Here is a 72,089-nt window from a genome sequence, read left to right as displayed (position 1 = left end):
CGATGACAGGCAACTTTCTCAGACATTCGCCAACCCAGACACTTCCACAGGATTCCCAAAGGACACAGAGTAATTCATCACTCGAAATCACACGTTTCCAGTCATCCCCTGTCCAGTGGTGTAGTTCACATTACCTCAAGCGTTGCTTAGCAGTGGCTACAGGAATGTGTGTCTCATGAGGAGCAGCTCGACCATTATATCCCATTCTTCTTAATTCCATACACATACTGATTGTACTAGCTGGAGCGCGGGTAGCGCTTTGTGTAGTGTCGTCAGCAGAACGAGTTACCATGCAAAATATGGTACCTCAAGACGGCACCACAAGTGAAGACAGTCGCTGCCAAATGCAGCAAAGAGTCGGAGACATCGGCATAGACACACCCTAATGTGTTTGTTTAGCCACCGCAACCGGAAAATTATTTATGTTGGAACGCAGAGCTGCTCCCCCAATGTCTCTCTTTATGATGATGTTTGGTTTGTGGGGCGCTCAACTGTGCGGTCACCAGCGCCCGTACAAAGTTCCACATTTTTACACAGTCCAATTTTTTCACAGTCCTATCTAGCCACAGTCACGAATGATGATGACGATGACGAAATGATGACGACAACACAAACAGCCAGTCCCCGGGCATAGAAAATCCCCAACCCGGCCGGGAGTCGAACCTAGGTCTCTCTCTGTGCTTTCGGCGATCAATTGTAATCATCACTTACGACGACAGTATCGTCGTAGTTCGGATCCGGCTCCATTCGAAAAGTACAGTTATTCCGAACTTTTCATCAATTAAATAATTGTACTCTGATGTGATACCATCATTTTGTAATGAGTTGCTACATATTATAATTGTCTTTTGTATGAAACAGAGGATGGGGATACTAGTGCGTCCACACTGAAACAAACGCAAAGACGAGTCGCGCTCTTCCCGAAATGTTTACCGTATTTACTCGAATCTAAGCCCCACTTTTTTCCGGTTTCTGTAATCCAAAAAACCGCCTGCGGCTTAGAATCGAGTGCAAAGCAAGCGGAAGTTCTGAAAAATGTTGGTAGGTGCCGCCACAACTAACTTCTGCCGTCGAATATATGTAGCGCTACACAAGCATGCTTTGTGGGCACCAAAACCTTTTTTTTCTCCGCCCCGAGTTTCGACCACTGCATTTTCATACATTATCCAACGAAGTAAATACAAATTCCGTATTGTTCATCTTCGAATGTAGCAGAATTTCAATGTACTACGAAAATCCGACTGGCAAGACTGTTAGGGGTGTTTGTCAATATGGCCAACTGTATGTTCCGAGTTTTTTCCTGCCTGTGAGAAGAGATGGTTGCTAATAGGAACCTGATGAAATGTGAATCACATGCAGTATTCTCTTCACCATAAGAATAATACGAATATAAACATTTTGCCATGTATTCTTTCGTGTTTGCTGCTATCTCATTTAAATCCTGTCTGCCTAATAAACTACGAAACTAGAGTGAGACGACAGCAAACGCGGAAGAATATACGTATCGTGTCATGTTTATATTAGTATTATTCTTATGCCTAATAGTGATATAGTGAGAAATGAAGCACGGCAACTGACTAGATTTTAAATTTAAGATGACTAATTTCTGTGCAGAATTTGATGTACTAAAGAAGCGGCCGCAAAGATTTTCAAACGGAGAAAAAATTGCGCCTAACTCTCGTCCAGAACATGTTCTATCATACGCAGTCTATTATTTGGTTCTTGTTGATCATTATCAAAGAAAGCAGCAGTGTAAGTTACAACAAATAGCAGTCTCTTGCCATTGTTTCGCTAATGAGACGATTCCTCTTTTTTTTTTTAAGCGGCGGTAGCGGGCACAAAAGCAAGTCATACCGCGAGCGGCGACAGGCCGTACACGCGCACTATCAGAATGCAACAAACAATGCACGACACAGTACAGTAATGCATTTTCAGCTTAGAGTGACGTAAACACCTACAACAAAAAAATCGGCACTTATCAGATCAAAGCAAAATAAGCAATCGATTCAAACCAGACGAAGCACGTGAAAAAGGAAGGGTACCCGTATAAATACGGACGGAGCGCCTGACGCATAGCAATGGCTACCTGGTAAAGCTGAACTGCTAAGCTTACGACTCGAACCAAACTACTGTAGCTGTATCGTCTTTCATTCGACCTAAATTGTGTCTCATATTACAATGGACCAACTTTGTTTAGATTTGGAGGTGCGGCCTAAAACTTTTCTCTCCCTTGAATTTCGAGTCTCAAATTTCGGGTGCGGCTTAGATTCGGGAAATATTTTTTTCCTTTATTTCGAGTCTCATTTTTCAGGAGCGGCTTAGATTCTAGTGCGGCTTAGATTCGAGTAAATACGGTATATTTGAGTCCGACAGAACAGACACCACTCAAATGTATACAATTCTGTAACAGCTCGACGGCCCTTTGTCTGTTTCACTGCAGATGCACTAGTATCGTACGAAATTCCTACGGGGAACAATAATTTGCGAATAGAGGGTTAATGAACGAGGGACGCTGCACTGGAGCGTGCGATAAGTTGAAGCGAACAGAAAACGTGTCCGGACTGCAGGGACAGTTCAGGCAACCTTTCTAGAAAAGCGGAGCGTCCTGGGCCGAGTCGCAGTCTGACACAAATTATCAAATTCCGCCACTGCATTACAACAATGCCCTTTGTGGCTGGAAGTCAGGACTTCTCACCCATTCTGTCCCTTTCTTTCTCCTTCCTCTATTGCGGACATCTCTGACAGAAGAGACTGTAGTGCTTGGGCTAGTAGGACAGAGCGGATTAGGTTGTGGAAAGGGACGAAAATAAGTTTCTGTCAGTTGCATTCAACATTCAAACTTTATTTATGAACACACAGTATTACAACAAGGATGCAAAACACTCAAAACTTAGTCGACCTCCTTTGATTAACTTTGGATCGGCTGAAGGCCACACTCAAAATCCAAGACACAAGGCCTAAGCAATAAATTGAAGTACAAGGCTCTTCTGGAGGTTTTACCCAAAAATATTTTCTAAATCTTCAATATACACACGCTGAAGGCAATTTAATTTTAATGGAACTTGGCTGGAGGCCGCGTATTAAGCAATAAGAAGAGTTTCAATCAAAAGGCAGAAGGCCTTATCTTAAAACATTTCATGCAAAATTCGGCTGAAGGCGCCATAAAGAAGCATAACAATCTCATGCCTTAAGGGCAAGACAAGAACATTAATTTAAGAGATATTGATACTCGCCTGAAGGCCACACATCAATCAAATAACTAAAACCAAACAGAGAACTCACTATGTAACAGACACGGAACGGCGCTCAGAAGTTTCCAAGGGTTGGCCTGAGACCGAAACACTAACGCCCGTTGAGGTGAGGCAGGCAGCCTGTCCAACGACTTTTTAATCTGAAGGCAACTCAACCGACAGACAGCCGACCAACCAATCAACAAAATGAGTTCCGCTCCACACAACCAGCAAAACGACAACAAGATTTCAATACAACGACACACAGAATATTGGCGCCCACAATGACCAACAACACCTCAGCTGTCGAACTACACGCCGCGCTGGATAGCAACAACATGACGAGGAAAATACACTGCCGAAAATTACGTCAACGACCAGTGCAGGTAACCGGAACGTCAATGGCCACAAGGCAGAAGACACCGCTAGTCAACTTCAATAACAGGGAATAAATTAAGTTAAACTCCACAGGGGCAGAAATCCATTCCAGTACGATTATGCCATAGGTGGTAAATCATTGGAAGCGGTAACGACCGTAAAATACTTAGGAGTTACTATCCGGAGCGATCTGAAGTGGAATGATCACATAAAACAAATAGTGGGAAAAGCAGGCGCCAGGTTGAGATTCATAGGAAGAATTCTAAGAAAATGTGACTCATCGACGAAAGAAGTAGCTTACAAAACGCTTGTTCGTCCGATTCTTGAGTATTGCTCATCAGTATGGGACCCTTACCAGGTTGGATAAATAGAAGAGATAGACATGATCCAGCGAAAAGCAGCGCGATTCGTCATGGGGACATTTAGTCAGCGCGAGAGCGTTACGGAGATGCTGAACAAGCTCCAGTGGCGGACACTTCAAGAAAGGCGTTACGCAATACGGAGAGGTTTATTATCGAAATTACGAGAGGGCACATTCCGGGAAGAGATGGGCAACATATTACTACCGCCCACATATATCTCGCGTAATGATCACAACGAAAAGATCCGAGAAATTAGAGCAAATACGGAGACTTACAAGCAGTCGTTCTTCCCACGCACAATTCGTGAATGGAACAGGGAAGGGGGGATCAGATAGTGGTACAATAAGTACCCTCCGCCACACACCGTAAGGTGGCTCGCGGAGTATAGATGTAGATGTAGATGAGATGGCTGGAATCTTAGCCGACTTGAACACAGACACGTTGTTGCTGGCGGGAATGTCCCAAAAGCTACAACCAGAATCAAACGAAGAAATGTAAACACTTGGGACTCGATAGTAGGTGAAGTGAGGACTCAATTTTCATCGAGATCGGTGGGCGACGCACTTCGTAGCACCCGTAAGCAGCACCTCACACTCCACCCGCGCGTGCACACCGCCAGCGGCCCCGGCCAGAGTCGCGCGACGAAGACTTCCTTGCTGCTCCACGGCAACCGACCTACTGGTCACACATCGCCCAGCCGGAAACTATATCCGCCACACCAAAGATAGTACAGCAGTACTAGTATCGATACACGCTGCTGCTGCCACTCAAGGAGAGGACAGCAACATTATCGCGATAACTGCAGGGGAAATAAAATACAGGACTGCACGCAAGGTTTAACCCAAGTCAAGCATGACTCGAGCCAGCCACGGCTCAGAGACACCATTCAAATACATACATTTCTGTTACAACTGTCAGTGAAAGTACAAACAAAAGACCTGTCATCTCTGTGAGCATTACTTGTTTCGAAAGTTAAGAACTTACCGTGTTTAACTTTCTGTAAATTTCTAATAATATGTGTGTGTGTGTTGTAGTATCAGCTCGACCTACTCCTGAACTAGATTTGCTGCAATACGTCACTCTTTGGAACTCACGAATGATTCCTTCCGTTGATTTCATGCTAGTTTCACAACCACCCTCCACAGTGATGGACAGCCCTTGTCCATCAGTAGATGAGGCCTTGGTTAGCTGTGGTTGTTTCTTCACGTTTCCACATCACGATCACGTCAGCAACAGTCGTCTTGGGCATCTTCAGAAGGGATGAAATGTAGCTGACACATTTGTTACTGAGATGGCTTCCAATATCCAGTCTACGTTCGAAGGCACTAGCCTGTCCTGACCGAACCAGGTATTCCGCTGTTGCTGTTTCTATGCTGACAACACAATAGTCCACGACTCCTTTTACACCAGTGGATCCACCTCTAGTGACATCTAGCGCTCAATTCGGCATTACATAGGGGTGTCCGTATAATTTCAAGCAGAAAATGTATTTATATAATTGGTGCAATCCTTAGTTTTACCAGAAAGAAAATGAAATTACAATCAAATGAAAACCCTTAGCTGCTTACAAGCGTTGGCATACGTCAACGGGGACAGATGAAAATACACTCCTGGAAATGGAAAAAAGAACACATTGACACCGGTGTGTCAGACCCACCATACTTGCTCCGGACACTGCGAGAGGGCTGTACAAGCAATGATCACACGCACGGCACAGCGGACACACCAGGAACCGCGGTGTTGGCCGTCGAATGGCGCTAGCTGCGCAGCATTTGTGCACCGCCGCCGTCAGTGTCAGCCAGTTTGCCGTGGCATACGGAGCTCCATAGCAGTCTTTAACACTGGTAGCATGCCGCGGCAGCGTGGACGTGAACCGTATGTGCAGCTGACGGACTTTGAGCGAGGGCATATAGTGGGTATGCGGGAGGCCGGGTGGACGTACCGCCGAATTGCTCAACACGTGGGGCGTGAGGTCTCCACAGTACATCGATGTTGTCGCCAGTGGTCGGCGGAAGGTGCACGTGCCCGTCGACCTGGGACCGGACCGCAGCGACGCACGGATGCACGCCAAGACCGTAGGATCCTACGCAGTGCCGTAGGGGACCGCACCGCCACTTCCCAGCAAATTAGGGACACTGTTGCTCCTGGGGTATCGGCGAGGACCATTCGCAACCGTCTCCATGAAGCTGGGCTACGGTCCCGCACACCGTTAGGCCGTCTTCCGCTCACGCCCCAACATCGTGCAGCCCGCCTCCAGTGGTGTCGCGACAGGCGTGAATGGAGGGACGAATGGAGACGTGTCGTCTTCAGCGATGAGAGTCGCTTCTGCCTTGGTGCCAATGATGGTCGTATGCGTGTTTGGCGCCGTGCAGGTGAGCGCCACAATCAGGACTGCATACGACCGAGGCACACAGGACCAACACCCGGCATCATGGTGTGGGGAGCGATCTCCTACACTGGCCGTACACCACTGGTGATCGTCGAGGGGACACTGAATAGTGCACGGTACATCCAAACCGTCATCGAACCCATCGTTCTACCATTCCTAGACCGGCAAGGGAACTTGCTGTTCCAACAGGACAATGCACGTCCGCATGTATCCCGTGCCACCCAACGTGCTCTAGAAGGTGTAAGTCAACTACCCTGGCCAGCAAGATCTCCGGATCTGTCCCCCATTGAGCATGTTTGGGACTGGATGAAGCGTCGTCTCACGCGGTCTGCACGTCCAGCACGAACGCTGGTCCAACTGAGGCGCCAGGTGGAAATGGCATGGCAAGCCGTTCCACAGGACTACATCCAGCATCTCTACGATCGTCTCCATGGGAGAATAGCGGCCTGCATTGCTGCGAAAGGTGGATATACACTGTACTAGTGCCGACATTGTGCATGCTCTGTTGCCTGTGTCTATGTGCCTGTGGTTCTGTCAGTGTGATCATGTGATGTATCTGACCCCAGGAATGTGTCAATTAAGTTTCCCCTTCCTGGGACAATGAATTCACGGTGTTCTTATTTGAATTTCCAGGAGTGTATGTGCCCCGGCCGGGACTCTAACCCGGGATTTCCTGCTTACATGGCAGAAGCTCTATCCATCCTTTTCTTTCTTTTTTTTGTTGATCTCATTTTGTTCGTTGTAGTTTGTTCTATGTGTTCGGGGCGGACGTCCTATGACGTCCGTTCAAGTTCTTCGTTGATCCATTCACTCAGTTTTTTTATTGGAGAGGGCAGCTAACCCTCTGACCGAGCACGCTGAGCTACCGTGCCGGCATCCACCTCAGCCACAGAGGACACAGACGATAGTGCGACTGCAGGGACTTATCTGTGGCACGTATCCCCGAAACCGACATTCTCAACGTATTGTCCCGCACTACATTCGTAGTGCTCCCGCCCATTATACTCATTACTCGCGGCGCGTTGCCGATTCCCGTAAGAGTTCGGGCACTGCTTGTGCATTCACACTAAAGAAGAAGATGGTCAAGTGGCCGGTGAGCCTTAACTATATACATGTTAAGATGTTATCTGTTCTTTCGGACATGTTCTTCATTTCGACCTGCTTCCCCTTTTTTGTTGGTAAACCGTTTTCCATGAAACTTACGTTTCCGAAACACAGTTTTTCCATCACCCATTATAGATAAATCTTGACTTCCACGTAAATGTTTGCGAATTCAACCTTCCACCTACTAATATATGTTAGTATTGTCAAAACGTAAATAAACCACACGCAAGAAAGTTTTCAGGCAAAGATATAGATGTCAGCCAAAGATATCGAAAGAAAATAGCCTTCAGACTGACAAAAATTCCGCTAAAGCAAGCAGTTTCCCAAATGTCGGAAATGATGGGAGTGTCCACCAGTGTTAATCAGTTTAAGAATTTAAAGGCATTCTAAAGCTGCTATCACTATAAAATTCACATACAACATAGATTAAACTGTGTAGATTAAGAAAATAATATTTTTGAAAAATAGATTTTTTGGACCAAAATCCATTACGTTCCCCCTTATACTACTCCTACACAACATGTATGATATACAGGTCCCAAGCTAGTAGGCCTTTATCCCGTAGTTTCCCTTGTACACATATTTGACACACATACTCCGTGCATTCCCCCCCCCCCCCCCTCTCTCTCTCTCCTCCCTCTCTGTCCACCCTCTCCTCGTCTTTCTGTTCATCTCATCGTCCCACTTCTATGTACTTCTCCTTCACTCTCTCTCTCTCTCTCTCTCTCTCTCTGTCCATTTCATCCTTCCCCCGTCTGTCCATCTCTTCCTCCCCCATAATCCTTATCCACCTGCAGATTACCTTCCTACACCTTCCATCTGCTTAGTGCACCTCCCCCTCCTCCACCCATTTCTGTCTAACTCTTCCTCACCCTTCTACGTGTCTGCTCAGCTCCCTTTCTCTATCCAGCTGATGCTCCTCCAAACTATCTATGTCCATCCCCTCGTCCTCCCATTCTCTTTCCATCCCTCTTCCCCGTCTCTCTGTCCTACACCCCTCCCCTCTCTCTGTCTGACCGACCCTCACCTCACTTTCTTTCCATCTCCTGCTTCCCCTTCCCCCTCTCCAACTCTAACTTCTCTGACACCACCTCCTCGCTCCCAATCTCCTTCTTCTTCTCCTCCTGCCTCTTCTCATTATCCATCTCCTCCTGACCTTCTCTCCCTATCTATTCCTGTCCTCATCCACTTTCTCCTTCTATTCGTCTCCTTACACCCCATCCCTTTCTAACAATCCATATCTTCCTCCCCATATCCTTGTTCATCTCCTCCTGTCCCCATTTCTCTCCACCACCACATGCCAGTGTTGTATGACAGCCTGTATGTCAGGAACTGGAAAAACTCATTTTTTTCTTCATCTCTGATGCTTTTGCCGCTAGTAGGTTTCAAATCCCACACCGCTGTTACTCGTTCAGTTTGCTGTTTGTGTGCCAATTTGGCTGAAATCAATCCAGGTGCTTGGGAGCACATCCCGGACATATATGCATAGATACATGCAGCATTGTATATATAGATATAGGTACATATAGATAATAGATAGACTGTGCATATCAACAAGTGATAACTTTCACTGCTTGTTACATCAAGTGTAACTCAATATGGGCGATCTCTCATGGCAAAATCTGGAACTGCTATTATTCTCTGGCAGGTGACCAGCAGGCACAAAATAAAAATAGTGTAATGCAAAATTTTCATGCATATAACCACGAGTACATACAGATTCAAACTGATCTACACTGCCTGACAAAAAAGTGAAGCACCCAGAAGGGGAGATGGATGCAAAATTATACTTCATTTGTTGCAAGCGTATGTGGTGTTATTTCAATTATCACAAACTTAAGTCAAATTTATAAAGAACTTGCCTATCTGTTTGAAGTAGCACACATTCTAACCTGGGTGCATGCATGGGTTCAATTTGTAAGGTTGCCAGAATGCCATTATATTCTCTCCTCAGTGAATGGCGGCCTGGCCCACAACATCTTTATATAGACCTTCATATCTTGGTTACTGGCATGGTGTTGACATCCAAGCTTCTCCCACACGTTACGTCGGGAACAAATCTTGGGATCTTGCTGTTCATGGGAGTAACTCAAAACCAAGCAGACGTTTCAGTCATATGCCAATTGTGAACACGCGTTGTCCTGTTGAAAAATGGCACTAAGATCTTGTCACAAGGGAAGTAAAAATGATGAGACAGTATGATTGTGATGTACCGCTATGCTGTCAGACAACTACTATGAGTTGTGACCTGAAGGCATACCCAATGGCTCCACACTCCACGACACAATGCTTAACACCACTGTGCTTCTTGAAAACATTGAAGGAATGGGACCTATCCCCAGGTCACCACCATACTCATCGAGATGGTCATCTGGGATAGTGCAGAAACGTGATTCATCGCTGAACACAATGCTACGCCATTCATCATGAATCCATACTTCCTGGCTGCAGAACCACGCAAAACGTAGCCGTTTAATGGCAGCCAATGAATGGGGCAGTAATTCCCTAGTCAAGCTGCTGCTAGTCTACGACTTGTGATGTATGACTACACACAATGTTACAGGGAGTCCATTACTTGTTCTCACATGACTGGCACAGATGTGAAGAGGTCGTCTATAGCGGTGGTCATACATGTTCAAACGGAACGTTGATGACGAATATGCCTGTCCTTGCAAGCAGTTTCATATCAATCCACTTTAAGCTTCTCGCCCAGGCAGTGAAGGCCCAATGGATGTCTACCAGCCATCATGTAACCCACTGTCTTGTAACGTCATCCAGATGGGGTGTGGAGGGACATGTGGTAAACACAACGTCCTCCTGGCCGTTTTACGTCTTTGCAGACTGTGGAGCCACTACTTCTCTGTCAAGTAGCACCTCAATTGGCATCATGAGGTTGGGTGCACTCCATTCTAGACCAAGGAAAAATCTTGGCAGTACTGGGAATCGAAACTGGGTCCTCCACAAGGCGACCATTTCCGCTGACCACTCAGTTATGGAGGCAGAGACATTGTGCCACTGTCACACACAATTCGACAAGTCAGTCAAATGGAGACCCACAATTGGGTCATTTAAAACTCCGTCAGGTGTTGATAACGCTGTTTCAGACCAGTACATGATACCTCCTTATCCTTCGCAGTGCCGGCCGAGCGGTTCTAGGCGCTACAGTCTGGAACCGCGCGACCGCTACGGTCGCAGGTTCGAATCCTGCCTCGGGCATGGATGTATGTGATGTCCTTAGCTTACTTAGGTTTAAGTAGTTCTAAGTTCTAGGGGACTGATGACCTCAGTAGTTGAGTCCCATAGTGTTCAGAGCCATTTGAACCATTTGAATCCTTCGCAGTAATCATTCAACATCTGACGCTGTTCACGCCCCTGATATACACTACCAGGCCTGGTAACAACTTTAAATATAAACAACACCAATGCATTCTCGTGGCCACATTGACATCCGATCATGTCTTCTGGGTGCTTTACTTTTTTTATCAAGCAGTGTAGATGACCTGCTGTTACACCGAATTTAATGCCATTATGTAATTTTATTCACACGAAATCTGTTATCTGATCATTCATCTTTGATGATAGTGTTCGATGTTCAAATGTGTGTGAAATCTTATCTGACTTAACTGCTAAGGTCATCAGTCCCTAAGCTTACACACTACTTAACCTAAATTATCCTAAGGACAAACACACACACCCATGCCCGAGGGAGGACTCGAACCTCCGCCGGGACCAGCCGCAGAGTCCATGACTGCAGCGCCCCAGACCGCTCGGCTAATCCCAATCGGCGATAGTGTTCGATACCTCAAACTAGGTGTCTGGTCCCCTGGGTAATCCAGATACACAGAACAGGTGCTCACTCGATAAATCGAAACAACTGCCGCAGCAGATTTCACACAAATACTTTGCACATCGAAGTTGGCTGCTATGTAACATTCATCAACTCGAATATTTTGTAAATTGATTGCGTAGTTCTATCGATCTGCATCTCTTTCCTACACTGTTTTGTTTATTCAACAACGTACTGCGGTATATAAATCAGTTGTAAAAATGACTTCAAAGAAGCACAAGTGTTTGACTTTCGCAGGACCAAGATGATTCTGATTTCGAAGAAAATGTGATATGCAATGATTTTGTATATTATGACGATCATCTGGAATTCTCGGGTGACCTGACTGAAATCAGGCTCTTCTGAGTGACAAAGTCGCAGACCATTAAAATGCAAATTTTTTAATTTAGGCTCCAGTTGTTATTTTTTGATTCCCTTTGTAAAAAAAATACGAACCTTATGGGAACTATTGTTCTGTGTTAATATTTTGTTTGTAGCCCACAGAACGCGCTTACATCGACTTTTTCCTTATTACACCTAAATCAGTCAAACTATCGTTTTTCGAAATTTTATGAGATGCCTTCAAATTCGAATTTTCGAGAGTCGACTGTAGGTAGCATTTCCTTCCAATTTATGACTGATTACAAGAACCTTTGTGAGGCGGCTATTTTTACTGCTCTGGTGATTTTAAGAAAGATTATGTGCCTCCGTAAATGCGAATATCTTAGCTATAAATATGGCAGCATCACTTGGTAGTTGAAATCTCCTTTCTTCCGTAGTGTGTGGATGGTCTCTAACAATTCACAGATCTGTAAAATGCTGATAGATTCTGGGGACATGAAATAATAGTAAGAATAATAAATGTACCCTGTATATAGCAAATGATTATGAACTCATTATTATTATGAACACTAAAGCAAATCGCGAGTGTGACATGCTTGTTTACGGAAACACAATGCACGAAGAAACTGAATAAATATCTGCTCTAAAATTAAAGGCGGACCCATTCCTGCAACCTGTAAACGACTAGCATTAAAACCAAGTGATAATGTCATGTCACCAATCATAAAGTGAGTGCAAGCAAGGAACTTGAAGAAAGGCAGAAATCGAAGGCTAGAAGGAAGGAACGGTAGGGTTTAACGTCTTGTCGACATTGAGAAGATGTCTGGTTAACGAAGCACTTTAGAATTCGCCTGGAATCGTGTTTTCCTTCGCTTTGGTCACGAACGGGAGATGTTCTGAACGCCGGCCAACAAGGATGAGCTGTGGTGGCGTGCGGCTCAGTAGTGTGTCCCAGGGGTACGGGGTGCAAACAGCCTCGCACAACACGCAGGGCGTGGTAAGCATTCGCTGCTAGGAGAAATACGGTGACACGTTTTGTGAACTGATTTGTCTAAAAGCAGGAAATAAAATGTACACTCTAAGACAATAAAACCGATGCACCACGAAGGAAGAATACGAATTGGACGAAATAAACAGATGTGACGTACTTGTACAAACAAATGATTACAACTGTAGAAAAAAATGGACGATTTATTCAAGAGAAAGAACTTCACAAATTGAACAAGTCAGTAATGTGATGGTTCACCCCTGGCCCTTATGGAGGATGCCATTAGGTTTAACACTGATTGATATTGTTGGATGTCCTGCAGAGGCATATCGTCCCAAATTCTGTTAGATTCTCAAAATCCCGAGGTGGTTGGGGATCCCTGCCCTTAATGCTCCAAACATCCTCGGCTGTCTAGAGATCCGGCGACCTTGCTGGTCAAGGCCGGGTTTGGCAAGCACAAAGACAAGCAGGAGAAATTCTCGCCGTTCGCCGGCGGGCATTATCTTGCTGAAATGTAAGTCCTGGATGGCTTGCCATGAAGGACAACAAAACGGAACGCAGAATGTCGTCCACTTGTGGCTGTACGGCAAAGACTCCCCGCATGGTGGGGGGGAGTATGAAGCGCGATAGTCACCTGGTATCTCACCACCGTCTGGGGACTCTCCTGACTCCGTTTCTCTGGTCGTCGGCGCTCAATTCATTCAGAGTGGGAATCATCGGTGAAAACCATTCTACTCCGTTCAATAAGATTCCAGACAGAAGGCGCGCCGGCAGACGCCCTGGCCGGTAGTGGGATACGAACCCGACTGTAGACAGCCATACGGCCCGACAGCCAGGAGTGATGGTCTGGGGTGCCACTTCTTTTCATAGCAGGACCCCTTTGGTTGTGATCCGCGACACCCTTACAGTACAGCGGTACGTTGAAGACATTGTACACCCTGTTTTGTTATCCTTCACAGCACATCAACCTGGGTTTACATTTCAGCAAGATAATGCCGGCCCGCACACGGCAAGAGGTTCTAATGTTTGTCTTCATGCTTGCCAAACCGTACCTTGGTCAATAATGTGGCCAGATCTCTTTCCAGTCCAGAATGTTTCTACTATTATGGACAGGTCCCTCAAACCAGTTCGGGATCTTGACGATCTAACAAGGCCGTTGGACTCAATTTAGCACGATATGCCTCTGGATGACACCCAACAAGACGAATAACTGCTTGCATAAAGACCAGAGGTGGACCAACGGGTTATTAACTTGCTCAATTTGTGAAGCTCTTTCTCTGCAATAAATCATCTACTCTTGCTGAATTTATAATCATATCTTTGTGTTTGCATGTACCACGTATCTACAGATTTTCGCCCCATTCGGATAATCGCTTGTTAGTGCGTTGGTTTTTTTTTCCTCCTTAGAGTGTAATAGAGAAACATTTGATACAACTTTGAAAAATGTTAGATATCATTTACAGCAAATGAGGTGCTATTAATAATTTAAAGTTCAATGTGTAACTTAACGTAGCAATAGAATCTCAATGCCTCAAAGCAGTAAGATGCACTGTCTACAGAAACCATCAGACAAACATCCTGTAATACTCTTTAAAATTCTGAGTTAAACATTGAACTTTAAATCCTCAATCGGCACCTCATTTGCTGTACATGCTTTCAAGCCCCATTCAATTGCGCTATTTTCTATTTTTACACAAATCATTTCACAAACATCTTACTGTTCTTCTTTTTATTTTCAGGTGTTTTGACTGTTAAATATGATCCCAATGTAAATTTTTATGCATAAACTTTTTGACACTTATTTTGCATAGTCGAAAAATAATGATTGTCTTCAGAGGCCTAAATAATAGATACCCGCTGAATTAGGAATCACAGAAGGACTAAGTCAAGGATGTGCTTTAGCCCGTACGGTGCTGTTTAGAGGAAGCTTTACAAGAATGAAGTCTGCCTCCATAGCTGAGTGGTCAGCGTAGATGCCTGCAATGCGTACGTCCTTACGTCGATTCCTGGTACCGCCAGGAAATTTTTCTTGGTGGGATGAATGATACGGGTTGCTCTCACCCTCATGATGCTAATGACCGAGAAGTAGAGGTTCCACGATCTGGAATGTCCGCAGAAAGGCCGGGAGGGTGGTGTACTGTTCACATGCCCCTCCATACTGTATTCTCATAACTCCGCAAGGCAGAAAATGGCACACCGGTCGGTAGATATCCCTTGGACCGTCACAACATGGAAAGGGATCTCGTCCCCCCCCCCTCGCCCCTCACACACACACACACACACACACACACACACACACACACACACACACAATTGGAAACGTTAATACTTCGGCGTGGGAAGTGCAATTGGAACGGAAATGTTGCGTACATTACTTCTTGTGGACGATCAAGTGATCTTTGTTTGCATCAGGGAACAATATGAGCAAAGAGAGCTGTCAATAAACATTGGCAGAAATGAATATCTTGCAGTAGGAGAAAATGAGGCAATGGATTTTGATATTGGTTTTGACAAGATAAAAGGAAGTAAATGTTTTTAATATCTTGGGTTGATATTATCTGTTAGTGAAAAGAGCACAGAAGAAATCCATCTACATGATAAAAATGGATGCATGTATGGTTGTGTGTGTGTATGTATGTTCCACATTCCCTGCTAAGCTATTGGACCGATTTCAGCCTAATTCGCTACACACTTCCCTTACTGTCAGGCAACAAGAAGGCAGGCAACAATAACCACCTACCTAACATAGTTCGGGAGATATGTCGTCATAAACAGTGAGATGCATCAAAAATTGCCGCTCATGCACGAGGTTTAAATTTATTACTTCTGTGCTAAAAAGTCTACATGCAATAACTTTCGCAGACAGTATCCACATAATCACATAATCCGATAAATGCACCTACTAAATTATACCATAATTCAGGAGATATGACGTCGTAAACATGGAGATGAGCGAGAAACTGCCGCACTGTGCATGATGTTTACATTTATTACTTCTTTATTACTAACTCTGTTCGCAACATGTTTTTCAGACAGTAACCACATATGTGGTTAATGAAATCGTTGGTACCTGGCAGCACTTTTGACAGCTTTTAACTGCGAAGCTCCAACGGCTGTAGGCGGAAACAATAGCCGTCTATAGTGCTACGAAGAAGCGTTGACACAAAGACGTTTACAAAATCGTGTTGTAGGTACGTGAAGCATCTGCGTCCAGAGTACAGAAAATATCCGGGATTATCTCACACTGAGTCTACTGCAGGAGTACGTACAAGGTCGTGTTTATAATAGAAAATTGGCAAACTGAATATCCATCTAATGTTGGGCTTGGCAGTTAGTAAAAAATATAGCTGGACAAGGCACGAAGGCATTCTGACAGTCGATTCTCCATTGATGAAATAAAAACTTCCAATCAAAATCAAAAAAGTAATATACCATACCATTGTGGAAATTATTGCAACGTATGGGTCAGGAACCTGGGTAATTAATGAAAGAGATAAACAGAGACTTCTTGCGATGTAAATGACAACTGGAGGAGGAGTAACAATGCCGAGGAAAACAGAAGTTGAAAAGACTTCTTTATCATCAAGACAAAAAGTGTATGGCTTGAAAGCCTAAGTCAAGATCACAAAAATATCTTTATTGTTAATTAGTTTCAGCTCACTGACGAGCAAACAACAACGAAACAGAAAGCTACTTCGGTATGGACAGCTTGAAAGTACTCGTGTGAATGGTGCAAAATGGCCTAAACATGTGTGGCTCTAGATACTCCCTGGAAAGGAAAAAGAGGTAAAGCAGCAAGAACATGGGAACAGGTTTTACGTAAAACTAAGCAAAGTAGAAATCTCAAGCTATTAAATATATTATTTTGCAAAACTAGACCTCACGTTGCTCTATTTGATATCCCATTTGCCCATTTTCCATTCTTGGTTTGCCTACTAAAATTCCGACAAAATAACCGTTATGTAATTTCTTGTGAATCCAGTTTTCGTTCCGCCCAAACATTTGCCCAAAAAGAAGAAAAACAATATCGAAACCTACAGAAATAGCTGGTGAACATGGGCGGTGTCCGGAATGGCCGTGACGCGAGCAGAACTGGCCAGAAACCGTGTTTCTTGTGGTTGGTGGTGTCTGCGAGGAAGGTAAAATTCTTGTTACCTGCAGTACCAGTCCGTGCTGCTTACAAAGACAAACCGCTTTTATCTACAGTTGCTCGAGTAATAAACAAAACACGGCATTTCTGGTAACCTTGCTAACGAAGCTTGGATATATATACGTGGAACGAAGGCCGTCACTCAATTAACCAGTGGAACCGGCTATTTCAGGTGAAATAACTGAAGTTGCCAACTTGTCGGCCAGCTCAAGGAATGCCGGTTGACTTCGAACGAAGCCGGAATGTAGTGTCTATAGAGGAAATTGAAGCAATCAGAATTACTGCAGCTAGTGACAATATTTTGTACAATTTTTGTTTTTGTCATCTTCTTGTCTCATCGTCCTTCCATTTCAAATGAACATCCTATCATTAAAAAATTTTCTCTGTCTTTCCACATTGATTCTGCTTATTCCTTTTCCTTTCAAGGAGAAGTAGAATTGACACTTCCGCAGTGTAACATTACATTTAGTATAAAGTATCATTTCCAGAATCTATCTTCGCTAGAGAGCTACGTTTTCTAAACTTTATGCTCGCGCGTATCATGTCAACATTGAAACAACGACATTGGACATTCTTGTTTGGTAACTCATCTCTTTTTAACTCTCCGTTTCATTGTCCTTCATTATTTTATCGCGCAAGTTTGTTTACACTCATTTTCTGTCCAATGGCTCACAGAAAATTTGATGCTTCCCTCTTTTATGGAAGCTGAGAAAAGGTTATTCTGTCTAACAGCTCACAGAAAATTTAATGATTCCATCTTTTATGAAAGCTGAGAGAAGGTACATGAAAGATGGAAAAAAGAAACTTCGGGAAACTGACTTCGAAGCTAAACCAGCCCTGCTGCACAGCTACAGTCTTCATCTTCGAATGCATCCGTAAGCCCTCTCACAGTACCTCTTCTCATCTATCCCGCTTTCTTCGCAAAAAGTTTGGGAGAGTAGTCTGCATTTCGTAGCCAAGCGTGGCCCAAAGCAACATGACAATCACCGTCTCGAAGTCGCCAGGAAATCCCAGTATATCAAGAAACTGGCATTTAGCAATGTTGCCTTGGGTAAATGGTGCCATAGCATCATGTACACCAAAACGAAGTGTTTTAATATTCACAAACAATGGAGGACGATGCCGTGTTACGCTGTTCACACTTTCATCTGAGTTCTGTATTCTCCCGAAAAGGTATTTTTTCGGAAGGTTTACGTCAGACAGACGCCACAGTGCTGTCTTAATTTCTTCCATTATAGCTGTTGGTAAACTGTGATGATGTCTGTAATTGCCGCCTGTTGTTTTCACCCCATGATATTTTCACCAGCTGTTCTCACCATCAGGACATGGTCCGTGTCCAGGGTGCTCTTTTATAGAGGCAATGTAGGAAAACACAGCTTTACTCGTAGCTTCCACTTCATTTGTATTTTATCTGATTTCTAAAACATAACAGTTCTGAATGTAATCTGTTATAGCATCAGTCATTCCCCCTTTATCACCTAATTTTTTCCATCACTCTGCCTTCTTTTCTTTCATTGACATCTTTAGCAGTCTGAGTCTAGTTCTCATTCCTTTTTGAACGTTCACCACACACGCGTGCCTCTGTGTCTGAACGTTGTTTTCATATGTTTTGCTTTCTAAAAAGTGTTAGAAAGCTTTTGAATCATCATCACCCAAATAATATGCAATGACAACTATTTTCTTTATTCCAGAAACCAATGTACCACCGTTGCTCCCTGAGTAATTTGCTGCACACATATCACTGTGTTCATTACTCAGTTTGTTAGCACGTTAACAGTATTTTGACATAACAGGAATCCAATCACCTTTCCAGTGTCGATACTTGTAGTTGTAACAACGCCGTTGCTGGAGGCGTTACCGCGTTTTTTATTTAATTTTTTTTAATTACTCTCAGACCTCAGCTGCAGAGCGTAATGCGTAGTTTGAAAGTGGGGTACGACAGTTCATTAAACACACAGAACAGCTCCAGCTCTCTTCTAGAAATCAGACAAAATACAAATTTTAAATTATCTTCCAAAACTTTCACGCACCGTTTGGTAGTCACCGTGCCATCAAAGAATATCGCACCGATTATTCCGTGACTGGACACTGCACACCACAGTCTCCCGTTGAGAATTAAGAAACTTCTCCAGCACGAAATGCGGATTCTCAGTCCCCATTGCTTATCGACGAATCCATCCAAATGAAAGTGAGCTTCGTCTCTAAACAACCATAGTAATTCCCGTCATTCCCCGCGCCAACCGTGCAGTTTTGAACGTCCTAACGCAAACTGTTCAGATATTATGGCGATTTTATTTCATATAGTTGAATAATTGTCACCCTGTACATTCGCACTATAAACTTCATCTTCATTGATTTTCACTGAAGCACAACTATAAAACTCGCAACAGTATTTACATTCACTGTAGATCAGTACGAACTGAGCAGCTCCACCGATTCGTTGGTCAACTGGTAGAGAAACGTTTCCCTTGTGACACTCCTTGCAACACAGATTTTATTCAAAAGCTTCAGACAATTTACTTACGTCGATAACAGCAGAAACCTCCTTCCCTTTGTCAAGCATCTTATGCATATTTACAACGTGTTTGAACTTCCTATTAGAAGCCCTACCAGCATGTTGTTGTTGTTGTGGTCTTCAGTCCTGAGACTGGTTTGATGCAGCTCTCCATGCTACTCTATCCTGCGCAAGCTTCTTCATCTCCCAGTACCTACCGCAACCTACATCCTTCTGAATCTGCTTAGTGTATTGATCTCTTGGTCTCCCTCTACGATTTTTACCCTCCACACTGCCCTCCAATGCTAAATTTGTGATCCCTTGATGCCTCAAAACATGTCCTATCAACCGATCCCTTCTTCTAGTCAAGTTGTGCCACAAACTTCTCTTCTCCCCAATCCTATTCAATACCTCCTCATTAGTTACGTGATCTACCCACCTTATCTTCAGCATTCTTCTGTAGCACCACATTTCGAAAGCTTCTATTCTCTTCTTGTCCAAACTGGTTATCGTCCATGTTTCACTTCCATACATGGCTACACTCCATACAAATACTTTCAGAAACGACTTCCTGACACTTAAATCTATACTCGATGTTAACAAATTTCTCTTCTTCAGAAACGATTTCCTTGCCATTGCCAGTCTACATTTTATATCCTCTCTACTTCGACCATCATCAGTTATTTTACTCCCTAAATAGCAAAACTCCTTTACTACTTTAAGTGTCTCATTTCCTAATCTAATCCCCTCAGCATCACCCGATTTAATTTGACTACATTCCATTATCCTCGTTTTGCTTTTGTTGATGTTCATCTTATATCCTCCTTTCAAGACACTGTCCATTCCGTTCAACTGCTCTTCCAAGTCATTTGCTGTCTCTGACAGAATTACAATGTCATCGGCGAACCTCAAAGTTTTTATTTCTTCTCCATGAATTTTAATACCTACTCCGAATTTTTCTTTTCTTTCCTTTACTGCTTGCTCAATATACAGATTGAATAACATCGGGGAGAGGCTACAACCCTGTCTCACTCCTTTCCCAACCACTGCTTCCCTTTCATGGCCCTCGACTCTTATAACTGCCATCTGGTTTCTGTACAAATTGTTAATAGCCTTTCGCTCCTTGTATTTTACCCCTGCCACCTTCAGAATTTGAAAGAGAGTATTCCAGTTAACGTTGTCAAAAGCTTTCTCTAAGTCTACAAATGCTAGAAACGTAGGTTTGCCTTTTCTTAATCTTTCTTCTAAGATAAGTCGTAAGGTTAGTATTGCCTCACGTGTTCCAACATTTCTACGGAATCCAAACTGATCTTCCCCGAGGTCCGCTTCTACCAGTTTTTCCATTCGCCTGTAAAGAATTCGCTTTAGTATTTTGCAGCTGTGACTTATTAAACCTACCAGCATGAGCAGGTGCAAAACTTTTGCTTGGGTTCTGTGGGTCAACTGGAAAACGAGTCTTGAAATCCCGATGAAAGACTGACATATTCCCAGCCAATCATGGCAGTCTGCTCAGACAAAAACTGCTTGCCCTACATCCGAAAAATGGATAAATTAATCCGAATTGCTAGAAATTTAGCACAATAACGTGCAACACATCGTTTTTCAGAGGCAATCTCGTGGAATATTTTAAGACTATAAAAACAGTTTCGTTATTTTCATCGAAAATCCAATTCCACTTACTCGATCGAGTGCTAATGTTTTTCTGCCACAGAATCCAAAAATATTCATCTAAATTATTATCACAGATTCTGCTGTTCATTATCCATCCGTGCCTTTCATATGGGGAAGTACACTCCTGGTCATTAAATTTGCTACACAAAGAAGAAATGCAGATGATAAACGGGTATTCATTGGACAAATATATTATACTAGAACTGACATGTGATTACATTTTCACGCAATTTGGCTGCATAGATCCTGAGAAATCAGTACCCAGAACAACCAACTCTGGTCGTAATAACGGCTTTGATACGCGTGGACATTGAGTCAAACAGAGCTTGGATGACGTGTACAGGTACAGCTGCCAATGCAGCTTCAACACGATACCGCAGTTCATCAAGAGTATTGACTGGAGTATTGTGACGAGACAGTTGCTCGGCCACCATTGACCAGACGTTTTCAATTGGTGAGATATCTGGAGAATGTGCTGGCCAACGCAGCAATCGAACATTTTCTGTATCCAGAAAGGCCCGTACATGACCTGCAACATGCGGTCGTGTATTATCCTGCTGAAATGTAGGGTTTCGAAGGGTCAAATGAAGGGCAGAACCACGGGTCGTAACACATCTGAAATGTAACATCAACTGTTCAAAGTGCCGTCAATGCGAACAAGAGGTGACCGAGACGTGTAACCAATGGCAACCCATACCGTCACGCCGCGTGATACGCCAGTATGGCGATGACGAATACACGTTTCCAATGTGCGTTCACCGCGATGTCGCCAAACACGGATGCGACCATCATGATGCTATAAACAGAACCTGGATTCATCCGAAAAAACGACGTTTTGCCATTCGTGCACCCAGGTTCGTCGTTGAGTACACCATCGCAGGCGCTCCTGTCTATGATGCAGCATCAAGGGTAACCGCAACCTTGGTCTCCGAGCTGATAGTCCATGCTGCTGCAAACTTCATCGAACTGTTCGTACAGATGGTTGTTGTCTTGCAAACGTCCCCATCTGTTGACTCAGGGATCGAGACGTGGCTGCACGATCCGTTACAGCCAAGCGGATGAGATGCCTGTCATCCCGACTGCTAGTGATACGAGGCCGTTGGGATCCAGCACGGCGTTCCGTATTACCCTCCTGAACCCACCGATTCCATATTCTGTTAACTGTCATTGGATCTCGACCAACGCGAGAAGCAATGTCGCGATACGATAAACCGCAATCGCGATAGGCTACAATCCGACCTTTATCAAAGTCGGAAACGTGATGGTACGCATTTCTTCTCCTTACACGAAACATCAGAACAACGTTTCACCAGGGAACGCCGCTCAACTGCTGTTTGTGTATGAGAAATCGGTTGGAAACTTTCCTCATGTCAGCACGTTGTAGGTGTCGCCACCGGTGCCAACCTTGTGTGAATGCTCTGAAAAGCTAATCATTTGCATATCACAGCATCTTCTTCCTATCGGTTAAATTTCGCGTCTGTAGCACGTCATCTTCGTAGTGTAGCAATTTTAATGGCCAGTAGTGTATGTACTCAGGCAACAAACTTTTCAGAGCTTGATCGATGTTGTTAGCGAGATGTTTTGATACAAGGACACAAACTGTTATTGAGTAAAGCGTTTGACTTATTACCTCGAAATTCTTTGTGGCTGCACTGCACAGGCAATACAAGCACACCATGAAAAAGTATGTATTGTGGGGTATGATGGAGATTGTAAGGAAAACGTTTACATTATTTTGATAACCAGTTTCGTTATTTAGGTCCAGCTGTTCTTGACTTCGAAGTAGCCTACTGAAATACTACTATGGGAAAAAATCTCCTACTAGAGTTTGGCTGTCAGGGCAGCATATCTCGTATCGCTGCCCTCACATTAAATTCCAGACCTCTCGGCAGTTTCTTATGGAGTGAAGGGATTATAACGTTAATCGCGAGCAATGCAGATTTCATACTGAGATTCACTGAATGAACCCTAAGGGAATTAGTCCATCAACAAAGGAAGTTGCTTAGAAAACACTTGTTCGACAAATATTTGAATATCGCTCGTCAGTATGGGATCCGTACTAGATATGACCGATACAGGAAATAGGCAAGATCCAAAGAAGAGCAGCACACTTCGTTACAGATTCATTTAATACCTGCTAAAGCTCAGCCAACTCCAGTCACAGATACTCCAAAAGAGGCGTTCTACATCACATTTGGTCTACTGCTAAAGTTCCGAGAGCTGCTTTCGAAGAATCGTCAACCAATCGTCAAAGGTCACGATGATAAAATTAAAGAAAGTTTACCGGCAATTGTTCTTCCCGCGAACCATACCTGAGTGGGACAGAAAAAGGAGTAAATGATACTGGTGCACCAAGTACTCTCCGCCACACATCGTAAGTTGGCTTGCGCAGTTAAGTGTAGATATAGAGGGTATCCGGCGAGCAAGGACGAATCTGAATTTTGCGCCACTTTGTCATTTGATGGATGGCAGCCGTGGTTTTTTTAATGTTTGTTATCTGCGATCCTTCCCTTGAGTATCCAAATAGCTTTTGGGTGGTGATCATCGTTATTTGATATTTATTTCAGTCATAGAGAAGATGACAACTGAGCAACATATCCAAGTGATAAAAAGCTATTACAAAAACAGTGTAAGTCCCACGGCAACCGTTCGTGAATTGCGTGTAACACTCGGCGTTATGTTGCTCCAACCGAACCATCAGTTCGAAAGTAGATCCGGAAGTTTCAGACCACAGGTTCTGTTTCAAACGTTAAGAAAATAGAACGACCGCGTTCTGATCGAACACAAGTACCATTGCTGTCATGCGTGACAATGTGACCGTAAGCCCCTGAAAATGGATTCGTGACTAGCTCAAAAATTGAATTTATCACCAAATTCACTGCCTGAAAGCCTTTCAAAAGATCTGAAAATGCATGCGTATAAGACATGCCTACAAGATTCAACTTACATAAGAGTTGAAGCCCACAGATAATGGAAAATGACATCAATTTGATCAAAGGGTCCTGGCTCGACAAACGGAGAAGGAGAACTTCATAAAAATAATAATTTTCTTCCACCTAAGTGAGTACATTAATAAGCAGAACTGCAGAATTTGGGGTAGCGAAAGTCCGCGAGTGCCTGTGGAATGTGATAAGCATTCAAAGCACAACTGTGTGTTGTGGGTTCTGGGCAGAAGGCGTGATCGGCCCGTAATTTTCTCAAAATGATACGGGAGCTGCCGCCACTGTGAAGAGCGACAGTTCCCGAAACTTGCTATCTGATTGGTTTTTCCCTCTTATTGATGAAAATGATGATTTTTTGTTTCAACAAGTGGCACGAGATGTCACACATCCTGTGTAACGATTGCTGTGATGAATGAAAAGTTTCCTCAAAAACTTATCTCTTTGCGTTGCAACTAGGAATAGCCCGGCAGATCATGCGATCTTACACCTTCTCGCCCTGTGACATTTTTTGTGGGTATCTGAGAAATTAAAAGTGTACATGAACAAACTACGAGGGTTGTCCAGAAAGTAAGTTCCGATCGGTCGCGAAATAGAAACCACAGTGAAAACTAGAAACGTTTTATTTGCGACAGTTAGGTACACCTTCCACCTACTTCTCTACATAGTCGCTGCTCCAACTTCGAGTTCTGTCGTAGTTTTGTATCAACTTTCCAATGTCATAGAAAGCAGCCTCCCGTGCTTTCGGCCAGTTATCTGCACTGGTCTCCAGTTCGTTGGCTGTGGAAAAATTTTGTCTTCATAGCCAGCGGTTATTGTGAGCAGAGATGAGACTCAGGGGGAGATAGTTACGGACTGTATTGTGGGTGACCAAACACTTCTCATCGGAAACGCTGCAGGAGCGTTTTCATTGCCCCTGCAGTGTGCGACCAAGAATTGGCATGAAGAAGGAACTGCTCGACAGTTGTGTCATGTGGGCTGCATGACACAGGCCAAATCTCTAACCAGGCCCTCATACTTGCCGGGAGACGCTATTCCCTACGCATCTTTACGCGCTCACTGTTCACTCAAAACTGAAAAGAGCGACGTGACATGATGGACGGGCATACTAGAGACACTGCCCAACACATCTGTGCAAAGCTTTACCGGATTTTCCCAGTGGTTTCCATTTCGCGGCCGAGCGGAGCTTACTTTCTGGACAACCCTCTACAAACAGTACGCCAACTGAAGGCTGAAATCAAAAGGGTTATTAAATGAACACGTCATCGAGAACTTCAATGACTTCATTGCTCGTTGCCGCGCGGCCTTGGGTGGTCATATGGAGGATATAATTTTTCATACATAAATGGGTGAAGTTGCTTAATGTCCGTTCCTTTCTGTCGTCATCATCAGCATCATAATCAAGGATTTCAGTTAATGGAGAAGAGAGGCAATTAATAACAGTTCCTTGTGAGGTTGATTTGGTTTGAAGGTTTATCTAACAGTCGGCAGATGATGCTTGAAGTGATACCTACAGCCAGCAGGTTCATGCGTTATTTTCTATCTTATATAATTGCTTCAGTTATGGTTCCTTTCGTTTGTTACTTCCTATGTCTAATTTCTTTTGAACACAAACCTAAAGTTACCAGTGTTCTAATGCTGGCCCCTGTTTTTGACTAGAACTGAGGTGGAATCTTCTTACAGGTCGGTTATGATAAGCTTTCGTGGGTATATTGTTTTTGAAGTGGTTTTTTTTTGTAACGTTATTGAGTATAACAACCACGTTAGCTTTTGCGCATGTATCACCCGGTTTATTGACAGTACATAAACCTTCATAGTATCTAGATTACATTTTTGCTTTTCGTTCTTCCTTCCTTCCTTCTTTTCTTCCTTAGAGGCCGCGCAGGGTAGCCACCCGGTCACAGGCGTCTTGACACGGTTCGCGCGGCTACGCCCGTCGGAGGTTCGAGTCCTCCCTCTGGCATGGGTGTGTGTGTTGTCCTTAGCGTAAGTTAGTTTAAGTTAGATTAAGTAGTGTGTAAGCTTAGGGACCGATAACCTCAGCAGTTTGTTTCCATAAGAACTTACAACAAATATCCAAACTTTCTCCATTAGAAGGTGAATTTGAAACTCCTTTAGAGGTAATATATTTTCCAATGAATTATAAAGAAATCAATTCTCAATCATCTCACGGCGAGTTTTAAAATATCCTCTTAAGTCTCCTGACAACTGTTCTGCAATGCTCCTGTACGCAACAGTTAACTTACCTCGTCTTGCCGCTGCGACTGTGTGATCAGCAACATGCTAAAATATATCAAAAAGCAATACTGCGATCCATGCAGATTGCAATGCATGGACTAATTGCAACAATTACTGCCATATTTTTATACATACAAATTGAATGATCACGAGGGGTTTGGTCAACTAACATTAAACGATGAAAAGAAAAATGAAAGAAATCAATAACAACTTTTAATTTACTTTATTCAGAAAATTGATGATGCAAATGTTGACAAACTTTACACAGACCTGTACCATGGAAGTCATTCCCTCATGTCTTAGCAGATGTCCTATCATCCTGTCCCTTCTCCTTATCAGTGTTTTCCACATATTCCTTTCCTCTCCGATTCTGCGTAGAACCTCCTCATTCCTTACCGTATCAGTCCACCTAGTTTTCAATATTCGTCTATAGCACCATATCTCAAATGCTTCGATTCTCTTCTGTTCCGGTTTTCCCACAGTCCATGTTTCACTTCCATACAATGCTGTACTCCAGACGCACATCCTCAGAAATTTCTTCCTCAAATTAAGGCCGGTATTTGATATTAGTAGACTTCTCTTGGCCAGAAATGCCTTTTTTGCCATACCGAGTCTGCTTTTGATGTCCTCCTTGCTCCGTCCGTCATTGGTTATTTTACTGCCTAGGTAGCAGAATTCCTTAAGTTCATTGACTTCGTGACCGTCAATCCTGATGTTAAGTTTCTCACTGTTCTCATTTCTACTACTTCTCATTACCTTCGTCTTTCTCCGATTTACTCTCAAACCATACTGTGTACTCATTAGACTGTTCATTCCGTTCAGCAGATCATTTAATTCTTCTACACTTTTACTCAGGATAGCAATGTCATCATCGTATCATTGATATCCTTTCACGTTGCATTTTAATTCCACTCCTGAACCTTTCTTTTATTTCCATCATTTCTTCCTCAATGTACAGATTGAAGAGTAGGGGCGAAAGGCTACAGCCTTGTCTTACACCCTTCTTAATACGAGCACTTCGTTCTTGATCGTCCACTCTTATTATTCCCTCTTGGTTGTTGTACATATTGTATATGACCCGTCTCTCCCTATAGCTTACCCCTACTTTTTTCAGAATCTCTAACAGCTTGCACCATTTTATATTGTCGAACGCTTTTTCCAGGTCAACAAACCCTATGAAAGTGTCTTGATTTTTCTTTAGCCTTGCTTCCATTATTAGCCGTAACGTCAGAATTGCCTCTCTCGTCCCTTTACTTTTCCTAAAGCCAAACTGATCGTCACCTAGCGCATTCTCAATTTTCTTTTCCATTCTTCTGTATATTATTCTTGTAATCAGCTTCGATGCATGAGCTGTTAAGCTGATTGTGCAATAATTCTCGCACTTGTCAGCTCTTGCCGTCTTCGGAATTGTGTGGATGATGCTTTTCCGAAAGTCAGATGGTATATCGCCAGACTCATATATTCTACACACCAACGTGAATAGTCGTTTTGTTGCCACTTCCCCCAATGATTTTAGAAATTCTGATGGAATGTTATCTATCCCTTCTGCCTTATTTGACCGTAAGTCCTCCAAAGCTCTTTTAAATTCCGATTCTAATACTGGATCCCCTATCTCTTCTAAATCGACTCCTGTTTCTTCTTCTATCACATCAGACAAATCTTCACCCTCATAGAGGCTTTCAATGTATTCTTTCCACCTATCTGCTCTCTCCTCTGCATTTAACAGTGGAATTCCCGTTGCACTCTTAATGTTACCACCGTTGCTTTTAATGTCACCAAAGGTTGTTTTGACTTTCCTGTATGCTGAGTCTGTCCTTCCGACAATCATATCTTTTTCGAAGTCTTCACATTTTTCCTGTAGCCATGTCGTCTTAGCTTCCCTGCACTTCTTATTTATTTCATTTCTCAGCGACTTGTATTTCTGTATTCCTGATTTTCCCGGAACATGTTTGTACTTCCTCCTTTCATCAATCAACTGAAATATTTCTTCTGTTACCCATGGTTTCTTCGCAGCTACCTTCTTTGTACCTATGTTTTCCTTCCCAACTTCTGCGATGGCCCTTTTTAGCATTCCTCTTCGACTGTACTGCCTACTGCGCTATTCCTTATTGCTGTATCTATAGCGTTAGAGAACTTCAAACGTATATCGTCATTCCTTAGTACTTCCGTATCCCACTTCTTTGCGTATTGATTCTTCCTGACTAATGTCTTGAACTTCAGCCTACTCTTCATCACTACTATATTGTGATCTGAGTCTATATCTGCTCCTGGGTACGCCTTACAATCCAGTATCTGATTTCGGAATCTCTGTCTGATGTAATCTAATTGAAATCTTCCCGTATCTCCCGGCCTTTTCCAAGTATACCTCCTCCTCTTGTGATTCTTGAACAGGGTATTCGCTATTACTAGCTGTAACTTGTTACAGAACTCAATTAGTCTTTCTCCTCTTTCATTCCTTGTCCCAAGCCCATATTCTCCTGTAACCTTTTCTTCTACTCCTTCCCCTACAACTGCATTCCAGTCGCCCATGACTATTAGATTTTCGTCCCCCTTTACATACTGCATTACCCTTTCAATATCCTTATACACTTTCTCTATCTGTTCATCTTCAGCTTGCGACGTCGGATGTATACCTGAACTATCGTTGTCTGTGTTGGTCTGCTGTCGATTCTGATTAGAACAACCCGGTCACTGAACTGTTCACAGTAACACACCCTCTGCCCTACCTTCCTATTCATAATGAATCCTACACCTGTTATACCATTTTCTGCTGCTGTTGATATTACCCGATACTCATCTGACCAGAAATCCTTGTCTTCCTTCCACTTCACTTCACTGACCCCTACTATATCTAGATTGAGCCTTTGCATTTCCCTTTTAAGATTTTCTAGTTTGCCTACCACGTTCAAGCTTCTGACATTCCACGCCCCGACTCGTAGAACGTTATCCTTTCGTTGATTATTCAATCTTTTTCTCGTGGGAACCTCCCCCTCGGCAGTCCCCTCCCGGAGATCCGAATGGGGGACTATTCCGGAATCTGTTGCCAATGGAGAGATCATCATGAGACTTCTTCAAATACAGGCCACATGTCCTGTGGATACACGTTACGTGTCTTTAATGCAGTGGTTTCCATTGCCTTCTGCATCCTCATGTCGTTGATTATTGCTGATTCTTCCGCCTTTAGGGCCAATTTCCCACCCCTAGGACAAGAGAGTGCCCTGAACCTCTATCCGCTCCTCCGCCCTCTTTGACAAGGCCGTTGGCAGAATGAGGCTGACTTCTTATTCCGGAATGCTGCCAATGCTGATTATTTATCAAAATTTAGGCAGTGGCGGGGTCGAACCCGGGACCGAAGACGTTTTGATTATGAATCAAAGACGCTACCCCACTTTTTTTTATAAAAACATTTATTAAAAAAACAATGATACACTCCAAATACATACTAAGTTATTTAAACAAAACGGTTTGATCATTTCAGTTACGCTGACGTTAAGGAAAGACAACAGAGGATTGTGTTACTGACTAATTACCAGAAAGAATTAAGTTAAACATCAAGACAAAGATTTTTAAAGACATTCAAACTTCAACCTGAAGAAGTAAAATCTGCACTTTGAATTACATTAGGTGCAATCTTTACAGAAGCATAATTTCTTTATGATGGATATCAGCAAGTTGATGGGATAATTTTAATATAAAACAATTTAATAATCATATTAGACAATTTCTGAAATACTTGAGAACGGCGGAAAGGAGATATATAATAAAGTTGACTAGCCTTCCAACTACACTTTCTGGACATTAATTGAATCTTAAGTATCTGAAGTGATCAGATCTATATAATCAGTCTTTCACTGGATCAGATATATACAATCAGTCTTTCACTGAGAAACTGACTTACACATCACAGTGCAAAAATGAACAGGGCAATGTGCCAGCCCTTGAATATTACATTTATCAGATAGAATCTTATGGTTTTAAACAATCGATAACGACATTTCTATAAAAACAGTCTATTTCCAAATTTCTACTATAAGCCAATAATGCACCTTTCATGTTTTGTGTTTTGACACTATTTAGACACACAATCTCAATGTCACATAAGTTCTGTACATTAGCTTATAAGTTGCAAAAACTACTCTCTGGAGTAGAAAAAGTACACATCATAAATATACTGTAAAATCTTAAATAGTATCCTTAAGGTAACTACAATACATCACTGTCAACACAGTCTTCTTTTTTATATTAACCAATGCCTATTCGTTCAAATACAATTTTTAACATATTACCGAACTTTTTCTTGTGATTCGAATAGCTTCTAATTTTGTGGAACTTACACAGCATGTGTACCTTGAACTCTATGATGCTATCGGATCCTAATTTGTTAAGGACGTAGTTAACAAAATTTCCCAGCAACCAGTACACAGCGTTATTTTTTGCTTCTGGGAAATAGCGTGCTTCAGGCCTGTGTATCAATGACAGCGATATATACTCAGGGGATGTTCTTGTAATCAGAGCTATTTGCTCTCGGACCCACTTCCAACTATTCATGTGACCACTGCAAGTTATCTGTGAATTACTGTATCAACTAGATGGCTTTGTTGACATAAATCTGTTTCACAGAGTCCGATTGCGTGCAGTCTTTCATTGGTGCTAACTATGTTGTTAACTGTCTTGTACCATGCCGTTTTTATGTTAGACGTGAGCACATTAGAACTAATGTTTTTCCAAATCTCAGTCCACTCAGTGTTTGGAAACTGTCGTTCTATTTTGTTTCTTCCTTCGCTTTTCTTTCATTCCTGCATTATGGCTCTCGATGTTAAGTGTCGGGACTGCCTGAGTTCGACACTGACATAACTAAACTCAACATAGAAAATCCTCACGTGCTGTAAGCGACTGTTGATATTCTGCACGTCAATCGGGGGAAGCAGGCTTGGAGGTTTAATGATCGTGAAAAGTTGGCTGGTTATGCTTTCTCGCGAGTCTCTTATTAAATTAACTTGCCTTTTCATAAAAAGAGCAGAGGCTTTATCCGTTATATCAGTTAATCCTAGTCCACCATTTTTAGGATCTAAAGTGGCTACTTCAGGAGGTACTCTGAACACTTAACCTCTCCACAAAAAGTGGGTGATTTTGGACATTATTCTCCTCGCTATCATTCTCGGTATTGGAAACAGGTGGGCAGTATAATAAGCCTTAGCAAGGATGCATGAGTTGATATACTGTGTTCTTTGAACTTGGTTCATATATCGAGTTAAATTCTCTACAATGGCTCCTTGCACTTTATCTGCTGCAATTTGCCAAGTTAAAGCCGTCATTTTCATAGGACATGCTGTCAGGGTGATCACAAGTGTTTTATGTTGTCGGACTATTTTTGCCCACTCGACGTTGATATTATCAAAACCTCTGAGATTTAACATCTTACTTTTTTTTCATTTGCATTGGCTCCAGATGCTCTACAGTACGAATCAATCACCGTTGCTAGCGTGGTTACCTCGTCATTCTTCCTTATAATGACCCCTATATCGTCAGCATAGGCTCTTATAACTGTTTTATTTTCTGATAATGTTAAGCCTTTTAATCTAGCATGGACATGACGGAGGAATGGTTCCAGCGAAATGGCGAAGAGCGACATGGACAGAGGACTTCCTTGAGGAACACCTCGTTGTATTTGCATCGGCCTGGATTGTTGACAATTCACCGCTATTTTAGCATTTATTCCAGTTGCTATGTTCATAGTCAACTGTATGACCCTATCGTTGAAACCTATTTTCTTCAATGTCTGTAGAAGATATTCATGATTTACTACATCGAACGCTTTATAAAAATCTAAAAACAACAAAGCACACTTTATGTTTGTTACAGAAGTTATTGCAATGATATCCCTGACTTCTGCTAGATTTTGAAAAATGGTTCTGCCTTGCTCACAGTTCTGATGTTGACTAATAATTTTATCTGTAAGGCATGAAATTCTCTTGTTTATTATTCTAGCTATTAATTTATAATCAGAATTCAGCAGTGAAATTGGACGAAAATTATTTAAATCTTTGTTTCCATTATTTTTTGGCACCAGAACAATTTTACTCTCCTTAAACCCAGCCGGAATCATTTTACCCTGAATAACCTCATTTACAATGTCCGTGATTTTTGCACCTACTATTGGCCAGCAACGGATGTAAAACTCTGCTGGCAGACCATCCGGTCCTGGGGATTTTTTTGGTGGTGAGGCGCACAGAGTCTCATACACGTCTTCTTTAGTGACAACCTCGAGAAAATTTTCGTTGTCATCTTCCGTCAGCTGTGGGGCTAGGATGTCAAGGAATTCTTCCAAGGAAGCATCTCTACTTTGATGTACAGAATATAGCTCGCAATAATAGCGATAAATGTCGTCCATGATATCCTGCTGGGTTCTGAGAATCGAACCGTGTTTTGTTCGAATTTCATCAATAAAAGTCCTTCTCCCGTTTTTCGTATGCTTCACTAAATTATATAGGTAAGCGGTTTCATCTTCTGACACCGAATTTGCCTTCGATTTTATTTTCAACCCTTCCATTTGACTTCTCTTAATATTAAGTGACTTGGCTTTGACTTTTTTGATGTCTGCTGTCCGAAGTGAGGAACCTGCTGAGACTTGATCATATAAATCTCTCAAAACGGAATAGTAATACTCTATAGTGCATTTCATTTCCCTTACGCTCTGGGCACTGTATTGAATAAGAACTTTCTTCAACTTTGGCTTTGCCATTTTAACCCACCAGTCAATAGCAGTGGCATATCTACTACGGGCTCGCAGGCATTTTGCCCATGTTTCTTTAATCAGATCTTCTAAATCATGATTTACTAACAAGGAAGTGTTCAAATTCCACTGATTCTTGAACCGGCGAACCGGCTGTCTTGTTAGATTTATGCAAGCTAAGACACTTGAATGGTCTGAAAAGTACGTAGGAATGGTTTCTACTTTTGTCACGGAAGTTTCAAGATTTATAGAAATATATAGTCTATCAATCCTGCTACGTGATGTTGCCGTGACATAAGTGAACTCAACACTGGAGGGGTATTTGATTTCCCATATATCCTTTAATTCACTAGTTGTTTTAGTTCACTTGAGAAATTAAAATTAGGTAACTGATCTTTTCGATTTAAAACACAATTAAAATCACCTCCAAGTAATAACTGTCTTGGCGATTTCCTTAACAAGTACATCAGGTCATCTTTGAAGAAACGTGCCCCGTCAGCTCGATGAGAACTTCCTGAAGGGGAGTACAAGTTGACGATAGTCACATCATAGATATTTAGTCCTATTCCTCTTCCGGATTCCAGTCGTTCCACCTCGCTTACTGTAATCCCTTCCCTCACCAAAATAGCTGTTCCAACACTTGTTTCGGGAGTCACATTTATGTAAGTGACAAAACCGGGAATTACCAAATCCGAAATTAGAACTTCTTGTAACAGGGCAATATCAATCGAGGATTCGTACAAAAATTCCTTAAGGGCCGATAATTTCAAACCGGTCGTGATTTTATTTATGTTTATAGTGGTGACAGAATAAGACTGCGTCATTGTGCTGTCACTATGTAGTTGTTTTGATGAACTAATATAGTTTCATGTCGTTCAGGGTTCAGTTAAGCTGTAACAGTTTTCTCGGAAGGCTGAACACTTCAATCAGTTTATTAGTTAGTGTCCCGTTTTTTTCTGCTTCTGATGTTTTCTCTTGTAACGCAAGCAGACTGATTTCGTGGTAAACTTTCTGATTTTTCCTCCAGTGATTCGTGTACGACCGTTTCGGACTGAACATTCTTTGGGCTTGGGTCGCCCCTACCGGATTTCCCCTTCCCTTGGTTACGAGCTACATTCTCATTTGGTTGTGTCGGTATTTTACTTCGCGGCTTATCTGGAGCAGCAGCAGGCGCTTTCGCAATTTCGGTTGCCGGCGCCTGCCCTGAGGTGTTGACCGTGATTTTCCTCGTTCTTTATTAATTTCACTCACTTTCTGATCGAGGGAAACAAGTGGAGACTACAGTTTTGCAACCTCTCCCTGAATTTCTTTATTAACAGATAGATTCTGATCTTTGCAATCGGCTACTGCACCTGTTGTTTCTTGCAAATTAATGCTGCTTACACCTCCTTCATTTTCTGTTACCGTATGTGTATTATCTTTCTGTTCATTAGTTTCCATTTGCATTTTGCCTTCAGGTTCCTCTGCCTCCTCATCGCACTGTTTTTGCTTGCGAAGTGAGGGAGTGGGACAAGACAGCTCGTCCTCTGAACAACTATCAGTTATCTCCAGAGGTCGTTTTTCCGGTTGCGTTTCAGTTTCACGAGTAGTGGCAACAGGGTTTCCTTTTGTTGTTAACGGGGGAAATTGACTGTTATCGTGAAGGGAGACATCAGCTTGGCCCGCTGCGTTAACATCCTCAACCAGTTGTTCCGGGCTATTCTTTGGTAACAGGTCATTTAAGGTAAGCTTCTGACGCTGTATCAAATTACTTTTAAGAACAACAGTTCGCCGCGGACATTCCTGTCTGAAGTGGCCGGTTTCGTTACATATATGACATGTAGCTTCCGTACCTGTATAAACAATTTGTGCCTTATACCCACAAACAGTTATGTGAGACGGAATATTCGTCTTAACGTCCATCTCTACACAACGGACCCCGTTAAAACACTGCAGTTTAAAGTGAGGCGACCATCTTTCATTTGCAATTGATTTAACGTCTCCGTATTTTGAAAGAGCTTCCTTAATCTTATCATTTTCAGTTTCAATGGGAAGATTCAAGACAAGAACGGTTTTGTAATGAATGTCCGCTCTATAGATGGAAACCTTACTTTTATAACCATTTCTATGCACAAAATCTACTTCATAGCCCCACTTTCGTAACACTTTATCAACAGTCGAAGCACTGATTAACTTGACAAAAACACAGTATTTTTCCTGGTCCAGTTGCCAGGTATGAACGGTTTCAGAATTTAGACCAATTACCTGTGTAATCCAGTCATCTATTTCCAGGGATGTCGGCTGAACAGGACGGGATTCCTTGTCAAAAGCAAATACCAGAGTATTCTTCCTGAGGTTTGTAGCCATGGTTAACCCAGCGAAGCAATTTCGGTTAAACAACCGAAATTCCAAGTAGCAGCAGCAAGACCAGAAAGAGCGATCAGATCACAAGGAACAGGAACGAACACGGAGACTAACGAACGGACGGCACTCGGCGGAGCACAAGTACAGCGATGTAAACACTTAGACCACGGGCTACCCCTCGCTCGCAACTACTAACGATAATAATATCTCAGATTCAGAGTCTGTGAATGCACACAGCAGAATCAAAAACGTCCGACTTTCAAATGAGTAGAGTTTTATTGACAACATGTCATTCACAGTATTGCGTTTCTCGAGTTTACTTCTTTCTTTTTCGGTGGAAGTATGATGCGTACGATTATGAGTAAGAATAGTAGATCTTTAGATAACTGCATTCGTATTCCATTACATGTAATTAGGGATGCACAAGACATACTTGCAACAGTAGTATGTTCTGACTATATATAAGCATTTGAGGCTGTCTCTCGCTGTGGGCCTCCTTTTATTGGTTTTTATACTACATGGTATTTGCCTCTACCAGTCGTGTTCCCACTCATACAGTATCATAACACTAATTTGGTTGAACTTTACCTAAAGTATCTAACGTTAATGAATGCGCTACTTTCATTAACCTTCCGTATTTGACATGTGTTGACCATACTGTTGTCACGAGTTATTACATAATATTTCCCTCATTCCTTTAATCACTATCTGTGATTAGTAATTGTCACGTCCTCAACCGATACTAAAAATAGGTTACATACTTTGATGTTTTGGTTTTATTGGTCTTGTAAATTTGAGATTGGTATGGTTTTACCTTCTATGGTACGTCTATGGGTATAGCAGTGCACATGTGATAGAGGAGCCTGTGTTCCCACACGATACTCAGGTCGTCAGGCATGCTACCTTCTGAGAATTTTCAACAGATTATATCTTTCATGACATTATTTGACAAGATGTAATGGAACCACGCTTACTGACTCCATAACCTTCACTAGCCGATTACGTGATTTCTCCCCTTCAATTCTTAACTGTGACCTCAAATACAACGTCATCTCTTATGTCGCATGAGGTTATTCATCACCTGGGTTTCCACAGGTTTTATTGAATTGTCAGTTGTCGTTTAGACAACATTACGATGTCTTTAGTATTTTATGTGCTGATGACAGGGGTCTCATTTTTTAGTTTAGCGGTTTCACATTGCGACAGTTTATTATTAATGATTTCTAACACAGGAATCCCAGTAACAAATGATGTTCTCAGTCTGATATGGATGTACTTTCTCTCTGTTTTTTCATCCATACCAGTGTGTTAAGCATTGTTTCACTCACATTGTTATATCATAACCATGGCTGATGGCTTGTGCAAAACTTTCTTTCTTTTTCCGTTTAGGATTGACCTACTTGAAATACAGGAGTTTGGTTTCCCATGTATGGTTGTAGACTAATGCAGGACAAACTGGAAGTTTTACATTTCTGATCGTTTTAGTCATTGTTAATTAAAACGAAGTTCTACTTTACATCTGTGTTTGCCTGTATATCAAAATACATCAGCATAGTTTCCTGGTTATGACTCAGAACTGAGTGCAACGCTTTAATGTGTAATGTACATGTGAGTTTGTGACCTTCGTACTTCTCACTAACAGTTTCGTACAATAAAGTGCAACGACACACGATATTGTTTTTACTGGTCTTAAACGTGTACAGGAATTTTTCTTTACACATATTCGTTACTTGGCTTGTAGTGTCATTTTTATAGGCTGCACTACAACCGTGCAGTTACTATTATTCAAATAATGCAGATGTCGTTAGTTTTTTCAGCTTCCTAGTTTTTTCACAGGTCCTGGATGACGTAGGCTAACGTTGTCTCAAGCACTTTCTTGCTTACCTTCACTCTTCGACATGTAACCACGACGGTTGCTACACTACATTGGTTGGCATTATGGTGTTAGTGTTGTGAGTTCTTTCTCTCTTTCTATTGTTTCCTTATTACATGACGAGTGTTATTCAGATTGCACACCTGAATCTCTAATGCCATGATAATACCCGACGCATTGTTATGGTATATTTTTTGGCATCCAAATTCTCAATTAACCACATAATCACGAAGATGCTAACTGACATATTACACAATGTATGGCACAAACTGACACATGTGTTCTGTTAGTTTTTCTATCATAAGTGATACTTGTTGTGACTGACAATTCGCAATTTTTCACAAACACAACTTTTATTTATGTACGTTTACAAGGTTGGTGACTGAACAATAAAAGAAAGGTAAAAGAAAGGTAACAATAGCGATGCCAGTAAAAATTTCCTAATCGAGGCAAACAAAAGTTCACTTCTAATTTTCCACAAAGGTTCATGGTAACACACGCACACTAGTAAAAATCCAGTTCAGAGACGAAGACGAAATCTTCAGCGGTCGAAGTCCACGAGGTCGGCATCCGGAGTGAACCGAACTTCGGAACTAAATAGCTATCGCCAGCCAATCAGGTTTTGGCATAGTGATACTTCCTGCAGGCCGTGGCTCCAGCTCCCCCTGCAGGAAGTAGTGCTCGGAATGTCTCTTTCCATTACCTTGCATGTAAATTTCCAGTGTTAACCATGCTGCTCGTGGTAAACCTTGGACTTAGACAACCCCATACCTTGGCTTAGGCATAACAACCCTCCCCCTTGGAAAAGCTGGTGCGGCACGGGCGACCGCGGGGGAGAGCGTAATAATATAGCCGGGTGCCGTAGGCTGATCTGCAGCCAAGTCCTCCTGAAGGAGGCAGTGGAACCCGGCCGCCAGAAGGTAGGGCGCCGCCTTCCAAGCGAGGCGGCTGGAACGCTGAAGTAGTGGCGGTTGCGAGGTGACATCAGGCTCAGTAAGTGACATGGGGACGTCCGCGTCGTCCAACCGAGGCGGCGCCGAAGAGGGACAGAGAAGTGGGTTCAGGGGAAGGTCCCAGAGCTGCCCCAGGCCTGAAGTATGCGGTGGCGCTGGGCTAGCAACCTGGCGTCTGCTGGCTATCTCCGGGAAGATCATCCACCAACAGAGGAGAGGGCATCAACATAGACCCAAAGGAAGGGGCCAGCGATAGGAGAGAGAAAGGAGCAGGCGGTTGGGACTGCTCGAGGAAACGTTGGCGCAGTTGGTTGTGGTGACGTGAAACCACCCTGTCGTCCAGGTGTATGACAAACAGTTGTCGAGAATGAGGCCAGATAACAACCAGCTGGAAGCCAAGTGGGCTGGGGCCTGAAACCATGAGTCGACACCTTGGAGCCGGATGAACATTAGGAAGCACCAGGCAGGGCGTAAGGTCCAACCTGCAGCAAGAGGAGATGGAGAAGGGTCCTAGGCAGGCGACCATGGAGCAGTTCTGCTGTACTCTTGTCATCCACCGGCGTGGCCCTGTAGGCACTGAGAAAAAGAGCTTCTTCTGGAGAACGGTCCTCCGTGTACTTCTTCATCTGAGTTTTAAAAGTGCGAACAAGGCGCTCTGCCTCTCTGTTGGTGATGGAAAGGAGGGGTGGATACCATTATCGTGGCAGAATTTGGCGAACTCTCGACTGTGAAATTGAGGGCTGTTGTCAGATACCAAGGTGACAGGAAGGCCTTCAATGGAAAATATTTTTGACAGGGCCATGATGGTATTCTCTGTGGTGATAGAGTAGCATCGGATAATGAAAGGGAAGTGGGAGTAGGCATCCATGACGAGTAACCAGTAAGTGCCGAGGAAGGGACCCGCAAAATCCACATGGATGCGTTCCCATGGGAGGGAGGTGGCCGGCCAGGATTGGAAGGACCAACTGCTGACAACCTCAGACCATGCGCTCCAATTGCGCTGTAATGCCTACCCAGAAGACATGGCAACGTGCGAGTTTTTGTCCGGGCAATACCCCAGTGACGTTGATGTAAGACATGGAGAATCTGGGACCGGAGGAATGACTCATGGATTGGCTTCATTTTCTGCATGGAGGAGCACCCCGTTGATGGCCACCAGTTGATGGCGGATGGAGAAGAAGAATCGGAGGTCAGCCTGGGCACGAGGTGGAGGAAACGTTGGCCAGCCGACGCAGATGTTAGCTGCAAGATTTCAGCTTTAATGTTTAATTACTTTATGAGAAAAGGTACATTGTGTGAATGAGTACACTGGGAAAATTGTCAGTAAAATGTAAATGTCGTGTGACTAGGCCCTCCCATCTGGTAGGTCGTTCACTGGGTGCAAGTCTTTCGATGTGACGCCGCTTCGGCGACTTGCGCGTCGATGGGGATGAAATGATGATGATTAGGACAATACAACATCCAGTCCCTGAACGGACAAGTCCGAAAGAACAGATACCGTCTTCATATAGTTAAGGCTAAATGGCCATTGACCTTCTTCTGTGCTGGATGCACACGTATTGCCTGAACTCTTACAGAACTAGGTAAGATTGTCTGCCTCGAGTAATCAGTGTAATGGGTAGGAGCACTACGAATGTAGTGTGTGGACATTAAGTTGGGAATGTGGGTCTCATGGGGAGCGTGCAAGGAATAAATCCCTGCAGTCGCCTTATCGTCTGTGCCCTCGGTGGCTCAGATGCACAGTCTGCCTTCGACATTGCAGCGGCTCGGACATGCCTAGCGCACCGGCTGCGCCCCATTTAGCATGCACAGCGCCCCTATGTCATTGAAATGATAAGCTACTTCTTCAGTCCTCTTTGATGTTAACGAATGAATGAGAACAAATTTTGTGAGATGGTCTTGATAAACTAGAATGAATTTTAAATTCCCCTCTGGTTGTGTTTGGAAATTAATCAAATCGACTTGACATCTGCTATTCATTTCCGAATGGAGAATTAGCTTTGAAACTAGCCTTCTTTTCTTTTTTGTCTTCTTTTGTTGACAAACATCACACATTGATAAATAGAGACATATCATTCTTTTTGTGATATTGGCATATTTTTTTATGTCTCATCTAATATCCTATCGTGACCACCATGGCCCACAGCTACATGAGCTGCGTCAATCAAATTATAAAGTTCATCAGCTGGAACAAAGTATTTTATATTCCCTTCACACCGTGCACTGAATTTTTTCACCTCACCAATTTTCAAAATAGCAAATCGTTTCAGTCTTCTTTTTTGCAATGATTTTCTTTTTCCCAACTTTTCGGGGTCTTCAACTTGTTTAACCAAATCCGCATATTCGTCTACTGATAACACATTATAATGGGAAGACTTTTTGTTTTCACACTGCAAAATTTGCTCCAGAAACTTTTCTCTCTACAGCTTTTGATTGGTTTGTGTACTACACGAAGGCTCATCCATGATGAAACGCCTAACAGTAATTATACTAGGATTATAATAAAATCTTTTAAACGCAACCAGCAACTTAGCACGCAGTCCTAGTCGAGGGACAGGGAAATTTTATCAAAATTCAATAAAGGCACGGTTGGGCGATGAAATCTGGGGCCGCTGGCAGAGTGTGGTAACAGTCGACAGCCAGCGGGCCAGGCAAGGTAAACATGGCACTCGCTGGCGCGGAGGTGCAACGGCGGTATTGCATGCACGATTTGTTTTGAGTGGAGAAAGAACGAGGCAGGAAACTGCAGCGTTGCTTTAAGTTATTGCGAAGTATGAGGTGGGACACCAGGCCAGAGCCAAGAGTCGCTGCCATAGTTTCTGTCTCTCTTTGACATTATATCAGAAGCGAGGGAGAAACCAATATAAATACGCTACTGGGTATTAACATTGCTACACCACGAAGATGACGTGATACAGACTCGAAATTTAACTGACAAGAAGAAGATGCTGTGATATGCAAATGATTAGCTTTTCAGAACATTCACACTATGTTGGCGCCGGTGGCGACACCTACAACGTGCTGACATGACGAAAGTTTCCAATCGATTTCTCATACACAAACAGCAGTTGACCAGCATTGCCTGGTGAAACGTTGTTGTGATGCCTCGTGTAAGGAGCAGAAATGCGTACCATCACGTTTCCGACTTTGATAAAGGTCGGATTGTAGCCTATCGCGATTGCGGTTTATCGTATCGCGACATTGCTCCTCGCGTTGGTCGAGATCCAATGACTTTTAACAGAATATGGAATCGGTGGCTTCAGGATGGTAATACAGAACGCCGTGCCGGATCTCAAGGGCCTCGTATCACTAGCAGTCGAGGTGACAGGCATCTTATCCGCTTGGCTGTAACGGATCGTGCAGCCACGTCTCGATCCCTGAGTCAACAGATGGGGACGTTTGCAAGACAACAACCATCTGCACAAACAGTTCGACGACGTTTGCTGCAGCATGGACTATCAGCTCGGAGACCATGGCTGCGGTTACCCTTGACGTTGCATCACAGACAGGAGCGCCTGCGATGGTGTACTCAACGTCGATCCTGGGTTCACGAATGGCAAAACGTCGTTTTTTCGGATGAATCCAGGTTCTGTTTACAGCATCATGATGGTCGCATCCGTGTTTGGCGACATCGCGGTGAACGCACATTGGCAGCGTGTATTCGTCATCGCCATACTGGCGTATCACCCGGCGTGATGGTATAGGTTGCCATTGGTTACACGTCTCGGTCACCTCTTGTTCGCACTGACGGCACTTTGAACAGTGGACGTCACATTTCAGATGTGTTACGACCTGTGGCTCTACCCTTTATTCGATCCCTGCGAAACCCTACATTTCAGCAGGATAATGCACGACCGCATTTTGCAGGTCATGTACGGGCCTTTCTGGATACAGAAAATTTTCGACTGCTGTCCTGGCCAGCACATTCTTCAGATCTCTCACCAACTGAAAACGTCTGATGAATGGTGCCCGAGCAACTGGCTCGTAACAATACGCCAGTCACTACTCTTGATGAACTGTGGTATCGTGTTGAAGCTGCATTAGCAGCTGTACCTGTACACGCCATCTAAGCTCTGTTCGTCTCAATGCCCAGGCGTATCAAGGCCGTTATTACGGCCAGAGGTGGTTGTTCTGGGTACTGATTTCTCAGGATCTATGCACCCAAATTGCGTGAAAATGTAATCACATGTCAGTTCTAGTATAATACATTTGTCCAATGAATACCCGTGTATCATCTGCATTTCTTCTTGATGTAGCAATTTTAATGGCCAGTAGTGTAGATTGGCAATTTTAGCTTTGCACAGAGTGTGCCAGTTCAGTCGAGCATCTTGACGGGCCTGTGCTGGTCTTTGCTTATAGGGACCAGTCTAGCAGCAATGTTATAAGTATTCTGTAAAAGTTATATTCTGTTTCTATGTACTTTTTAGAGCTATATTCCGCCTCTGGGGTGGGACAGAAAGGCAGCCTGGAACTTCGAGATTGCACGGTCTGCCTGAAGGAGGGCAGTGACAGCAGTCTGTAGCATGTTCAGGAGGGGCTCGGTTCCACTCCAGTCTACGGGCCACGTTCGCTTCCCACCTGCCATACCGGGATCTGTGCAATTCGTATGCTGCGGGAGGCACAGCAGCGCTACAACAGCGCCTGAGATGGCGGCGGGTGTTGCCATCTGGCAATCACCACTAGCGGCAAGTTGCAGCACAGCATCCAGGAGGGCACGGGTTCGAGTCCGGTCCTGGTCTGGGAGCAGTGGTGGTTGGAGGACCACAGGTGATGAGTACACCCACGTTCGTCCCACGGTCGGACAGAGCGGCCAAACGGGGCGGAGGGTGGCAAGATCCAGGGACTGTAGCAGTCTCCGGAATGGCGGGCTGCAGCACGGTGCAAGTCGCAACGCAACGCCGGGCGGCGACCGGAAGGGCGGCGGCCATCTTCCATCGGCGGGCGGCCTTGATGATGGCAGCAGCCTGCTGAACCGGTTCCTTGGATTCACAGTACTTCGGATGCCTTTTCAAATACTTTTTTTCCAAAAAGGTATTTAGACATCTGAAGTAAATATCTCGTTTACCATTGTATTTACTCAACTGAAATTAAAGGAGGTGGGAAATGTCTTTTATCCATACATAATGCAGGTCCTTGGGTAACAGAAGAAATATTGAATTTAATTGATGAAAGGAGAAAATATAAAAATGCAGTAAATGAAGCAGGCAAAAAGGAAAACAAACGTCTCAAAAATGAGATCGACAGGAAGTGCAAGATGGCTAAGCAGGGATGGCTAGAGGACAAATGTAAGGATGTAGAGGCTGATCTCACTGGGGGTAAGATAGATACTGCCTACAGGAAAATTAAAGAGACCTTTGGACTGACCCTACGACTTATCTTAGAAACTAGATTAAGGAAAGGCAAACCTACGTTTCTAGCATTTGTAGACTTAGAGAAAACTTTTGACAATGTTGACTGGAATACTCTCTTTCAAATTCTGAAGATGGCAGAGGTAAAATACAGGGAGCGAAAGGCTATTTACAATTTGTACAGAAACCAGATGGCAGTTACAAGAGTCGAGGGACATGAAAGGGAAGCAGTGGTTGGGAAGGGAGTGAGACAGGGTTGTAGTCTCTCCCCGATGTTATTCAATCTGTATATTGAGCATGCAGTGAAGGAAACAAAAGAAAAATTCGGAGTAGGAATTAAAATCCAGGAGAAGAGATTAAAACTTTGAGGTTCGCCGATGACATTGTAATTTTGTCAGAGACAGCAAAGGACTTCGAAGAGCAGTTGAACGGAATGGATATTCTCTTGAAGGGACGATATAAGATGAAAATCAACAAAAGCAAAACGAGGATAATGGAATGTAGCTGAATTAACCCAGGTGATGCTGAGGGTATTAAATTAGGAAATGAGACAATTAAAGTAGTAACAGAGTTTTGCTATTTGGGGGCAAAATAACTGATGATGGTCGAAGTAGAGAGGATATAAAATGTAGACTGGCAATGGCAAGGAAAGCGTTTCTGAAGAAGAGAAATTTGTTGACATCGAGTCTTGATTTAAGTGTCAGGAAGTCGTTTCTGAAAGTATTTGTATGGAGTGTAGCCATGTATGGAAGTTAAACATGGACGATAAATAGTTTAGACAAGAAGAGAATAGAAGCTTTTGAAATGTGGTGCTGCAGAAGAATGCTGAAGAATAGATGGGTAGATCACATAACTAATGAGGAGGTATCGAATAGGACTGGGGAGAAGAGAAGTTTGTGGCACAACTTGACTAGAAGAAGGGACCGGTTGGTACGACATGTTCTGAGGCATAAAGGGTTCACCAGTTTAGTATTGGAGGGCAGCGTGGAGGGTAAAAATCATAGAGGGAGACCAAGAGATGAATACACCAAGCAGATTCAGAAGGATATAGGTTGCAGTAGGTACTGGGAGATGAAGAAGCTTGCACAGGATAGAGTAGCATGGAGAGCTGCATCAAACCAGTCTCAGGACTGAAGACCACAACAACAACAACAATGCACGTCATCACCTTTAGAGAAAAGCAGCATGTTTAAACGAATATCATGCTCAGCTGCATATTTCGAAAATTGGAGTGGTCCAACTACAGTTTGGTTGTCCTGCTTCTGTTGCAGATTGTCACCATCATCATTATCGTCATCACCTTCATGTGGCTTGCTTTTCTGCTTCTTCAGGAATAAATGAGAACAGATATTCCGGTATTTTGTACCTCAAATTTTGGCATGTCCTAAATCTTTACAAAGAACTCAATACTGTCAAAGTCATAACATCCGTGAATGTTAATATTCATTCTGTATCGAGATGTACATTCTGGATTCTGTTTATTTTTTCTTTCGCAAGCCAGAATTGGCTATGCAAAACAAGCCTGATCCTTTTTATTTTGGACGTTAATAGACGCTTTCTTATCAGCTGCATTGTCGGGGAGCTTGATGTAACTGGACCCTCTACTTAACTTATCATAGACATGATATCATGATGTAGTATTTGATTGAGTGCTTTAGCTGACCCTCTAACTTCTATTGCAGTAGACCGGGCTGGTATAGCACGCATAATTGATTTCGATACCACTCGACGATCGATGTGCTCTGAGATATAATGCCATTATCGCCCCAGATGTAGTGCAGACTATTCTCTTAAGCAGCACCCTGCTGTTCTGGAGGGCGAGTCAACTTGCAGCAGATTACTGCATTTCATATACCGGCATTAAATCTCAGATCATCTAGGGCTTTGATGCGCTCCCTCTCCAGCAGTGGGAGCCACACTTCTAGAAGACTAGGTCGCGATCACCATCCACCCTCCCCCCCCCCCTCCCCCGCCAGATTCTCAATTCTAGTGAAAGGGGTACGCCCCTCAAAAGCCCTACCAACTGCCGAGAATTCTAGAGGGATCATTACTCCACTAATCTGATGTCCTAATAGGATGGAAGAGAGCACTATCGCTAGCCACAGGTTCATTATTATTAACACTATCATTAATATTATGTCTAGGAGGTGAAGCTGACGATTGCATCAACCCATTGCATGATAGCGTTGGAGAGGAAGTGAGTGCTGGGGTGAGGGGTATGCGCTGAGGCACTCATACCTTTCGTTGCCCTCGGGGACGAACAGTCGAGGCGGAGCAGGAGGCGGTGGTGGGGGTGAGTTTCAGTGGAAGTACCTAGGTTGCAGTGACAGTATCTGGCAACGCTGCCCGTTGCTGCATGCTGGAGGCTTCACCATCGCCAGCTTTGAGGATAGGAGATCGTTGCTGCTCTTCTTCCTCTGACTGAACCACTCAGACACCAGAAGGTACGCGAGGATGCGGGGCCAATGCTGCAGCGGCCACAGCTGATTCCGCCGCTTCTCGTATCGCCATGAGTGGCACTTTGCATGGTGCCAAATGCCGCACAGGCAAGTGTTCATTCCTGCCCCCACAACCGCCGCTCTAGGCACTTGTGCCACAGCTAGCTGTTGTGATGCCTCTGTGACATATGAATAATGAATAAATAATTCAGTAAAACACTCAAGATGTTCTAAAAATGTACTCGTATGCTGTAAACAAATAACAACAGTTCAGAATAATGATTTTATGCTGTAACAACGACGGAGTACAGAATAGCCGGCCGAAGTGGCCGCGCGGTTCTGGCGCTGCAGTCTGGAACCGCGAGACCCCTACGGTCGCAGGTTCGAGTCCTGCCTCGGGCATGGATGTGTGTGATGTCCTTAGGTTAGTTAGGTTTAACTAGTTCTAAGTTCTAGGGGACTAAAGACCTCAGCAGTTGAGTCCCATAGTGCTCAGAGCCATTTGAACCAGTACAGAATACAGATGGAGAGTAAATCGAAGAAAGACGAAAGTAATGAAAAGTAGCAGAAACAGCAGAAACGAGAACAGCGAGACTTCGTAACCATCAGGACTGATGGTCACGAAGTAGATGAAGTTACAGAATTCTGCTTACCTAGGCAGTAAAATAACCAGTGACGAATAGAGAAAAAAGGATATCGAAAGCAGATTTGCAATGGCAAAAAGCGCATTCCTGGCCAATAGAAGTCTACTAGTATCAAACATACGTCTTAGTTTGAGGAAGAAATTTCTGGGAATGTGCGTTGCGAGTACAGCATTGCGTGGTAGTGAAACATGGACTGTGGGAAAACCGGAACAGAGGAGAATCGAAGCATTCGAGACGTGGTGCTACAGACGAATGTTGAAAATTAGGTGGACTGATAAGGTAACGATGATGATGATGACGATGATGTTTGGTTTGTGGGGCGCTCAACAGCGCGGTCATCAGCACCCGTACAAAGTCCCAATTTTTACACAGTCCAGTGGAGCCACTGTCACGAATTAAGATGACGATAATGATGAAACAATGAGGACAACACAAACACCCAGCCCTGGGCAGAGAAAAATCCCCAACCAGGCTGGGAATCGAACCCGGGACCACGTGATCCAAAGGCAGCAACGCTAGCCACTAGACCAAGAGCTGCGGATGATAAGATAAAGAATGAGGAGGCTCTGCACAGACTCGGAGAGGAACACTAATAAGGAGAAGGGACAGGATATAGGACATCTGTTAAGACATTCCTCATGATACTTCCATGATACTTGAGAGAGCTGTAGAGGGAGACAGAGATTGGAATACATCCAGCAAATAATTGAGGACCTACGTTGAAAGTGCTACTCTGAGATGTAGAGGGGGGCACAGGGGAGGAATTCGTGGCAGGCCACATCAAACCAGTCAGAAGACTGATGCCACACACAAAAAAAAGGTTTGAGCAGTTCAGTGAGGCTTTCTTGTAGTTCTCCCACCCAATCCAGTGTTTCCTCCTCCTTATCCAAAATGCTGAGATGACACTGGTTTTCAGCTTCCTCAGCAGCTGCCCCCACCTGCACTCACTCTGGTATTTCAACCTCGCCTTGAAAACATCTATCCAGTTCATTGAAACTGCCTACAACAACATATTGAACGTAATTGTTTTTTGAAAATGTTAGAGACATGCACACAGAAAATCGTACTGAAAATCGTATTCTTTAGCTGACTGAAATATAAACAGAAAATTGTATTGTTTAACTCACTCAAATACAAACAGCAAATCATATCTCTACTTCACTGAAATTACATGTATATGAAACACACACCACCTACAAGACTAAATCAATGGCTCCCAACTTTCGGCTCGACACATACTGCTACTTCATCATCCGTAGAAACACCTATGAACGCAAGGACTATGTCTTAGACATCTGAATGCTGTATGCTAACGAAAAATAAATTTATGTACATCATTCGAACCACAGTACGGTACACGAAAAAAATTCTCTAACGGCTACACGTTACAAAAAAAAATGTGCTTGCATACTTGCAGCACTGAGTCAATTATTGCTGGAGACTGTTGCTGCAGTAGTCTGTCGATCTAGATCATCCAACATCTTGGGGATGAAGGCTGCAATGACAAGAAACAAAAAGAAGGACTGTGGCTCGGTGCACTGTGACTTCCAGCACGGATGTATAACGCTTGCCAACTACAGTGCAGTGTATTGTGTGCGAGTGTATTTGAAACAAATTCTTTAAAGCAACATTTCCAAGTGTACTGAGGTGTCAAATACTTTACCTAATTTGTTTATGTTGAAGCCTCCCCTTAGAAAAAATTATGAATGATTGTGCTGATAAACCCCTTACGTTATTTGATTTTCAAACAACTGAGCAAAACTGAACGTACTCAGACATTTCTCTCTTTACTTATTCTGATCAACACTAAACTGACACACGATATTTTTAGCGCAACGCAATCTGACTTTCAAAAATCCCTACAAAAGAATGGCCCTGACTAACAATAACCTACACTTTTCGTGAGTCACTTACCTCACAAAAATCTTCGTTACTCGAACTACTGCAATACAGCGAGCGTCAATACTGGCTGCTAATGAAAAGATTCTAACTACCGAAGGCACTAACTACTGATAGGCATAGTTAGCAAATTTAAGATTTTGATAGAGAACAAACAATGTATTTACCCTAATAGTGTTCAAAAGTCATTATATATATATATATATATATATATATATATATATATATATATATATATATTAGTTCATGACATCCAGTCTTACAAATTTACCCTTTCTGGCGGACACACGTCCAGATCATCGGCTCTTAAAATTCTGCCATCTATCTCCCCACATCCACCACTGCTGGCGGCTCACCCCGAACTGCGCAACGCTACGCGCTGTTCACATCCAGCTGCCCAACACTACAGTAGCAAATATTTCAACAATGCCAACCAGCCACAGACTGCACACAGAACAGTCAGTGGTTTTCATACAGAGCTCTACGTGGCGTTACCAACATAAATACCTAAACAGCCTACTTACATAGCCCCCATGCTCCCCACAAAAAATTTACAAATTGTTTTGGGCAGTGGCCAATAATGATTTGATAATATTTTTCATAATTACAATAACAAAGATATCAAATGCACACACTTATTGATATACTGTTGGTCAAAAGCAAAAATTGTACAGTCCTGATCATTCATCACAGTATTAATTACAATTATATGCACAAAGTCTGAGTAGTAAAAGAAAATGCACACGGAAGTAGTGGATTTCCATGCAGTCTTGATGAAGTAGTGCTGTCCTCCCAACAGCAAGATAATGCTGACTCTTGACATGCAGAGAGGTAATGGTCCACAACAGAGCAAACACACAGCAGAGTCAGTCGAAGTTAAAGAATATTCGTAGGTAGGTCATCACAGAGCAGACCCACTATAGTCCTGGTAGAGAGTATGGTATTGGTGGGCTATCAAAGGTGCAGACCCACTGCAGTCCTTGTAGAGACGGCCAGCAGCCATCTGTTGCGACTGTGCAGGTACACACTCACCATCGAAGAGTCTTGCAGACAATATAGCAAACCCATAAACCACCACTTGTGCACTCACAAAGTTTTTGGAATTGTCCTTAGAACCAGCAATGCTATTAACCAGTCCCTTGCTGAATTAGTAACACACATGCAAACACTAACAGTCCCAACTTCTCACATATTGTGCATATACTATGACCAACAGAAATGTGTGCACTGAAATGAAACTTAATTTGAAGAACAGGTGTCTATACAATTATAAATTTACAACATAATAATGCAATTACTAAGGTACAAAATACATCATTAAAGAACATAATAGTACAGATAACGTTTGTAGTAATGCAGGCTTTACAAAGGAATAGAAATAAACATGTACATCAGTGTTACAGGAATTATGACGTAAGTAAATAAATAAAATAATGAGAATAGTTTTCGAAACATTAATTTCACACATGAGCATTGAAACAGAACAGAATTAATAATGTCTAAACATCTTTACAAAGTAAATAAAAGAGTATTAGAAAAATTCTACAACATAACTCTTATCAAATAAACACATAAAGACAGAAAGAACACAAATACACAAGGGTACATAAACACATAGCGGAATAACACAAAATGGAAGGATGGGGGTTGTTTTACAGCAGTATTTTGCAAACAAAACTTTCTTTACTTCTTGGAGGTCTCACTTCGTTCATCATTATTCCCAAAAAGTCCTATCTACACCTGCTTTCTGTATTCTATTCATATCCTCTTTCAAAATAATTATTCTTCATTGTACAGTACCTTTTCTTTTAAAAACTTTCTTTTTATAACTTCTCAATGCATTTCTTCCAGTTCATCGCAACTCATTCTCCTATATAGCCTACCCCCTCTTAAGCTAACTTAAATCTACTGAGCTGAAATGCATAAACTAAGGGGCGAGGCAATGCAGCAGCACAAAACAATTAACACAAACAGCAATGACAAAAAATGCAAATTGGCAAAGGTAGCAGCAGTAAATCTAAATTAGCAAAGCAAATGCAACATTACAACTAATATGAGCCAATGTGCGCAACAAGAAAAATAAATCGGTAATAAAACTGGCTTAACTGAGTAATACAAAGTGAAATTCAGTAGCACTATGCCTGGCAAACAGCAGCAGCAAATGCTATAACTTATACCTAAACATGACAAAGCTCAAGCAGAAAAAATGTTGCAGTAAAGATAGGAAATGTCTAATACCTATGTCAGATCTTAACACTAGAGTGATGTATCATGATAACATACTCTGCAAAAAAGCTACCAAATCGTTGAAAAAATTATGTATGCAATTCCTGTGAAGGGAAATGTCTATTTGTGCTCTCTTTTCGAAGAAAGTACGTCACAAAATTATTCTTTACTGGGTCTGTAGACAGAAAATAGTGATATTAGTACATCTATTAAATTTTATTTTAACCAATGCTGCAGTGCAACTAGAAACTAGATGTAAAACAAAATGAGCTAATATATACATAAAGCAAGGCGTGAAACGTCATTCACTAGCCATATGGCATTTCGTAATACAGTAAAAAATCTCTCAACTAACAATACAATAGACATGAAATGTTTCTCATCATTTCATTAGTCATTTCAGTAAATATCAGAAAGAACAAGCTCCAAACTGTAACCATATGTTTCAAATATGAGCGTGTCTTATTTGAAATGCTTTCTACAAAGAAATGTCAATAGCGAGGTTAATGGCCTCTTTTTTTTTCTCCACCTAATGGCTTTTTCTCCAGGCGACTAGCACAGCTGGGCACCCACAACGCATTACGTCAAGGTCACTTAGCTTTCTTACCGAAATATTTATGACAGCAGTTTGCGCTACAGTGACAGTCTCATATAAAAAATTTCATAGGTCGAGAATTTGCGTTACAAATGTGTAGAAACAAAATCCTATAAATATAACTGTGTCCAAAAAATTTTCGCCGGCATTGTGATACATTGACGCATGTACACACATTTCATAATTCTTAAAGCACAATTCTTGGTGCCCAACATCCTTTTTCACAAATCAGGGTCCCTAACCACTACTCTTTATTCCTTACCTTATTACACATATACATATTTGTCGACACTTCTTCAATATTTCATCATAATAAATACATAGCGCAATGAAATTCCTCATATAGCATCAGCTTATTGATCATAAACATACCTCAACAGCATAATAGACATCGTTGTCGTCATAATAACATCATAACACCCCAGTCAAATCTCAAAAACGTCGTAGCTTTCTGCAATAATTTCAAACCCTAAAAAAAATTCTCTGTTCATTTCAATAGCGTCATCTATCTCAAACGTACTTTAAAAATCATGATCCCATACCAAATACATCATTCAAAGCTCTCATAGTATCACAATCATTCAGAAAGTACAGACCAAATACAATTTCAGAAGTGTGAAGTTATCCAACTGTGTAATTGCGTAAACATGTGCCACTGACATAGTAAAAAAATGTTTGTCTCTCTCAGTTAAATGATCAGTTAGCTGTGTAATTCTGTGTTACAGAAATATGGTACCGATGTGTAAAGTTGTATAAGCGAATACCATATTAGCTAGGGCTCCTAGCGCTCGCTACACACTTAGTACACAAAGTAGGCGTGTTCCCCCTGAGGATTAATGTAATTATACCCTCAGGTGTTACAGATTACAGCAATGGAATGAAATGTATCACAGAAAAGCTCTGTATCTTTGTAATTCAAAAATCTTTAAAAATAAATGTTTTAAGTACAAAATTAATCACTCAAATACGTGTACTGTAGCGCTAAACTGTGCGTCTTAGTGTAAGATAATCTCTGTCAGTACTTAAGGGTAAAAAAATGTTCCAGGTGTAATTATCGTCGTCTGTAAGCAAAATTCTGTGGAAATCAATGTACTTACCTCGTAATAAACAAAAGCGAAATGCTATGCGTATAGATATCGTAGTTATTACGTACAGTACCGTGATCAAGAAAGTACTATACTGTAATGTATTGTTGTGCTACGGAAAAGGTTGTCTCATTGTAGCTATACCACAAACGTTACTACTAAAACGTGTTTTACTTTCCAGCAGAATTCAGAAAAACTGTGCAGATATAAAATAGATACACTGCAAAAGCGATAATACAAATTGTGTCACTCAATAGTAACATCGTGATATAATCGTGTAGCTGTCAAAGAAACCAAATACTAAGTCATCTTTAATCTCACAAAAAAAATGGTTCAAATGGCTCTGAGCACTATGGGACTCAACTGCTGAGGTCATTAGTCCCCTAGAACTTAGAACTAGTTAAACCTAACTAACCTAAGGACATCACAAACATCCATGCCCGAGGCAGGATTCGAACCTGCGACCGTAGCGGTCTTGCGGTTCCAGACTGCAGCGCCTTCAACCACACGGCCACTTCGGCCGGCTTTAATCTCACAGAAAGTACTTCAAATAAAGAATATCTTTTCAAGTAAACCAAAATGTTGCATTAAAGTCTCATTAGCAGTATCGGTATATGTTCTAAGTATGTAAGCCTAATTGTCGTTACGTAATTGTGCAGCTAACAAGCAAGAATGTACACACAACAACACTGTGTCATCTGTTCACTATAAAAATCCATTCGTAATTATTGTCTAAATAAGTTGCCTAGGTTCTTGACTGGATAGTTAACTTCAAACATTGTTGCATGTTAACAGTTTCTAAGTGTGACAAAGAGTACTAGTAACGTGGAGTGAAAAATTTTATATCAAAGACTAAGTTAAAAAGCAGATATCTCTCAATAAACGGTTTTACATGTGAAATGTGGTGCATTCCTTTACCCTTCCTAGTACGCAGAGTTTCAACATCAAAGCAATTATCATATTGTATGTGTCGGTAAGGAATGCTATAATTTTTCTCAAGGTTAGCGTCTATGTTATTTTTATCTGAGCCAGCCAGCGCACGTGGCTGCCTGCGGTGTGAGCCACTGTCTGTCTCTTCGTAGGCGCGCGTCGTTATTAGGATTAGGAGATCTAAATTCTACAAATTCACCTTGTATAGAGGGCCCTGCCCTGTTTTAATCCCGCCAGTTCTGATGAAATTCAGGTCTATCGTAATGATTATATCGTCTGTCGTCATGTCGGTAGTTTCCATAGTTTCTTTCTAGTCGGTCATGTGGTGGAGACTTTCTGCTGGAATCGTAACTGCGCGGTGGACCGTTGCGTCTGAAATTGTTCTGTCTCACTTGATAATAATTATGTTGGTTCCCAAATTGTCTGTTTCTCTGATTGTCTCTATTATAGTCATTATCACGGAGAGGTGATCTTTCCTTGTGATTATTATGACTCTGCCGTTGGTTGTCATATGGGTGGTGTCTGTTTTGGTCACAATTTGGGTTGTAAGAATAGCCTTGTCGTGTCCAGTTATTGTTTCTGTCGTCACGGAATTGTGACGGATGTGACCTGTAGTCATTGTTTTCCTGTTTTCTCATCCCACGACTGTCTGTGTCAATTTCTAACTCTTGTAAGAGTCCCTGAAAAGCTTCAATGTCGTCTTTGCAACGTACTGCCAAAATAATGTGTCTTAAATGTTCAGTCAATTTGATTAATCAAATGCGGATGAGTTCTGAGGGGCTGTATGTGTTTGACAGATACTGGTTCTTACGCAACATGTCTTCAAAATATTTCACAAGACTGGAAAATTCAGATTGTTCGAAATGTTTCATCATTATGATGCTATGTTTTACTCGGTGTTGTGTAGCTCGAGACCAATATGCTGAGAGGAAGGCATGATAAAATTCTCCTTCACTGTGACAATCGTGAATGACCGATCGCATTCTTACAGCTAGTTCATTCTCTAAGTAGCCACACATAAATTCTAACTTGTGCTCCAATGAGCAGTTGGGAGGAAAGCAATGAGAGAATTGATGAAGCCATGCTTGTGGATGAATATCGCTGCCAGAATTCTTAAATGTTTTGAATTTACGTGTAGTAATCAACAACTTATAGTCAAAATCAACATGTCGGAGAGTCGCATATCGGTCATTGTTACTTCGTTTCGGCGGTTCCATCTCAAAATTCAATGCGCCTTGCCAATTTCTTCCATAATTTCCGAAGTGCCCTGTGTTGTTATTTTGTGGCTTTTCCGTATTTCTGTCCCTCTTCCCGTATTGGAGCGCGAGTGTCCTCTGAAATATGTAATTCTTGTATTACCTGTGTCAACTGATATTGTACTTCCCGGCTTTCTCTTTTGTACTGTGTATTGATTTGGTTTTGATTTTGTTTGAATTTTCTAATTTGTTCATACTCTTCCGTGTCAGTGAAGGCTACAGGTCAGGTGTCATTCAGATCATCATCTACCTTTGTAATTAAGTTAGTGAACTGATCCGAAAGTTCGGCTACTTTATCCGATAGTGAACTTATTTCCTCAGTGTGTTTTTCTGAACCAAGTTTCAGAGTGTCCATTTGTGTTGAAATCGTATCTACTGTGTCCTTTAAGTTTCCTTGAGTTTTTGCAAGTTGCGTAACCGAATCGGTAGATGCAACTGAGTCAGTTTTAGCTTTCAAGTTGTCGTGATTTTCATGAACAATAGTTTGCAGTTCTTTTATGGCTGCTTCGTGATTCTGTAATGTATTCTCATGACGCGAAAAAATAGGTTGAAAATGCTCACAAATTTGTGTTTTTCCGTCATTACAGAATTTTTGACATTTAAATTCGATTTTAAGTAACTCAGCAGTTAAATCTTTACGAGTTTGTTCAAGCGTTTGCTCAATTGTGTTTAACTTTTGAAGATTTTGTTCCATTGTGTCTAATTTGTGTAGCTGTTGCTGTGTTCGTTCCTGATTTTGTTCCATTCGTTGCATGAATTGCAATAACAACGTATTAGTGTCTGGAACTTATTCCTTTGCGCTTATCGACAGTGCATAACAGGCAACTTTCGCATTTTGAAAGGCAGAATATGTGTCTTGACTTGATTGAGAAACGGGTAATGACGCAAAACCTGAATCTGCAGTATTTGCAAGATTGTGTCCTGTCATTTCGGAATCCTGAGGCGAGCTGTTGCCGACCTATCGATCGACAGTGTTTCCCTATTCACCAATTGTTTCACTGTCTACACCATTATTTGCCGAATGGTCCATTTCCCTATGCACAGTTATCAAATTACTATTTGAATGTCTGTTAATTCATTACATAGTGGTGCTGATAAGGTACGCTCGTCGTCACTATTACTTCTCAGTTTACTTTGACCGAGCGAGGTGGCGCAGCGGTTAGACACTGGACTCGCATTCGGGAGGACGACAGTTCAATCCCGCGTCCGGCCATCCTGATTTAGATTTTCCGCGATTTCCCTAAATCGCTCCAGGCAAATGCTGCGATGGTTCCTTTGAAAGGGCACGGCCGACTTCCTTCCCCGTCCTTCCCTGATCCGATGAGACCGATGACCCCGCTGTCTGGTCTCCTTCCCAAAAACAACACAACAACCCGATCAATTTACTTTGGAGCCTAGTGTTACGTTTTTCACACGCCATAATTATCACGTATTTCACACGGTAACAAGAAAAGCACAATTTGAAGAGCAAAACTAAGAAAACACATTAGCATAACACTGAAAATAATATCTCGCTAATTTCAAGCGCAGCGCCGAAATACTTGGTGCAAATCTACGTGCATGCCACATCTGTTTTACTGAACAACAATGAAAAATTACAACTACAAAGAACATTCTCTCTACAATTACGCGCTAGCAATAAACAATAGCTACACTAATTACACAAACTACAAGAAAAAATAAGAAGATTCCAGTGAGGTATCCTCGGCTACAGGTCGACATATGAAACCTTCCCTTAGAACAATCTATGAATGATTGTGCTGATAAACCCCTTACGTTATTTGAGCAAAACTGAACGTACTCAGACATTTCTCTCTTTACTTATTCTGATCAACACTAAATTGACACACAATATTTTTAGCTCAACGCAATCTGACTTTCAAAAATCCCTACAGAAAGAATGGCCCTGACTAACAATAACCTACACCTTTCATGAATCACTTACCTCACAAAAATCTTCGTCACTCGAACTACTGCAATACAGCGAGCGTCAATACTGCCTGCTAAATAAAAGATTCTAACTACTGAAGGCACTGACTACTGATAGGCATAGTTAGCAAATGAAAGATTTTAATAGAGAACAAACAATGTATTTACCTTAATACTGTTCAAAAGTCATTATATATATCAGTTCATGACATCCAGTCTTACAAATTTACTCTTTCTGGCGGACACACGTGCGGATCGTCCGCTCATAAAATTCTGCCATCTCTCTCCCCACATCCACCACTGCTGGCCACTCACCTCCAACTACGCGCTGTTCACATTCAACTGCCCAACACTACAATAGCGAAAATTACAACAATGCCAACCAGCCACAGACTGCACACAGCACAGCCAGCAAGTGATATAGAGCGCTACGTGGCATTACCAATATAAAAACCTAAACAGCCTACTTACAATGTGCACAAATATTCCCAAGCAGAGTGGATCTATGGTTTTAATTAATATTTCCTACTGTACAACTGTATTTTCAATTTGTGAAATTTATCCCTGCAAATTGTTCAAAGGTTTATTTATGACGCATCTTGAAGCAAACTACTGTGCAGCGATCTTTTTGAAAGTGTATTTACAGTCATATTCAACTGGATTTAATAAATCCTGAACCAGATCGTGATCAAGGGCAAGCGAAGGCTGGGGTATTTGCCACAAAAATGCGTGAAGAGTCCCGGGGAGGAAGGCTGGAAAAGAGTGGAAGGTTTCGCAACCGTGCCAGGACCCACTGCGATCTTTTTAGAGTCTGTGTTCAGGTGTAGCGGTATTTCTCGGAATTAAAAGTCCAATTTCATCAAAAATTGTTCAAATATTCTTGTTGTGTCAGCTGCAAAGCTCTCTCTCTTTCTACTGTGTTACATTTAGTTCCTGTATCATTTTCAATGTGTTGGCTGTGTCAAATATTCCACACAGCACTCGAATTGTTCAAACAATATATCATATTCCATAAACAATACCCCAGCAGAATGATATTTTCACTCTGCAGCGGAGTGTGCGCTGATATGAAACTTCCTGGCACATTAAATTTGTGTGCCGGACCGAGACACGAACTCGGGACCTTTGCCTTTCGCGGGCAACTGCTCTACCAACTGAGCTACCCAAGCACGACTCACTCCCCGTCCTCACAACTTTACTTCTGCCAGTACCTCGTCTCCTACCTTCCAAACTTTGCAGAAGCTCTCCTACGAACCCTGCAGAACTAGCACTCCTGAAAGAAAGGATATTGCGGAGACATGGCTTAGCCACAGCGTAGGCAAAGGTCCGGGGTTCGAGCCTCGGTTCGGCACAGAGTTTTAATCTGCCAGGAAGTTTCAATATCCCAGCAAATTATTTAAATATCACATGCAACATTTAGTTATGATCTTTTTAATCAGTCTGCTACTGGCTGTGAATCTGCGTGTGTGTGTGTGTGTGTGTGTGTGTGTGTGTGTGTCTGTGTGTGTGTGTGTGTGTGTGTGTGTGTGTGTGTGTGTGTGTGTGAAACAATATTCTGCATAAACAATACCCCTGCAAATTGTTTAAACACTAGAGAAAAATCTGAGATGTATTAGAAATAAATAAACAATATCTATGGAAGTTGTTCAATGCATTGTGATTGACACTGTGTTAGGCTACTGTCATGAGAGCCTCCCAGCCCAACAGCCAAACACAGACTGAACAATTTTCCCCACCACTTTTTTTTTCTGGACGAGCATCTTGGATTACATCACAGTTGGGGAGGGGGAGGGGAGCGGGAAAGGTGGGCGGTAGGGGCTGGAAGATCCCTGAGAGGGCCCACATGCCGGCTGGAGAAAACCCATGATGCCATCAGTGGTTGGAAGGGTAATTAATTGATCAATTTGCATAATTAATTTGATATCAATTTGATATCAAAATTGCACCAGAACTCTCTTTGCTCCATGTCTGGTACTAGTTCACACGGAGGCGACAAACTCTTGGGACATCTCCTAGAATCGTGTTGAACCTCTTTTTGCCAAGTTTAGTACAGCAACTCTATGAGCCATTGACTCAACAAGTCATTGGAAGCCTCCTGCTGAAATACTGAGCAAAGCTGCCTTCTACAGCCAACCGTGATTGCAGAAGTGTTGGCAGTGGAGCATTTTGTGCACGAAATGACCTCTCTATCACGTCCCATAAAAGTTCGATGGGATTCATTTTGTGCAATCTTGGTGGTCAGATCGTTCGCCCAAACTATCCAGAATGTTCCTCAAACCAATCGCAAACACTTGCGCCCAGTGACATAGTGCATCGTCATCCGTAAAAATTCTATGGCTGTTTGGGAACAAATGGTCTCCAAGTAGCTGAACATAACCATTTCCAGTCAATGATCGGTTCAGTTGAACTAGAGAACTCTGTGCATTCCACGTAAACACTGCCCACGCCATTATGGAGATACCACTGGATTTCGCAGTGCCTTTATGACAACATGTGTCCATGGCTTCATGGGGTCTGTGCCACACTCGAAACCTACCACCAGTTCTTACCAGCTGAAATCGAGACTCATCTGATCAGGTCACAGTGTAAAGTCACCTAGGGTCCAAGCTAAATGGTAACGAGCCCAGGAGAGGCACTGTAGGCGATGTCATGCTATTAGCAAAGGCTCTCGTGTCGGCCTTCTGTTGCCATAACCTATTAACGCCAAATTTTGTCACATTGTCCTAACAGGTACGTTCGTTGTACGTCCCACATTGATTTCCGCGGTTATTTCACGCAGTGTTGCTTGTCTGTCAGCACTGATAGCTCTACAAAAGCGCCGCTGCTATCGGTCTTTAAGTGAAGACCTTCAGCCACTGCATTGTCCGTGGTGAGAGGTAACGCCTGAAGATTTGTATTCTCGGCACTCTGTTGACATTGTGGCTCTCGAAATATTGAATTCCCTAATGATTTTCGAAGTCTGTCAATTCCCATCGCACTACCATAATCACTTGACTACAAATGACAGCTTCGCTAATGCACTTTCCTTTTATACTTTGTGTACCAGATACTACTTCCATCTGTATATGTGTAAGTGCCCACTAGTACCATCAGAACTGCTTACTGGTGACATTTATTGAACTAAAAATTACCGGAACATCTTCGAAAAATAAATTAATCATTTTTCGTTATTATTGGCCACACACTGAATGATATTTCAAGGGTAAGATTTCAAAGTGAGAGGATGTGTAAATTATAGTGACAGTGAGGCGCTGACGGTCTAATAAGACAAAAACTCGCTTCTGCTTGGAGTTATACCTCCATGCAGTTCTATTTCTTCGGTATTTCAAGAACCTTTGACTTTTCTGGCATCCACGAGTCATGACAGTATGCCTTGCTTACTTCTTTCCACATTTCACGCAATTATGGGCTAAGACAGAAAAAAATGTTAAGTTCCTTGCATATGTGATCATTAAACATGTTGTGCATATGATGTGAAAATTGAAAATGTAACGAATACGAATCGGTACCAGTAAGCAAACAAGTTTCGAAGTTCAAACTTCATCAACTATCGATGTAAATACAGTAAAAGAGGATTTACGCGGATTACGAAAACCACATCACTTACTTCTGTTCTTGATTATTTAAAATGTATAGACAAAAATAAAGTCATACTTACTAGGGCACACACGTCGTATTACAGGATCAAATACGAGTCTAAGACCACAAAAATGTCCGAAAATGCCTTCCTGACACCAAGTTACTAGCGTAAGCACTGTGATATTCACTATTCACAACAACTGTCGCGTGCACATGACGTAAATTACAAGCAAAAAGCAATTCTAAACTCTCTCCGAATAAACAGTTCTCTGCCAATGTTTTTGGGCATCTAACATGGCGGGGCCAGCTTCAAACTAACGTACTTCATAAATCTGTAGCGCCATCTCCTCTTATTTTTACCTCCATGGACGTGCGCTGCATTTCAGAGTATACCCGCTGTGCTGAAACCAAAGCCTGCAGCGAAATACGGCCTTGAAATATGAACTGCGATCGTAAGCGAAGGGCATCACGCCTCTCACTTGCTAACGGATCACGTGTTCCCACTGCCAGCGTCACGTGAGGAAGAGATCAAACCTGTCGAGTGGTTTCGGGAGCAAGGTGAATTGTTGTCTGCAAAGCAGGGTTTTAGATTATAAAAGCGTATATTTTTCTACAAATTGCCGGTTTAGGTGCAACTACTTTGCCCGTTGATTTTCCAGTGAATATATTCCGTCTCATAACCAACATTGTGCGAGGTTTGCAAAATATCAGTCTACTTTCTCGACAATTTCTTAATTCGACTCAGTAACTCTTTTCTGCTACAAATTTTCTTAAATAGTGAAAGAGGTATACGTCAGAGACTAATCTGATGAACAGAGTGGGCTTCCAAAAACCGTGCTTCAAATCCGTCAATTTATTCATCGCCAGCATCGTCATGATGAGATTATTCTTTTGTTTTGCAGTCCAAACCTCTTCTTCATCTAGTCAGTCCAGAAATACTTACATTTTTTTGTGGTTTATCTTATTACCCTTAGCAAGGCAATCAATAAGTAAAACCCGTTTTTGTCCCAGAGAACACAGGCCGTTTCCTATCAGGCGGTAGAAACGATCTTTTTCGCAGAGAGTATTCAACAAATGCAGCATCTACCTTTCTCACAGTTCAATTTTCATTTAATATGCACTGAACGTTATTTTTTGACGTGCTTGAGACATCAGCTATTTTATACCCCTTTAATCTCTTTCTGTGATCCTTAGTCTGATAACTGGTTTGAGCTAACTATAGTTGAGACATAGACTCCGTCTGCAGTTTTTAACCCAAACTATTCTTCCCCGAAGTTAACTTCTGTTAGTGCGCAGGATTGTTCGCGGTTAGGGGTGGAGGGCTGGGCTAATTAACTGACGAGACTGAGCTGAATACGATTTATTGACAAAAACACCTCTCAGATTAAGCCAGTACTCTTAGATGGATACAGAGCTGCCGGCTAGCGATTGCAGAACGATCAGCTCAGAGGGACATGCTGGCTACCGCGGTTTCTCCAGTCATAAGCATCGGTCTCAACGTACAACTAAAACAGTAATAAGAAAACGGTCCACTTGCAATTTTCACAGAGCCTTTACTCACAATGAACAATAATTAATCTAACAGACTATGAAAGTACTGTGAATAGTTAGAATTGAATTCAAGTAACAAAGTAATTTAATTTCCTTTAAGCTCTCAATAACTTAGATAAAAACATTTAAAACATTTATCCATACAGACGCTGAAATTACTATCTTTAAACTATATCCATTCATTAATAAAAGCTTTACTCGATAAAACATTGATTAATAAAACGGATCATAAAACCTCCTGGCAGATTAAAACTGTATGGCGGACCGAGACTCGAACTCGGGACCTTTGCCTTTCGCGGGCAAGTGCTCTACCAACTGAGCTACCCAAGCACGACTCACGCCCCGTCCTCACAGCCTCACTTCTGCCAGTACCTCATCTCCTACCTTCCAAACTTTACAGAAGCTCTCTTTACAGAAGGTACTGGCAGAAGTGAGGCTGTGAGGACGGGGCGTGAGTCGTGCTTGGGTAGCTCAGTTGGTAGAGCACTTGCCCGCGAAAGGCAAAGGTCCCGAGTTCGAGTCTCGGTCCGGCACACAGTTTTAATCTGCCAGGAAGTTTCATATCAGCGCACACTCCGCTGCAGAGTGAAAATCTCATTCTCAAAACTGATCATAAATAAAATCTGAGTACAAATAATTTGGTCTCGTGGACAAGAATCAATCAATATACGAGGTTCGTCCAGAAATTAAGTTCCGTTTCTATTTCTATCTGCGGGAGCGCTACGATCGCAGTTCCGAGCATGTGCGGCAGTTACTCTGACTCAAGGAGAAGACATGAACGCCATTTTCAGATCGCTGCTGCCGACGTGTGCTTTGTAGTGCTTCTTTATAATGTTAGCCCTAATTGCAAATGCCACCGAGTATGAAATCCGATCTGTGATTCGTTTTCTAAATGCAAAGAAAGTTAAACCAAAGGAAATTCATAGGCAAATCTGCGAGGTTTATGGACAAAATGCTACGAGTGATTCAATGGTTTAGACTGTTCAATGAAGGACGTGATCAAATGCGCGATGAATAACGAAGTCGACGCCCGGCTGTGGTTACTGATGAACTGGTTCACACAATTGAAGAGAAGATTAAGCACAACCGTAAGTTTACACTTAGTGCCCTTGCTATGGAAGTTCCGCAAATCTCTCGATCACTAATTCATGAAATTGTTACTGAAAAACTGAAATTTCCAAAACTTTTCTCACGTTGGGTACCCAAAATTCTTAGTGAACAACACAAAAAACAACGGATGGGCAGTGCACTTCAGTTTTTGACACGCTTCAATGAAGAAGGCGATGGTTTTCTTTCTCGGATAGTCACGGGGGATGAAACTTGGGCATCGTACGACACCTCTGAAACAAAACGGCAATCAGTGGAATGATGGCACACTTCAGCCCCAACGAAGGTTAAGCCTAAGCAAATCTTGACACCTCGAAAAGTCATGTGCACCGTTTTTGGGACAGAAAAGGCATTTTGCTGATTGATATCTTACCACGAGGCCAAACAATCAATGCACATGGCTACTGCGAGACCATTCGGAAATTGCGCCACACAATACAGAACAAGCCCTGAGAATTACTGTCAAAAGGTTTTGTTTTTTTTTCCACGATAATGTCCGACCTCACACGGCAAATGTGGCCAAACAACTCTTACGGGAATTTCACTGCGACGCGTTTGATCATCTTCCGTACAGCCCGGACATCGCTCCTAGTGACTTTCATCTCTTCTTACACCTAAAATCTGTCCTTAGTGGTCAACACTTCATCGATAATGACGAGCTGAAAGAACATATTACCACATAGTTGAATACACAGGCGCCAACCTTTTATGAAGAAGGCGTACAAAAACATGTGCCACGCTATGACAAGTGCCTACAAAATTTCGGAAGCTATGTAGAAAAGTAGTTTAACAGTTGTAGATTTGTGTACAATAAATATTTTTTCTGTATCTGTACACGTTTGTTTTATATAACGAAACGGAACTTACTTTGTGGACATACCTCGTACATGCAAACCAAATACAACAGACATTATACACACATTGGACAACAACCACTACGAACCACACACGTGCAACACAATTACTAACGCCCACTGCATCAGCTTATCGTGCACCTTTGCAGTTTAACTCGTTACTGCCCAAACACCACAATCCGAACAAATCAGTTTAAGATAAAGTTAAGTTAAAGAGTTCTCGCTTAATAGCCTTACTTCTCACTAAAATTACTAAAACCGCAAAAAGTAAACACAACAACTTAAAGTAGCCTGTGCAACACTTCTAAGATAAAGAGGTGGCACTTTGAGGTACCAGGGATTCTAAATCCATTTCTTTTATTTTATCTTTCTTTTTTTTTTTTTTTTTTTTTTCAAGAATTAGAATACACATTGATCAGCAGTGAGACAGCATGCTGTCATACCGCGCCTTAACGCCTCTGTTTTACTTAGAATCATGCGGTCGCCACTATCACGCGCTTAGTGTTTGATCCCTATAATCCTTACGGCATATTACACCTTAACCAATGTTCTGATCACAGGGAAAGCTCTCACTGCATCGCCCACGTGGGGCCAGACGCAAATGCTTCAGTAATTTAGCAAAATTGGATAGCCCTTTGCACAGACAACATACACTGTGAAGATGTGTGTAACTAAATTCCCATGTAAGGGTGCAAAACAACACTGCCACCCCCTACTACAGTGAACAAGATAGAAAAATTAACAAACCACAACTTCCCGTAATTTCGGCAAACCATACCAGTAGGAGCAATTAACGCGACAACGACGGAACACCTAAAAGGGCCACACTTCGTGATACCAGTTCGCATCAGACCCTAAAAATATTAACCTTGTTCCGCGCCGATCGGCACTGTGCGAAACCAGTAGCATCTAGCCACATTCGTTCTGTACTGCCGACTGTCCAGCAGTTTATGCAGTTCTCAACGTTGGCCCTCGGTTATACAGTGAGACCAGTTTGCACTACAGATCCCGATTCTGCGTCAAAAGTGAAGGATGCACAGTGAAACTAAAGGCTTCAGTAACGAATCACAGTGTACTAAACTCATCTGTGTGCATCACCCAATATCACCTTAGAATGCGTGCCTGCAAAAATCCGAGTGATTGCTGCAATGACGTCAAGAACTCCAGGTACGGACGCACGAATTCAAACCGCAGAAATGATGAACATCCAGATTTCTTATGTATAGTAATTTAAGTCAGTATTCTTCAGGGATTTAAGTCTTGCGTATAGTGATTTAAGTTAGTATTGTTCAACTATTACCTACTAAACTTAGAGTCTGTAACAGACACTGGCTACCTTCTTTGGTATAGGAATTATTGCATTTTTATTTAAGTCTGAGGATTATATGTCTGTCTCATTTATCCGACAAATTAGATCGAGTAGCTTTGTTACGGTTGGTTCTAAGGACATGTCATATAACTCAGATGACTACTTTCGATTTAGGTCTTTTAGTGACTTCTTTCGATTTAGGTCTTTTAGTGATCTGTTAAACACTTGTCCCAGTATTGCATCCCCCATCTCATCTTCATCCATTTCTTCTTCTCTATCTATAATATTGTCTCCAACTATATTTTCTTTTATATAATCCTTCCATATGTTCCATCCAGCTTTCAGCCTTCGCTTCTTTGCTTGGTACTAGGTTCCCATTGAAGTCTTGGTATTCTTAACAACTGCTTCTCTTTTCTCCAAACAAATTCCAAATTAATTTTCGTAGTTAATCCCTTACACCACAACATTTTCTTATTTATTTATTTTATTTAATATAGCTTAGGACAATAACACTTTATCCAGACTTTAATGGGCAGATATTTCTACTTATGACTGAGGACGGCGTACTGAGCAACATTATATCAGTATTTACGTCGTTTGCAGACTAATGATTACAGCTATAGCAAGTCGTCTGTTTTTAGTTTGGTTAGTACCTTTAAGTACATGTGGCAAGAGCAAGCCATTAATGCTTCTTTTCCGCTGGACAGCAGACAGGAGCCGGCCGTGGTGGCCGAGCGGTTCTAGGCGCTCAGTCTGGAGCCGCGCGACTGCTACAATCGCAGGTTCGAATCTTGCCTCGGGCATGGATGTGTGTGATGTCCTTAGGTTAGTTAGGTTAAAGTAGTTCTAAGTCCTAGGGGACTGATGACCACAGATGTTAAGTCCCATAGTGCTGAGAGCCATTTGAACAGCAGACAGGAGTTGAAGTGTGGACCTTAGGATGCAAGAACGTCAATCTACATGGGTTGTACAGAAAGTTAAGTTTTGATCGGTCGCGAAATGGACACCACAGTGAAAACCCGATGAAGCTTCGCACAGATGTGTTGGGTAGTGTCTCTTTTCAGTTGTGAGCGCATCGTGAGCGAGTAAATGTGCCTAGGACAACGATGTCTCCTGCCAAGTAGCAGGGCCCGCTGAGAGGCTTCGCCTTAATGAATGCAGCCCACCTGACACAACTGCCACGCACTTCCTACTTCATGGCAATTCTCAGCCGCACTCTGCTGGGGCAGTGAAAACGCTCCTGGAGCCTTTTTGATGGGAAGTGTTTGATCACGCACAACAGAGCTGTAGTTGGCTCGTCCTGAGTATCATCTCTGTTCACATGAAACGCTGGATACGAAGCTAACACTTGGGCGCAGGCTATGTGCTATAGACCAGCGTAGAGAATTATTGGAAAGCACAGGCAGCTGCCTTCTACAACGATGGTGTTGGAAATTTGTTATAACGCACCGACTATGTAACTAACTCTTGCAAATAAAATGTTTCTGATTTTCACTGTGGTTTCCATATAGCGACCGATCGGAACTTACTTTCTGGGCAACCCTCTTATAATGACATGTGTAGTCCACTTAGTGGTGCATTATGGTCATGCAGAAAACATCAGGTTGTAGAGTTTGTGATATGTCTGTGGGAAGACTATTCGATGCAGAGAGAAAAACAACCAACCACTCACATATTAAGGTGACACATATAAAAATGTCTACACGTATACCCGTTACACACTGCGAAACAGGATGATTTTTTTCCACCATTTGCGAACTCCAGGGACTGATCGATGATTGGATATGGAACAAAAAATTGCTAATGAACCTATGTCTGGAAATGCATGGTTTCCATGCCAGAGACCATTTATTCAATCACACATTGTTACAGAGACTGCGGTCAAATACGCGCTGTACTATGCAGTCACAATTACAATATGCATGGTTTCCTCCTAGAGGGTGGCACTGTTGTTCACACGTTATGCCCTAGCGCCCTATCCTGCCATAGTGATCGGTAATGTTGTCTCCAATTCACTTCTCTTGCTGACTCATCCTGTAGTGGATGTGATACAGTGTTCTACACAGTGGTCCCTTATTCAAATCTAGAGCTAGCCGACATGGTGTTTACATGCGGAAAAGCAAATGGTAGTGGACGGCGGGCAGCAAGGTTGTATCAAGAGACCTGTCCCCCCCCCCTCCCCCCCCACCCGACGACGTCCACGGCGTTCAATGCTTGCAGCAGGATTTTGGCCTTTTGTCTAAGACAGGGACGTTTCAGGAAGCAAGAAATGAAGGACGTACACGAAATGTTCGAAAACCAGACTTGGAGGAAAATGTGATTAACACTGTGGAAGGCGACTGTCATGTCAGTACCAGGCAGTTGGCCCACCTGTACAGGGTAAGCCAGACGACCGTGTGGAACATTCTTCATGAAAGTTGTTACCACCCTTATCAAGACCAGACTTTCCATATCGGGAGGAGTTTTGTCACTGGTTTCTACACCAAGCTGCCACGATTCTGGGTTTTGTGTCATCCACCCTATTCACAGATGAGGCCACCTTTACGTGGAGTGCTATCTTCAGTTTTCATAACAGTCATCTGCGGAATACTATGCACAACCCCCACAGCTAACCATCAGCATCTGTTCAGCAGGAATGTGTGCGCCATGATAACAGGCGACAGTCCGCCTGCTTAGCTGGCTTGTACGTGCTCGCCTACCATGCAGTGGGCCTGGGTTCGATTCCCGATCGGGTTGGAGGTTTTCCCCACCCGTGGCCTGGGTGTTGTGTTGCCCTATCATCACTTCATCATCACCGACGCGCAAGTCGCCTAATTAGGTGTCACCTGAAATAAAGACTTGCAGCCGGCGACCGAACTTCCCCGGTTGGTGCCTCCCGGCCAACACTACCACACAATCATTTCATTGGCCAGTCTTTTGGGACCAGTCTTTCTTCCACGTCGCGTGACAGGCCAGAACTATCTGTACTTCTTGCGGGTGACTTTGCTTCTACTGCTGGGAGAACTGCCGTTGACGAGGGTTATGTGGCTGCTCCAGCCCACTTCGCCGTTAAACGTCCGGACATATCTCAATCATGTCTTCCCTGGTCGATGGTTCGGACGAGGGGGTCCAGTGCCATGGCCTGCTCGTTCGCCGGATCTCAACCAGTACGATTTCTGGTTACGGGGCCATCTGAAAAGTATCGTGTGTGCGAAGCCCATTCCAGATCTGTATTCGTGCTGCCTTTGACACTGTTCGGATGCAGCCTGGCCGATGTGAACGTGTAAGACAAAACATGCTACGGCACGTACACGCACGCTTTGAGGCACATGGAAACCATTTTCAATAGATAATGTAACTGTGTGTGCATGGCTAAGCGCGTATTAGAACGCACTCTCTGTAACAATCTATGATTGAATAAATGGTCTCCAGCATGGAAGCCATGCATTTTGGACCTTTTCCCTCAGACCTTTTTTCTTCCGCATTCTCTCTCGATCAATCCCTAGAGTTTGCACGCGGTGGAAAATATTGTCATTCATAGGATATGAACATACAACAATTTTTACAAATAATACTTCTCGCCTTGTTACCATCAATATACAGTGATGGAAATAAGTATTCATACACTAGAGCGTGGAAAAGTAAACTGCCTTTATTGACAATACGAAACCAAAAACACTAATTGGATATGCACTGTACATATTGGACAGTCGCCAATGCAGGTATGCTGGTATATAGAACGAGAATGAACAAACCTTTACAAAACAAAATACAAAAACGTCTGACAAGTTCTCTACTGCGCTAGGAATTAAGTATTCGTACACTAACCAAAAATGACACTTCTAACAAAGCCAGAACATGTTTAATACTTCGTATACATACCCTTACGATGTATTACTTCTCGCAACCTCCGTGGCATGGAATGGACCAATTTTCTTGTAGTTTCCGACGTGATACCTTCCCATTCTCGAAGGAGAGCCTCTTTCAAAGAGGCCTTACTACGCATGTCGTGTTTTCTCACTCGTGTTTCCAGCTCACTCCACAAGTTTTCGATATGATTCAGGTCCGGACTCTGAGCTGGTGTTTTAAGAGTGTGTGGAGTGTTGTAGAGCAACCACAGCCGGACAATTCGCGCCGTATGTTTTGGGTCATTGTCCTGTTGGAAGTAATAATTTCTAGGAAGACCCAAGGCGTCAACACTCTGTTGTAAGTTCTGTTGGAGAACGTTCATATACACAAATCTGTCCATGGTACCTTCCACAAGCACTAATTTTCGGACACCGGAGGCTGACATACAGCCTCATACCATCACTCCACCACCTCCGTGCTTCGCCGTAGGTTGAATGTTGTTTCGGTCGAGGTCTGTATTCGGTCTTCTCCAGCCCAAGCTCCTACCATAATTGTGCACGATATTAAATCTGCTTTCATCACTAAACAACATAGTATCCCAGAAGTCTGCTGTCTTGGATACATGCTGTTTAGCGAATTCCATCCACCACTTCCTGTTCTTTTTGCTGATGTAGGGCTTTCGTCCGGGACCCTGGCTCTGTAGCCCGAACGATTGAGAATGGAACGAACTGCCATTGGAGTGATGTCCTTTCGGAAGTGGTCATGTACATACGGAGATAGTCCCGACTCTGTCGCTTTCAGGTTTTTTTTTATGATTCTTAGTAACGTTCTGGTCGCTCTTGTTGTTAGCTTCTGTGGACGACCGTGTCGTTCACTGTTTATTACTACACGTCTGTCCTTACATCGCTTAATGATAGATTGCACAGTCGCTCGCCTTCGTCCTATGATGTTCGCAATTTCGGCATACGACTTGAAGATATTGGGCGACAACGATGTTTCGTTCCTCAATCGTCGTTCCCTTCCCCTTGCGCCCCATTCAGTTGTTCCACGGTACCCACGTCCGACGTGCTGTTGCCTCACGGCCGCCACACGACTACACAAGTGTGGCATGCACTCCGGGGCTGCGTCAGCCGTTTGGTTGAAAGTAGTCCGCTGTATGAATACATTTTGCCCTGTCGTATACCGTGCGGAGTGTAATATATTTTATTTTCCCAGAATATATTCATGGCATACGGGAAGCTTCATTACCAAGAACGTGGTTATCTGACGCTACATCATCGCACTTATTCGTATCGGCGCTGTGGGTGATTTACTATCCCAACACACCACTTATTTCCATGACTGTATAGAAAATGATCGTTGTGTCATTCAAAGTTAAGAAGCTTTTCCTTACACAAATCATATGAACGAAATAACCACGTAACAAGTACGAACTTAAATTATCATTAAAGGTTTAATCATATTTCAGGGAACTTAGATCTGTCTGGAGTGAGAAGTAATGAACAGTTTTGAGTTCGCCTAGTACTGGTTTTACACACGCCAATAGAAGATACAGAACGTTACCTCAAGTTGTACAGTAATTCTAAGACTGTACTAACGTTAACAGGTGTACCGTTTTATTGGTAGTCATGTGGTCTGCCCTAAACCTATTAATGGTGAGAATCTCCTCCCGCACAAGGTATGAGGAATATGGTGCTGGACAGGCTAGTAGCAAAGTACCAAATTTTCTCGAATTAATGTCCTTAGTACACAGCGTTGACGATTTCGCTTTTCCCTTTTCCTTAACTTCAATGCATCAATGGTAATAACAGTGCAGAACATGCTGCACATTTTTGGCAAGCTGGTCAGTACGTTCGTTGCCCCTCATGCCGATGTCATATTGTGCACATCCACATAGCTTTAATCTGTGATACCTGCATCAGCTTTTGTAGATGCTTCACGCGGATTATCTTCCAGAGAACTACCGAGAGTTTCAGTCCAAATGCTCAGTTCTTAGTGTCAGCTCTTAAAAATCTATGAGGGAACTTATTTCAAACCTTAAACAACTTTGGATGAGGTGCCGCCGCCAGTAAGCTGTCCAAAACAAAGACAAATTACAATGGCATGGTATTTCAGTTTATGCCTTTGGACGAGTAAGCTTTTTAATATTTCCGTCCATTTCATCCAATTGAACGAAGCCCAAACAACAAGACTACCTTAAGAAGCCAAACGAAGAGAACTGCTTTGAAGATGAAGTTGATAGTTGAGTTATTATCTAATTACACAAAATGGTCTATCATGGAACACCAAAATGTCGTCAACACCGATGCCGTCTGAAAACCGGGCAGGGACTTCTCCTCTTTTTCGTAGTAGTGCCATAACTGAGAGAGGTCGGTAACCTGTTGAAAGACTGACTAGGAATGTGGACAGGAAGCGGTGAGTGAGTGTGGGAAGGTACCACATGTTTATACCGCACAACTTGCAGCGTCAACGGGCGTACAGGGAAGCGAAGGCTGTAACCTGTGCGCTCTGGCAAGGTCGGCCACTTGCTTAATGGCACAGAGCAGCTTGGGCGGCTGGCCGTTAGGCATCTCGTTCGACGGCTTGGCCCCGTCTCCTGCACTCCCACAGTATTCCTCTAACGCAATACACCTCTGATATAGTCCGAGATGACACTGAGAGATACATGGCTGCGTCGTACTGGTTCCGGCGATAAGGCATAAACAGGATCTATGAAACTACAGGTTTCAGGATCATGGATAAGGGCTACCCGAAACTCTCGAAAATAAACAAATGGCAACGTGAGTGGGACGAACTTACTAAAGATATAGCATATTCCCTGAAACCAGGATACAACTAAAATTGAGAACTTGATATCGTTCATCGAAATCGATGCTATTGTCAAGCAACTCTAGTCATGTCTTTCTTCGTATCATCAACAGTCGTGGTTCCTTTCCACCTGTTGAAAATGAGGAATTGCCCTTAACTTTTCATCAGTGTGCTAACTTTATGCTCCACGTTTAGTGAGGCCGGTCTCTCAGATCAACACAATAAGCAACTGATAAAACATAGTGCTTATTAGTATTTCAATTACAAACAAGAACGGAACAGCTGTGCAATCATCAAATGTGAGGGTAAATAAAAATTAAATAAATAAAATTCAGGTATTTGGTGAAACAATTAATACGTACGACATGCTAGCACACAACCGAGAAAAGAGGGAGAAACAAACAATACTTTTAATCACTTACACACGATATACATCAGTCTATGTTATAAATTTAAGAAACTTTGAATAAACGAGAAAATTACTTGTACAGTTATTTCTTATTTCACATTTTGCACATATTCACGGTCCTTGCACAAAACTTCAGTATCTTCAAGACACATGTATTCTTTGCACTTTCTGCAGTGACTTCGTTTTCCTGTTTTGTTTTGTTGCACGTATACGGCATCTGCCGAAGTTGCCAGCAGGCGCTTGGTCTTGTTGCAATATTTGATCTACTTTGCAGACCTTAG

Source organism: Schistocerca serialis, chromosome 9 (assembly GCF_023864345.2).
Source record: "Schistocerca serialis cubense isolate TAMUIC-IGC-003099 chromosome 9, iqSchSeri2.2, whole genome shotgun sequence".
In the NCBI taxonomy this organism is placed as follows: Eukaryota; Metazoa; Arthropoda; class Insecta; order Orthoptera; family Acrididae; genus Schistocerca; species Schistocerca serialis.
Note: the sequence above shows the minus strand (reverse complement) of the source record.